General features: G+C 38.2%; 2 long non-coding RNA genes across 4 annotated transcripts; one reads left to right on the top strand and one right to left on the bottom strand.

Annotated features, from left to right (window-relative positions):
* Positions 1–26,708: 26,708 nt before the first annotated feature.
* LOC107801143 (uncharacterized) lies at positions 26,709–35,360 on the bottom strand. The gene is made up of 2 exons (XR_012710537.1): positions 35,161–35,360; positions 26,709–27,109 (listed from the first exon to the last, which is right to left on the bottom strand). It is a non-coding gene; the product is annotated as an uncharacterized LOC107801143 (long non-coding RNA).
* Positions 35,361–41,694: 6,334 nt separating this feature from the next.
* LOC107801141 (uncharacterized) lies at positions 41,695–45,513 on the top strand. 3 transcript variants are annotated; one of them, XR_001651560.2, is made up of 4 exons: positions 41,695–42,009; positions 43,258–43,451; positions 43,561–43,632; positions 45,067–45,513. It is a non-coding gene; the product is annotated as an uncharacterized LOC107801141 (long non-coding RNA). The 3 variants fall into 3 exon arrangements; XR_001651561.2 differs by lacking the exon at positions 41,695–42,009 and adding an exon at positions 42,019–42,316; XR_001651562.2 differs by lacking the exon at positions 43,258–43,451 and having other exon boundaries at positions 41,712–42,009.
* The last annotated feature ends 26,576 nt before the right edge of the window (positions 45,514–72,089 follow it).

Here is a 72,089-nt window from a genome sequence, read left to right as displayed (position 1 = left end):
TGATAATGACTTTGTTTGTTGATTCAGCTTGCCCATTACCCACCGGATGATAAGGTGTAGACGTAATCCTTTTAATCTGCCAACTTTGAAAGAATTCTGTGATTTGAGTGCCTATAAACTGAGGACCATTATCACACACGATCTCCTTTGGCACACTGAATCGGCATATGATATTCCGCCAAATGAAATCTTTAACTTCCTTTTCTCGCACCTGTTTAAATGCTCCTGCTTCTACCCATTTAGTAAAATAATTAGTGAGTACGAGCAAAAATTTTATCTGTCCTTTTGCTTGCGCTATTGGTCCCACAATATCCATCCTCCATTTCATAAATGGCCATGGTGTAATGACCGGATGTAATAATTCCGCGGGCCTATGCATATTATTACCGTACTTTTGGCATTTATCACATTTAGCCATGAAACTTTCCGCTTCTTCTTCCATTTTGGGCCAATAATAACCTGCCCTAATTAAGGTTCTTACCAATGACTTTCCTCCTGCGTTATTCCTACAATGCCCCTCGTGTATTTCTCTTATTACATATTCCGTCTAAGAAGGTCTGAGGCATCTTGCTAAGGGAAAACCGAATAGTTTTCGGTAAAGATTGCCTTGCTTTAATCAATACCGAGCAGCCTTTTTTCGAAGCGCATGAACTTTTTTCTTATCTTCAGGGACGGTACCATACTGCAAAAAAGCAACAATCTCGTTCCTCCAATCCCAAGTTAAGTAATTAAAATTTATCTCATTCTTATCGAGGTGAAGAAATGAATGAAACAAATGAATAACTGAAGCGTTTTCATTGCTTGCCACGTCTGCCGCAGATGCAAGATTAGCTAGGGCATCGGCTTCAACATTTTCATCCCTTGGTATTTGTGTTACTTTCCAGGTTTGAAATTGCTTTATCAAATCCCGTACCTTCTCTAAGTATTGTTGCATCCTTGCTTCCCTGGCCGTATAAGTCCCCAACATTTGATTAACTACGAGCTGTGAATTGCATTTGATTATAATCTGATTTATGCCAAGTTCTCGTGCCAGTTCTAAACCTGCAATCATAGCTTCATACTCTGCCTCATTGTTAGTTATAGAATGACATTTTATAGCTTGTCGAATGGTTTTACCCGTCGGTGGTACCAAAACAATCCCTAAATCAGTACCCTTTTACGTTAGATGAACCATCAGTAAACAAGGTCCAAGTTCCTAGGTTAGATCCGTTGAACACCTGCAACTCTTTTTCTGCTTCTAATTGCCTCCCTTGGCTAAAATCAGCCACGAAATCAGGTAACACTTGAGATTTTATAGCAATTCTAGGTTGGTAGGTGATATTATATTCACTTAATTCTATAGCTCGTTTAGCTAACCTACCTGACAATTCAAGCTTTTGTAATATATTGTGTAATGGATAAGCGGTTACTACAACAATAGGATGACATTGAAAATAAGGCCTTAATTTTCTAGATGCCATGATTAATGCAAGTGCAACCTCTGCACTTCTTTTTTGCTTGAAAGCATATTAGGAATTTCTTCAATGGCCTTAACCTATGCGGGATTCACTTCAATACCACGATTAAAAATAAGAAAACCCAAAAACTTACCTGACGCGGCACCAAATGCACATTTTTTCGAATTTAATTTCATATTAAATTTGCGCAAAATCTGAAATATATCAGACAAGTGTGATATATGATCTCTCGAATGCTGAGTTTTAACGAGCATATCGTCTATATAAACCTCCGTGGTTTGTCCCAGATGATCTTGAAACATTTTAGTAACCAACCTTTGATATGTTGCACCAGCATTTTTTAGACCAAAAGGCATTACTTTATAACAGTAAGTCCTCCTGTCTGTTATGAATGAAGTTTTTTCCTCATCTACCGGATCCATTTTGATCTGATTGTACCCTAAATATGCATCAAACAAACTTAATAGTTCATGCCCTGCAGTAGCATCAATAAGCTGATCTATATGTGGTAGTGGAAAAGAATCTTTAGGACAAGTTTTATTAAGGTCCGTGTAATCCACACAAACTCGCCACTTACCATTCTTCTTTGGAACTACAACAGTATTGGCTAACCAATTAGGATACTTTACCTCGCGGATGGATCCAATCTTTAGCAATTTTTGAACTTCTTCTTAAATCACCTGGTTCTTGAAAATTCCTTGCTTTCTTTTCTTTTGTTTGACAGGAGGGTATATTGGGTCTTTATTCAATTTGTGAGTCATTACCTCCGGTGGTATTCCTGTCATGTCAGAGTGAGACCAAGCAAAACAGTCCACGTTAGTTCTCAAAAATTCAATTAACTTACCTCTCATGCCTTGGCTTAGATTGGCCCCTACGTAAACTTTCTTATCAGGCCATTATGTATATAACATCACAGCCTCCAGTTCTTCAATTGTTGTTTTGATATTTTCGTTTTCTTCTAGTTCTTGAATGGTATCAGGCCTTGAATCCATATCTGTCCGCCCTTGTTCAGTTGAGGTTTGTGCTGTGGTGCCCTCAATTGTCTTCTGTGATTGCTATTTTTCTTCTTTTTTCGTACTTGAATCTCTAAAGAGTTGATGCTCATGTATGTATGTTGATCCCCACGGATTTGACATATTCCCCATGGTGATGGCAATTTAATAACTTGATGCAAGGTTGAAGGAACGACATCCATTTCATGGATCCATGGTCTCCCAAGGATCATATTGTAAGCCATCTCCATATCTACTACTTGAAACTTTGTGTCTTTGACAACTCCTTCTGCGAATGTGGTGAGTGTTACCTCTCCTTTAGTCACAACACTAGAATTGTCAAATCCAGAAGTATGCGCCTTTGGTATTAATTTATCCTCAGCTTGCATCTCACGTAATACTCTTAGCAAAATAATGTTCACGGAACTACCTGGATCAATCAAAACTCATTTCACATTAGTATCATGTACAATTAAAGATATTACCAAGGCATCGTTATGAGGAGATAATACTCCATCCGCATCAGCATCATCAAATATAATGTTGTCTTCCTCTAATACATGTCGCACCCGTTTCCCTTGGGTAATTGTGACTTTGGAAATTTTATTAGCTGCAGTGTATGTTATGCCATTAATGTCTTCACCCCCGCTTATAACGTTGATGGTCCTTTTAGGAGAAGGTGGTTTAGGTGGTTCCTGCCTATTCGTCATGTAAGCTTGCTTACCTTTCTCACTGAATAACTCGGTGAGATACCCTTGTTTTAATAAATGATCAACTTCACTTTGTAAAAATCTACAGTCTGCTGTTTTATGCCCGTTATCATTATGAAACTCACACCAATGATCAGGGTTGCGCCTGTTTGGATTCGATCTCATCTCTTTTGGCCACCGTACCTTATCACCCATGCTTCTCAAAACAACTACGAGCTCGGAAGTGCTCACATTGAAATTGTAACCGCCAAATCTCGCCTTCAAATTTCTATCATCGTCTCATGACTCATGGGTGTTTCGATCATTCCTAAATCTTGATGAAGAGCCTGACTCTCTATTCTTTGATTTGTGATCATACCTTTGATTATCCTGTTTTGACCGTGAATCTTTTCCCGCAGGTCCCATGTATGCCTCGTACCTGTTTTTACCGGACCTTTTTTCGGTTTCCGCCCATCTCGAACTTACTTTTTCTTCTTTTTGGAATCATGGAACAGTATCTTCTTCTATCCTTAACTTCGTGCTTATACCTGTTGTAAACGTCATTCCATGTTGTAGTTGGGAATTCACGAAGACTTTCCTTGAGTCGCCTCGTCGCTTCTGAGCTCTTTTCATTCAAATTACTTGTGAAAGCTATAGCTGCCCAATTATCAGGTACACGTGGTAGTGTTATTCTTTTACGTTGGAATCTGTCCACGAACTCCCTAAGCAATTCTGAGTCTCCTTGCTTGATCTTGAAAATATCTTCCATTCTTTTTTCGACTTTTTGAGCTCCGAGTGTGCTTTAATGAAAGAATCTGCAAGCTCAGGATATATTTTGATTTTTATGGGAGAAAATGTTAAAAGTCAATATATGAGTTCGTATAGTTTGTTTGACTGAAAGTTGATGTTCGACAAGTTATATTTTAAGACATTGAACTTGATTTTATAAATAGATAATTATATATCTAGATAAAAGTCTTGAATCTTATAATAAATATTGGTGTGTTTAACTAAAAAAAATTATATACTAAAATGACTGAAATGTCCTTAAAATTATTTAGAAAAATATAACATTACGCGTCAATGCAAAATAAGTTGGAGTCTGCTATATGAATCCTAATTTTCTATTTAAGCTCAACTCATGTCATCATTATACCAAATAAAATAAAATTATAAAATAATTTAATTATAAAAAAATATTACTAGTAATAATAATAATGGTAATATTAATGTTAATACTAAAAGTTCTATACTTATTTTCCATTAGTGGATATCAACTATATGGATCTTCTTTCTCTATTGTGTCATATTTTTAGTTAAGTTTGTATTGATTGCATTAATTTCAAGAATTTATAGGTCTTTTGAGACAATCTCCTTCAACATGATTTTAGTTCTTCTCAATTCTCATTTAATATATTCATCCACAATAATTTCAGAATTACAGACATGTGCAAAAAATATACATTTAAAATTTCTTTCTTCAGGAAATATCCAATGATGGAAATAGAGTAAAAACAAAAAATATACATTTAAAAGTTCTTTCTTCATGAAAAAGTCCGATGATGGAAATAGAGTAACCTATTCGCTTTGGTTTAAAAATATTCTTTGTTCACCTATTTTGTAAAAACTGCCTTCACCGTTAAAAATTTGGCTTATTCATGCCCTTATTTCTGCTAGACCTTTGCTGAATAAAAAATTATTATTATATATGACGTGGTAATTGCTTATTGGTCAAAATTAAAAATCTCATTCTAACCCACATCTGATCTGTAAATAACCCATTGATGATCCATCTTAATCAGTCCAGCCCGTTAAATCTTTTAGCCTCTCAAACACCCAATTCCATACCTGACTTATGATCCAATCGTTATTTAGGTTCCATTTGTCAAAATGTCATATTTTTCTTTTATAAATTTATTATTTGGTACCCTAACTCTTTCCATGTTCTTCTTGCCCAACTTAATCACTGTTGATAGTTTTCCAACCAAATCACCGCCGAACAACAAATATAATTTAAGCAGAAAGATAACTTATTCAACCTTAAAATCTTAAAATGAACCATTAATTCAATTCCAAAGAATACCAAATTTCACTCAGAAAATTAAATTTACAAAAAAAATATTAATTTAAAAATTAAATTAATGCCGATAAATTTGAGTGGGAGAGGGAGATTCATAGGTACTGAAGGGTGAAGATCTTAAAGTTAAGCCGACGGTGGTCCTCTGTCGACAATGGTTAAATACATGTACGACCCATTAAACTTGGCTCTAGTTTTCATTTTGACACTTTAACTAAGGTGAGTACCTATTGAACACTTAAACCTTATCTTACTTATACCTGTTAAACACATTTTTTATAACATTAAACGGACTTCAAAGCGTGAAGCTACTTGCCATTGACCTAACAAATGACACCAATAAGAAAAGACAAGTCAGCAAAGAAAAAGAAAAGTAAAAAATCTAGAAAGAAAAAGAGAGAGAAAAATGGGTTTCATTCCATTTGTTTAAACACTGAGTATTAGGGAGAGTCTTCTATGGAATCTGATTTCTTTCAAGCTCTGCAGCAGATTGACGATGTAAGAGGTTGATCCATTGACTAAAAAATAAATATCTAAAGACAAAAAATAATTTGAAGTTCATGGGAAATTTGCAGAGCTTCATGGTCGGAAAATTTTCCATCGTCGTCTTCTTCGTCAATCTCATACTTCTCCAATTTTCTGTGATCCAATTTCTGATCAATTTTAATTATCTCATCAATTCAACCTCCTGAGTCAACTTGTTCTCCGTCTCTAAATTTTTAAATCTCAATTTCATGTAAGGAGGGAAAGAAAAGAATCGAGGGTGGTGGCGGCAGTGGTGGGTAGGGAGGAGGAAGAAGGGGAAGGGTGGAGGGTGGTGTGAGGAGAAAGAAGAATGAAGGAAAATGGTCGCACTAATGGCGGAGAGCGGAAGTAATAGAGTTAATAAGGTGGTGATATGGTTGCTTTAGAAAAAGAGGTTTTTATTTAAATAAAAAAGAAAGAAAAATATAATTTCAGATCCATTCACGTGCTTAAGAGTGGTGAAATACACATTTTTTTGCCATGTCAGCTATTGTGTTTAATAGGCACAAGTAAGACCAGGTTTGAGTGTTCAATAGGTACTGACCTTAGTTAAAGTATTAAAATAAAAATTCGAGCCAAGTTTAAGGGGCCGCATAGGTATTTGGCCTTATGATTAGAGAAGATGTAGAGTGGGAGGGCAGGGATGCAAGAGTAGAAGTTGAGAGGTGAAGTTAGGGCATTTTAATAAGCGGGTCATGGGTCGGGTATGAATATTTTGGGTCCTGGAGCAGGCTAATAAGTAGATGTGGATGTGGTTTTAATTTAAACCAATAGGAAATTGACATATATTAAGTAATAAAACTTTTTCTTAATCAAAATAGGACCGTTAGTTTTTAGGGTATGAGCGGGCCAAAAAATTGATGTTAGAGGCAATTTTTACAAATAGGCGGACATGGGTATTTTTAAACCAAAACGAATAAATTAGGGGCAGTTTTGCCGCTTTTTCAAAATATATAGAGAGATAAAACAAAGAATTAAATTAAGGCTGACTAACTTATGGGTTTTTGTTGTTTTTATTGTTTATAAGCATTTCTATTTCACCATAATTTACCAAACGCATAGAGGTAAACTAAAAAGTACTTTAAATTGATTTGGTTAAGTGTAAGCTTACACAAACACTATCTATCTAATTGTCTATAGCATTCAATTGTATTCGTTTGTTTCAAATGCAAAAGATTTGGGGGAGGGGCGGATGCACGCTTACCGAAGCGATGTCACACAATATCGTTTCATCGGAAAAGTTTATTAAATATATCTATTTATATTATACAGAAACGAATAAGTAGAAAAAAATGACAGCACTTGACATAAGTCGTGTCTTGGTGTGTTGGTTATGTGCTTAATTTTGCTCTATCAGGTCAAAGGTTCAAACCTCAATTAGCAAATTTGATAGAGTATTTGTGGTTAAAAATTGTGATGAAGTAGAATTGAACTCAAGACATTTTCTAACTTAAGACTAAACAAAGCCAATAGACTAAGGCTATTTCTTGTTTAAACGTATGATAATCAAAGTTATATTTCAATTCTTCTATAAATTTCGACACCACTTATAAAAATTCCTGCCCTGGATGGGGGTTGCAGACAATTTATACAGAGAAGAGCTGGTTTTAACATTCCGTAAAAAGTTTTAGACATTTGGTATTTGGAAAATTAAAACTATATATAATGAATTTTTTTCTTACAAGAGTTGATTTTGCTATTTCTTGAAATTGAAGAGGTACTTTACTTTTAATATTTTCTCTTACCTTTTTCCTCCTATCAAAGTAATTTATTTCATCTTAAGGTTATAATTTGTTTGTATTTTTAGGACTGGGAGATCTCCTTGTTCTACCTTCCACACTTCCATTGTTCATTACTGCCCTCATTTTCGACGATAATTTTAAAAGAAATCAAATAATGGCAGGGTGATCATCATAAGTTTGGTAAGTCCACTTATTCATGCTAAAGGAATTGTTACTTCACTTTTGGTACTGCTAATGCTATTTGTATTTGATGTTTGCCCATAAACTTTCATCATTTAAGCATGGTTAATTAATACAATTTTTACTTCATTAAATGACTTAACTATTATAAATTAAATTAATTTGATATAAATATCTGATACAAATAAATATTTACCGCTCCATCATCGCTTGTCCAGTTTTAACATAGGATTCAAAGACAGAGGTTCACTTCTGTTTAACCAAAAAATGGGATTTCGGTCAAAGCTTTAATTTAGAAGAACTCGGGTTACTGATAATCAAAAGAATATATGAAAGAAAGTAATTTGGCTAGCAATAAGATAATTAGAAGAAAAACAAGTAAATCGGTATATTCAGATAATATTTTGTGTCCCTACAATTGATATGTTCTCTCCCTTTTATAGCTATTTTGGAGATATGCGTTTTGCCTTTGTCATAATAAGGTCATTATGGGCAATTAAAGACATTAAATGCTACGTTACATAATCATTGCATTTAATACAGATTCTCTAACGTTTCTAGTATTTAAGGCTCATTAAATACTGTATCTGTACTCCCATGTAGTGTCATATTCATTCCCCTTGATTCTTGGACTTAAATAAGTACGAGCGCTGAGTCTTTTGGATAACCGCTCGTGCCTCTTCCTTTGCCTCTGCTCGTATCTGTTGCAACTCGTGCCTCTTTGCCAGTTGTAACTCTTTGACCAGTCTATGTGTCATGACACGTCATCTTTTCACCACTTTAATATGTAAACTCAATTTTTCCCAATACAGATAGTCCCCCCACTTGCCATTTATTCACCGTTTGAATATTTGGGAAGTGGATTTCATTAAAATGAGGATTTTTGTCACATTAATGCTATGACAGAATTGATGCTTCAATTATCACTTCCATTTAATGCTCTTCACACGTGTCACCTTTTCATTAGTTTTGCAGCACTTTTAAGGCTTTTTCACGGCTTCACTATTCAAAAAGCGTCAGTTATCATTATTATAGTCCTTCCATCATTGCACCTTTTCCTTTGGCGGTTGCTTATCAGTATAAATATAACTTCCTTCTTTGTCTTTACCACATAAAGTTTTCTGAACATCCTATTTTCTCAAATCTCTGTTCGCTTCTTCATCGTATCATCATGTCTTCATCAAACCCTTACCCTAGAAGGGTTCCCATTTTTGATACCTTCCCTAATGCCCCTAGTAGGAGCAGAAGAGGAGGTAGGCTCCGTAGTTTAGGATCTGCACGTGGTTCTTCTATTCCTTCACCTAGTTCTGGCCCTTGAACTAGAGGTTCTTTTTCACAAAGATCTTCTTCTAGGGGTAAAGAACCTTCTGAACCTCTTCGTGAGCCTTCAGTAGAAGAGATAGTTCCTGCAGAACTGTCTTTTTATCATGACAAAGAGTCTCTTAGAAACCAAGTATGTTCTTTAGATCGTGCTGATATCTATCCCACTCAAATTACTGAAGGTTTGATTTCTATAGTTCGTAGAGACTGCCATTGGAGTCATCATTTTCCTATTATCATTCCCAATCCGAATCAAAGAATTACTTCCTACTTAACCGAATTTTCCTTTGTTTATACATACCCTTTCACTTTAGGATTTAAACCAGCTATTGACCCTGTTATCCTTGAGTTCTATCGTTTCTTTAATGTTTGCTGCCTTTGTAGATTGAAATACTTTTTGAGCACGAAGTCCCCAATTTTGAAGAATCTGAGGTGTGCTTTTCGGTTGTAGTATCGTTCTATGACCTTCTTCTGTGCTGTCATTCTTATTAGTGCATCTTCTCTTCTTCCTTCAAGTAAATCAAGATTTACACGTATTTCCTCGTCATTATATTCTTCTGTCGCCTGTGAGAATCATGTACTCGGCTCTCCTATCTCAACTGGAATTAAAGCTTCAGCTCCATAAACTAATGAAAATGGTGTTTTTCCTGTACTTATTTTTTGTTGTTGTGCGATATGCCCATAAAACACCAGGTAACACTTCTGGCCAATTACCTTTGGATTCCTCTAAACGCTTCTTTAAATTGTTGATAATGACTTTGTTTATTGATTCAGCTTGCCCATTTCCCACCGGATGATAAGGTGTAGACGTAATCCTTTTAATCTGCCAACTTTGAAAGAATTCTGTGATTTGAGTGCCTATAAACTGAGGACCATTATCACACACGATCTCCTTTGGCACACTGAATCGGCATATGATATTCCGCCAAATGAAATCTTTAACTTCCTTCTCTCGCACCTGTTTAAATGCTCCTGCTTCTACCCATTTAGTAAAATAATTAGTGAGTACGAGCAAAAATTTTATCTGTCCTTTTGCTTGCGCTAGTGGTCCCACAATATCCATCCTCCATTTTATAAATGGCCATGGTGTAGTGACTGGATGTAATAATTCTGCGGGCCTATGCATATTATTACCGTACCTTTGGCATTTATCACATTTAGCCATGAAACTTTCCGCTTCTTCTTCCATTTTGGGCCAATAATAACCTGCCCTAATTAAGGTTCTTACCAATGACTTTCCTCCTGCGTGATTCCTACAATGCCCCTCGTGTATTTCTCTTATTACGTATTCCGTCTAAGAAGGTCTGAGGCATCTTGCTAAGGGAAAACCGAATATTTTTCGGTAAAGATTGTCTTGCTATAAGCAATACCGAGCAGCCTTTTTTCGAAGCGCATGAACTTTTTTCTTATATTCAGGGACGGTACCATACTGCAAAAAAGCAACAATCTCGTTCCTCCAATCCCAAGTTAAGTAATTAAAATTTACCTCATTCTTATCGAGGTGAAGAACTGATTGAAACAAATGAATAACTGAAGCGTTTTCATTGCTTGCCACGTCTGCCGCAGATGCAAGATTAGCTAGGGCATCGGCTTCAACATTTTCATCCCTTGGTATTTGTGTTACTTTCCAGGTTTGAAATTGCTTTATCAAATCCCGTACCTTCTCTAAGTATTGTTGCATCCTTGCTTCCCTGGCCGTATAAGTCCCCAACATTTGATTAACTACGAGCTGTGAATTGCTTTTGATTATAATCTGATTTATTCCAAGTTCTCGTGCCAGTTCTAAACCTGCAATCATAGCTTCATACTCTGCCTCATTGTTAGTTATAGAATGACATTTTATAGCTTGTCGAATGGTTTTACCCGTAGGTGGTACCAAAAAATTCCCTAAACCAGTACCCTTTTACGTTAGATGAACCATCAATAAACAAGGTCCAAGTTCCTAGGTTAGCTCCGTTGAACACCTGCAACTCTTTTTCTGCTTCTAATTGCCTCCCTTGGCTAAAATCAGCCACGAAATCAGGTAACACTTGAGATTTTATAGCAATTCTAGGTTGGTAGGTGATATTATATTCACTTAATTCTATAGCCCGTTTAGCTAACCTACCTGACAATTCATGCTTTTGTAATATATTGTGTAATGGATAAGCGGTTACTACAACAATAGGATGACATTGAAAATAAGGCCTTAATTTTCTAGATGCCATGATTAATGCAAGTGCAACCTCTGCACTTCATTTTTGCTTGAAAGCATATTAGGAATTTCTTCAATAGCCTTAATCTATGCGAGATTCACTTCAATACCACGGTTAAAAATAAGAAAACCCAAAAACTTACCTGACGCGACACCAAATGCACATTTTTTCGGATTTAATTTCATATTAAATTTGCGCAAAATCTGAAATATATCAGACAAGTGTGATATATGATCTCTCGAATGCTGAGTTTTAACGAGCATATCGTCTATATAAACCTCCGTGGTTTTTCCCAGATGATCTTGAAACATTTTAGTAACCAACCTTTGATATGTTGCACCAGCATTTTTTAGACCAAAAGGCATTACTTTATAACAGTAAGTCCTCATGTCTGTTATGAATGAAGTTTTTTACTCATCTACCGGATCCATTTTGATCTGATTGTACCCTAAATATGCATCAAACAAACTTAATAGTTCATGCCCTGCGGTAGCATCAATTAGCTGATCTATATGTGGTAGTGGAAAAGAATCTTTAGGACAAGTTTTATTAAGGTCCGTGTAATCCACACAAACTCGCCATTTACCATTCTTCTTTGGAACTACAACAGTATTGGCTAACCAATTAGGATACTTTACCTCGCGGATGGATCCAATCTTTAGCAATTTTTGAACTTCTTCTTGAATCACCTGGTTCTTGAAAGTTCCTTGCTTTCTTTTCTTTTGTTTGACAGGAGGGTACATTGGGTCTTTATTCAATTTGTGAGTCATTACCTCCGGTGGTATTCCTGTCATGTCAGAGTGAGACCAAGCAAAACAGTCCATGTTAGTTCTCAAAAATTCAATTAACTTACCTCTCATGCCTTGGCTTAGATTGGCCCCTACGTAGACTTTCTTATCAGGCCATTGTGTAAATAACATCACAGCCTCCAGTTCTTCAATTGTTGTTTTGATATTTTCGTTTTCTTCTAGTTCTTGAATGGTATCAGGCCTTGAATCCACATCTGTCCGCCCTTGTTCAGTTGAGGTTTGTGCTGTGGTGCCCTCAATTGTCTTCTGTGATTGCTATTTTTCTTCTTTTTTCGTACTTGAATCTCTACAGAGTTGATGCTCCTGTATGTATGTTGATCCCCGCAGATTTGACATATTCCGCATAGTGATGGAAATTTAATAACTTGATGCAAGGTTGAAGGAACGATATCCATTTCATGGATCCATGGTCTCCCAAGGATCATATTGTAAGCCATCTCCATATCTACTACTTGAAACTTTGTGTCTTTGACAACTCCTTCTGCGAATGTGGTGAGTGTTACCTCTCCTTTAGTCACAACACTAGAATTGTCAAATCCAGAAGTATGCGCCTTTGGTATTAATTTATCCTCAGCTTGCATCTCACGTAATACTCTTAGCAAAATAATGTTCACGGAACTACCTGGATCAATCAAAACTCATTTCACATTAGTATCATGTACAATTAAAGATATTACCAAGGCATCGTTATGAGGAGATAATACTCCATTCGCATCAGCTTCATCAAATATAATGTTGTCTTCCTCTAATACATATCGCACTCGTTTCCCTTGGGTAATTGTAACTTTGGAAATTTTATTAGCTGCAGTGTAAGTTACGCCATTAATGTCTTCACCCCCGCTTATAACGTTGATGGTCCTTTTAGGAGAAGGTGGTTTAGGTGGTTCCTGCCTATTCTTCATGTAAGCTTGCTTACCTTTCTCACTGAATAACTCGGTGAGATACCCTTGTTTTAATAAATGATCAACTTCACTTTGTAAAAATCTACAGTCTGCTGTTTTATGCCCGTTATCATTATGAAACTCACACCAATGATCAGGGTTGCGCCTGTTTGGATTCGATCTCATCTCTTTTGGCCACCGTACCTTATCACCCATGCTTCTCAAAACAACTACGAGCTCGGAAGTGCTCACATTGAAATTGTAACCGCCAAATCTCGCCTTCAAATTTCTATCATCGTCTCGTGACTCATGGGTGTTTCGATCATTCCTAAATCTTGATGAAGAGCCTGACTCTCTATTCTTTGATTTATGATCATACCTTTGATTGTCCTGTTTTGACCGTGAATCTTTTCCCGCAGGTCCCATGTATGCCTCGTACCTATTTTTACCGGACCTTTTTTCAGTTTCCGCCTATCTCGAACTTACTTTTTCTTCTTTTTGGAATCATGGAACAGTATCTTCTTCTATCCTTAACTTCGTGCTTATACCTGTTGTAAACGTCATTCCATGTTGTAGTTGGGAATTCACGAAGACTTTCCTTGAGTCGCCTCGTCGCTTCTGAGCTCTTTTCATTCAAATTACTTGTGAAAGCTATAGCTGCCCAATTATCAGGTACACGTGGTAGTGTTATTCTTTTACGTTGGAATCTGTCCACGAACTCCCTAAGCATTCTGAGACTCCTTGCTTGATCTTGAAAATATCTTCCATTCTTTTTTCGACTTTTTGAGCTCCGAGTGTGCTTTAATGAAAGAATCTGCAAGCTCAGGATATATTTTGATATTTATGGGAGAAAATGTTAAAAGTCAATATATGAGTTCGTATAGTTTGTTTGACTGAAAGTTGATGTTCGACAAGTTATATTTTAAGACATTGAACTTGATTTTATAAATAGATAATTATATATCTAGATAAAAGTCTTGAATCTTATAATAAATATTGGTGTGTTTAACTAAAAAAAATTATATACTAAAATGACTGAAATGTCCTTAAAATTATTTAGAAAAATATAACATTACGCGTCAATGCAAAATAAGTTGGAGTCTGCTATATGAATCCTAATTTTCTATTTAAGCTCAACTCATGTCATCATTATACCAAATAAAATAAAATTATAAAATAATTTAATTATAAAAAAATATTACTAGTAATAATAATAATGGTAATATTAATATTAATACTAAAAGTTCTATACTTATTTTCCATTAGTGGATATCAACTATATGGATCTTCTTTCTCTATTGTGTCATATTTTTAGTTAAGTCTGTATTGTTTGCATTAATTTCAAGAATTTATAGGTCTTTTGAGACAATCTCCTTCAACATGATTTTATTTCTTCTCAATTCTTATTTAATATATTCATCCACAATAATTTCAGAATTACAAACATGTGCAAAAAATATACATTTAAAATTTCTTTCTTCAGGAAATATCCAATGATGGAAATAGAGTAAAAACAAAAAATATACATTTAAAAGTTCTTTCTTTATGAAAAAGTCCAATGATGGAAATAGAGTAAAAACGGAACCTGTAGTGTCGTTTTTTTTTGGAAGTGCACTTGAGGATTACAAAAAATATAGGAGAAGGGTCAAAAATGTTCCTAACCTATTCGCTTTGGTTTAAAAATATTCTTTGTTCACCTATTTTGTAAAAACTGCCCTCACCGTTAAAAATTTGGCTTATTCATGCCCTTATTTCTGCTAGACCTTTGCTGAATAAAAAATTATTATTATATATGACGTGGTAATTGCTTATTGGTCAAAATTAAAAATCCCATTCTAACCCACATCTGATCTGTAAATAACCCACTAATGATCCATCTTAATCGTTCCAACCCGATAAAACTTTTAGCCTCTCAAACACCCAATTCCATACCTGACTTATGATCCAATCGTTATTTAGGTTCCATTTGTCAAAATGTCATATTTTTCTTTTATAAATTTATTATTTGGTACCCTAACTCTTTCCCTGTTCTTCTTGCCCAACTTAATCACTGTTGATAGTTTTCCAACCAAATCACCGCCGAACAACAAATATAACTTAAGCAGAAAGATAACTTATTCAACCTTAAAATCTTAAAATGAACCATTAATTCAATTCCAAAGAATACCAAATTTAACTCAGAAAATTAAATTTACAAAAAAAATATTAATTTAAAAATTAAATTAATGCCGAAAAATTTGAGTGGGAGAGGGAGATTCATAGGTACTGAAGGGTGAAGATCTTAAAGTTAAGCCGACGGTGGTCCTCTGTCGACAATGGTTAAATACATGTACGACCCATTAAACTTGGCTCTAGTTTTCATTTTGACACTTTAACTAAGGTGAGTACTTATTGAACACTTAAACCTTATCTTACTTATACCTGTTAAACACATTTTTTATAACATTAAACGGACTACAAAGCGTGAAGCTACTTGCCATTGACCTAACAAATGACACCAATAAGAAAAGACAAGTCAGCAAAGAAAAAGAAAAGTAAAAAATCTAGAAACAAAAAGAGAGAGAAAAATGGGTTTCATTCCATTTGTTTAAACGCTGAGTATTGGGGAGAGTCTTCTATGGAATCTGATTTCTTTCAAGCTCTGCAGCAGATTGACGATGTAAGAGGTTGATCCATTGACTAAAAAATAAATATCTAAAGACAAAAAATAATTTGAAGTTCATGGGAAATTTGCAGAGCTTCATGGTCGGAAAATTTTCCATCGTCGTCTTCTTCGTCAATCTCATACTTCTCCAATTTTCTCTGATCCAATTTCTGATCAATTTTAATTATCTTATCAATTCAACCTCCTGAGTCAACTTGTTCTCCGTCTCTAAATTTTTAAATCTCCATTTCATGTAAGGAGGGAAAGAAAAGAATCGAGGGTGGTGGCGGCAGTGGTGGGTAGGGAGGAGGAAGAAGGGGAAGGGTGGAGGGTGGTGTGAGGAGAAAGAAGAATGAAGGAAAATTGTTGCACTAATGGCGGAGAGCGGAAGTAATGGAGTTAATAAGGCGGTGATATGGTTGCTTTAGAAAAAGAGGTTTTTATTTAAATAAAAATGAAGGAAAAATATAATTTCAGATCCATTCACGTGCTTAAGAGTGGTGAAATACACATTTTTTTGCCATGTCAGCTATTGTGTTTAATAGGCACAAGTAAGACCAGGTTTGAGTGTTCAATAGGTACTGGCCTTAGTTAAAGTATTAAAATAAAAATTCGAACCAAGTTTAAGGGGCCGCATAGGTATTTGGCCTTATGATTAGAGAAGATGTAGAGTGGGAGGGCAGGGATGGAAGAGTAGAAGTTGAGAGGTGAAGTTAGGGCATTTTAATAAGCGGGTCATGGGTCGGGTATGGATATTTTGGGTTCTGGAGCGGGATAATAAGTAGATGTGGATGTGGTTTTAATTTAAACCAATAGGAAATTGACATATATTAAGTAATAAAACTTTTTCTTAATCAAAATAGGACCGTTAGTTTTTAGGGTATGAGCGGGCCAAAAAATTGATGTTAGAGGCAATTTTTACAAATAGGCGGACATGGGTATTTTTAAACCAAAACGAATAAATTAGGGCCAGTTTTGCCGCTTTTTCAAAATATATAGAGAGATAAAACAAAGAATTAAATTAAGGCAGACTAACTTATGGGTTTTTGTTGTTTTTATTGTTTATAAGCATTTCTATTTCACCATAATTTACCAAACGCATAGAGGTAAACTAAAAAGTACTTTAAATTGATTTGGTTAAGTGTAAGTTTACACAAACACTATCTATCTAATTGTCTATAGCATTCAATTGCATTCGTTTGTTTCAAATGCAAAAGATTTGGGGGAGGGGCGGATGCACGCTTACCGAAGCGATGTCACACGATATCGTTTCGTTGGAAAAGTTTATTAAATATATCTATTTATATTATACAGAAACGAATAAGTAGAAAAAATGACAGCACTTGACATAAGTCGTGTCTTGGTGTGTTGGTTATGTGCTTAATTTTGCTCTATCAGATCAAAGGTTCAAACCTCAATTAGCAAATTTGATAGAGTATTTGTGGTTAAAAATTGTGATGAAGTAGAATTGAACTCAAGACATTTTCTAACTTAAGACTAAACAAAGCCAATAGACTAAGGCTATTTCTTGTTTAAACGTACGATAATCAAAGTTATATTTCAATTCTTCTATAAATTTCGACACCACTTATAAAAATTCCTGCCCTGGATGGGGGTTGCAGACAATTTATACAGAGAAGAGCTGGTTTTAACTTTCCGTAAAAAGTTTTAGACATTTGGTATTTGGAAAATTAAAACTATATATAATGAATTTTTTTCTTACAAGAGCTGATTTTGCTATTTCTTGAAATTGAAGAGGTACTTTACTTTTAATATTTTCTCTTACCTTTTTCCTCCTATCAAAGTAATTTATTTCAACTTAAGGTTATAATTTGTTTGTATTTTTAGGACTGAGAGATCTCCTTGTTCTACCTTCCACACTTCCATTGTTCATTACTGCCCTCATTTTCGACGATAATTTTAAAAGAAATCAAATAATGGCAGGGTGATCATCATAAGCTTGGTAAGTCCACTTATTCATGCTAAAGGAATTGTTACTTCACTTTTGTTACTGCTAATGCTATTTGTATTTGATGTTTGCCTATAAACTTTCATCATTTAAGCATGGTTAATTAATACAATTTTTACTTCATTAAATGACTTAACTATTATAAATTAAATTAATTTGATATAAATTCTGATACAAATAAATATTTACCGCTCCATCATCGCTTGTCCAGTTTTAACATAGGATTCAAAGACAGAGATTCACTTCTGTTTAACCAAAAAATGGGATTTCGGTCAAAGCTTCAATTTAGAAGAACTCGGGTTACTGATAATCAAATGAATATATGAAAGAAAGTAATTTGGCTAGCAATAAGATAATTAGAAGAAAAACAAGTAAATCGGTATATTCAGATAATATTTTTTGTCCCTACAATTGATCAGTTCTCTCCCTTTTATAGCTATTTTGGAGATATGCGTTTTGCCTTTGTCATAATAAGGCCATTTTGGACAATTAAAGACATTAAATGCTACGTTACATAATCATTGCATTTAATACAGATTCTCTAACGTTTCTAGTATTTAAGGCTCATTAAATACTGTATCTGTACTCCCATGTAGTGTCAGATTCATTCCCCTTGATTCTTGGACATAAATAAGTACGAGCGCTGAGTCTTTTGGATAACCGCTCGTGCCTCTTCCTTTGCCTCTGCTCGTATTTGTTGCAACTCGTGCCTCTTTGCCAGTTGTAACTCTTTGACCAGTCTATGTGTCATGACATGTCATCTTTTCACCACTTTAATATGTAAACTCAATTTTTCCCAATACAGATAGTCCCCCCACTTGCCATTTATTCACCGTTTGAATATTTGGGAAGTGGATTTCATTAAAATGAGGATTTTTGTCACATTAATGCTATGACAGAATTGATGCTTCAATTGTCACTTCCATTTAATGCTCTTCACACGTGTCACCTTTTCATTAGTTTTGCAGCACTTTTAAGGCTTTTTCACGGCTTCACTATTCACAAAGCGTCAGTTATCATTATTATAGTCCTTCCATCATTGCACTTTTTCCTTTGGCGGTTGCTTATCAGTATAAATATAACTTTCTTCTTTGTCTTAACCACATAAAGTTGTCTGAACATCCTATTTTCTCAAATCTCTGTTCGCTTCTTCATCGTATCATCATGTCTTCATCAAACCCTAACCCTAGAAGGGTTCCCATTTTTGATACCTTCCCTAATGCCCCTAGTAGGAGCAGAAGAGGAGGTAGGCTCCGTAGTTTAGGATCTGCATGTGGTTCTTCTATTCCTTCACCTAGTTCTGGCCCTTGAACTAGAGGTTCTTTTTCACAAAGATCTTCTTCTAGGGGTAAAGAACCTTCTGAACCTCTTCGTGAGCCTTCAGTAGAAGAGATAGTTCCTGCGGAACTGTCTTTTTATCATGATAGAGAGTCTCTTAGAAACCAAGTATGTTCTTTAGATCGTGCTGATATCTATCCCACTCAAATTACTGAAGGTTTGATTTCTATAGTTCGTAGAGACTGCCATTGGAGTCATCATTTTCCTATTATCATTCCCAATCCGAATCAAAGAATTACTTCCTACTTAACAGAATTTTCCTTTGTTTATACATACCCTTTCACTTTAGGATTTAAACCAGCTATTGACCATGTTATCCTTGAGTTCTGTCGTTTCTTTAATGTTTGCTGCCTTCGTAGATTGAAAAACTTTTTGAGCACGAAGTCCCCAATTTTGAAGAATCTAAGGTGTGCTTTTCGGTTGTAGTATCGTTCTATGACCTACTTCTGTGCTGCCATTCTTATTAGTGCTGCTTCTCTTCTTCCTTCAAGTAAATCAAGATTTACACGCATTTCCTCGTCATTAGATTCTTCTGTCGCCTGTGAGAATCGTGTACTCGGCTCTCCTATCTCAACTGGAATTAAAGCTTCAGCTCCATAAACTAATGAAAATGGTGTTTTTCCTGTACTTATTTTTGCTGTTGTACGATACGCCCATAAAACACCAGGTAACACTTCTGGCCAATTACCTTTGGATTCCTCTAAACGCTTCTTTAAATTATTGATAATGACTTTGTTTGTTGATTCAGCTTGCCCATTATCCACCGGATGATAAGGTGTAGACGTAATCCTTTTAATCTGCCAACTTTGAAAGAATTCTGTGATTTGAGTGACTATAAACTGAGGACCATTATCACACATGATCTCCTTTGGCACACTAAATCGGCATATGATATTCCGCCAAATGAAATCTTTAACTTCCTTTTCTCGCACCTGTTTAAATGCTCCTGCTTCTACCCATTTAGTAAAATAATTAGTGAGTACGAGCAAAAATTTTATCTGTCCTTTTGCTTGCGCTAGTGGTCCCACAATATCCATCCTCTATTTCATAAATGGCCATGGTGTAATTACCGGATGTAATAATTCCGCGGGCCTATGCATATTATTACCGTACCTTTGGCATTTATTACATTTAGCCATGAAACTTTCCGCTTCTTCTTCCATTTTCGGCCAATAATAACCTGCCCTAATTAAGGTTCTTACCAATGACTTTCCTCCTGCGTGATTCCTACAATGCCCCTCGTTTATTTCTCTTATTACGTATTCCGTCTAAGAAGGTCTGAGGCATCTTGCTAAGGGAAAACCGAATATTTTTCGGTAAAGATTGCCTTGCTTTAAGCAATACCGAGCAGCCTTTTTTCGAAGCGCATGAACTTTTTTCTTATCTTTAGGGACGGTACCATACTGCAAAAAAGCAACAATCTCGTTCCTCCAATCCCAAGTTAAGTTATTAAAATTTACCTCATTCTTATCGAGGTGAAGAACTGAATGAAACAAATGAATAACTGAAGCAGTTTCATTGCTTGCCACGTCTGCCGTAGATTCAAGATTAGCTAGGGCGTCGGCTTCAACATTTTCATCCCTTGGTATTTGTGTTATTTTCCAGGTTTGAAATTGCTTTATCAAATCCCGTACCTTCTCTAAGTATTGTTGCATCCTTGCTTCCCTGGCCGTATAAGTCCCCAACATTTGATTAACTACGAGCTGTGAATTGCTTTTGATTATAATCTGATTTATGCCAAGTTCTCGTGCCAGTTCTAAACCTGCAATCATAGCTTCATACTTTGCCTCATTGTTAGTTATAGAATGACATTTTATGGCTTGTCGAATGGTTTCACCCGTAGGTGGTACCAAACAATCCCTAAACCAGTACCCTTTACGTTAGATGAACCATCAGTAAACAAGGTCCAAGTTCCTGGGTTAGCTCCGTTGAACACCTGCAACTCTTTTTCTGCTTCTAATTGCCTCCCTTGGCTAAAATCAGCCACGAAATCAGGTAACACTTGAGATTTTATAGCAATTCTAGGTTGGTAGGTGATATCATATTCACTTAATTCTATAGCCCATTTAGCTAACCTACCTGACAATTCATGCTTTTGAAATATATTGTGTAATGGATAAGCGGTTACTACAACAATAGGATGACATTGAAAATAAGGCCTTAATTTTCTAGATGCCATGATTAATGCAAGTGCAACCTCTGCACTTCTTTTTTGCTTGAAGGCATATTAGGAATTTCTTCAATGGCCTTAATCTATGCGGGATTCACTTCAATACCACGGTTAAAAATAAGAAAACCCAAAAACTTACCTGACGCGACACCAAATGCACATTTTTTCGGATTTAATTTCATATTAAATTTGCGCAAAATCTGAAATATATCAGACAAGTGTGATATATGATCTCTCGAATGCTGAGTTTTAACGAGCATATCGTCTATATAAACCTCCGTGGTTTTTCCCAGATGATCTTGAAACATTTTAGTAACCAACCTTTGATATGTTGCACCAGCATTTTTTAGACCAAAAGGCATTACTTTATAACAGTAAGTCCTCCTGTCTGTTATGAATGAAGTTTTTTCCTCATCTACCGGATCCATTTTGATCTGGTTGTACCCTAAATATGCATCAAACAAACTTAATAGTTCATGCCCTGCAGTAGCATCAATTAGCTGATCTATATGTGGTAGTGGAAAAGATTCTTTAGGACAAGCTTTATTAAGGTCCGTGTAATCCACACAAACTCGCCACTTACCATTCTTCTTTGGAACTACAATAGTATTGGCTAACCAATTAGGATACTTTACCTCGCGGATGGATCCAATCTTTAGCAATTTTTGAACTTCTTCTTGAATAACCTGGTTCTTGAAAGTTGCTTGCTTTCTTTTCTTTTGTTTGACAGGAGGGTACATTGGGTCTTTATTCAATTTGTGAGTCATTACCTCCGGTGGTATTCCTGTCATGTCAGAGTGAGACCAAGCAAAACAGTCCACGTTAGTTCTCAAAAATTCAATTAACTTACCTCTCATGCCTTGGCTTAGATTGGCCCCTACGTAGACTTTCTTATCAGGCCATTGTGTAAATAACATCACAGCCTCCAGTTCTTCAATTATTGTTTTGATATTTTCGTTTTCTTCTGGTTCTTGAATGGTATCAGGCCTTGAATCCACATCTGTCCGCCCTTGTTCAGTTGAGGTTTGTGCTGTGGTGCCCTCAATTGTCTTCTGTGATTGCTATTTTTCTTCTTTTTTCGTACTTGAATCTCTACAGAGTTGATGCTCATGTGTGTATGTTGATCCCCACGGATTTGACATATTCCCCATGGTGATAGAAATTTAATAACTTGATGCAAGGTTGAAGGAACGACATCCATTTCATGGATCCATGGTCTCCCAAGGATCATATTGTAAGCCATCTCCATATCTACTACTTGAAACTTTGTGTCTTTGACAACTCCTTCTGCGAATGTGGTGAGTGTTACCTCTCTTTTAGTCACAACACTAGAATTGTCAAATCCAGAAGTATGCGCCTTTGGTATTAATTTATCCTCAGCTTGCATCTCACGTAATACTCTTAGCAAAATAATGTTCACGGAACTACCTGGATCAATCAAAACTCATTTCACATTAGTATCATGTACAATTAAAGATATTACCAAGGCATCGTTATGAGGAGATAATACTCCATCCGCATCAACATCATCAAATATAATGTTGTCTTCCTCTAATACATGTCGCACCCGTTTCCCTTGGGTAATTGTGACTTTGGAAATTTTATTAGCTACAGTGTATGTTACGCCATTAATGTCTTCACCCCCGCTTATAACGTTGATGGTCCTTTTAGGAGAAGGTGGTTTAGGTGGTTCCTGCCTATTCTTCATGTAAGCTTGCTTACCTTTCTCACTGAATAACTCGGTGAGATACCCTTGTTTTAATAAATGATCAACTTCACTTTGTAAAAATCTACAGTCTGCTGTTTTATGCCCGTTATCATTATGAAACTCACACCAATGATCAGGGTTGCGCCTGTTTGGATTCGATCTCATCTCGTTTGGACACCTTACCTTATCACCCATGCTTCTCAAAACAACTACGAGCTCGGAAGTGCTCACATTGAAATTGTAACCGCCAAATCTCGCCTTCAAATTTCTATCATCGTCTCGTGACTCATGGGTGTTTTGATCATTCCTAAATCTTGATGAAGAGCCTGACTCTCTATTCTTTGATCTGTGATCATACCTTTGATTGTCCTGTTTTGACCGTGAATCTTTTCCCGCAGGTCCCATGTATGCCTCGTACCTGTTTTTACCGGACCTTTTTTCGGTTTCCGCCCATCTCGAACTTACTTTTTCTTCTTTTTGGAATCATGGAACAATATCTTCTTCTATCCTTAACTTCGTGCTTATACCTATTGTAAATGTCATTCCATGTTGTAGTTGGGAATTCACGAAGACTTTCCTTGAGTCGCCTCGTAGCTTCTGAGCTCTTTTCATTCAAATTACTTGTGAAAGCTATAGCTGCCCAATTATCAGGTACACGTGGTAATGTTATTCGTTTACGTTGGAATCTGTCCACGAACTCCCTAAGCAATTCTGAGTCTCCTTACTTGATCTTGAAAATATCTTCCATTCTTTTTTCGACTTTTTGAGCTCCCGAGTGTGCTTTAATGAAAGAATCTGCAAGCTCAGCAAAAGAATTTATAGAATTTTCGGGTAAAAGAGAATATCATGTTAATGCACCCTTGGTGAGTGTTTCACCGAATTTTTTTACTAACACTGATTCAATCTCCTGCTTGGTCAAGTCGTTGCCTTTTACGCCTATTATGAATGCAGTCATGTGGTCTCGTGGGTCTGTTGTTCCATCGTATTTTGGAATATCAGGCATTTTAAATTTCTTTGGAATTGGGAGGAGAGCAGCACTTGGCTTCCAGGGTTGTTGCGAATATTTATCCGTATCTATCCCTTTGATTACGGGCAGCACCCCAGGTATTTGCTCTATGCGGTCACTTTGCTCCTTGAGCTGTTTCTGCAATGTTAGTACTAAATTTTGTAGATCAGAATTGACTAAGTTACCTGGTTCTCCCTCCTGTGATTCGCTGGGGGTTCCACCACTACCTGAATTAACAAGCCCGGAGCGAGGGTTCTCCAAAGTGTTGTTATTTGGAGTGAGTGTGGGTGGTGCAGCAGGTAACTAGTTAGCAAAAGCCTTAAGAGCTTTATTGACCTGTGCAAGAATTAGTTTCTTCAAAGCTTCATCGATAGCTTCAACATTTTCAAATTGAGCGTTTCCATTTGTATGAGATCCATCAGGAGAGCCTTCACGAGACCGCCGAGGAGAGCCTCGTGGAGAAGGGACCGGGGTTTGATTACCTTGTGGATTTCCCTGAAGTTGTTGGTTTCCTTGAATGTTGTCATTGTTGTTCGACATGGTTGATGCAACAAGGAAAGTTAAGCTAAAAGAGGATAGATTATCAGATTCACGGTAACGGAACTAATTTGTTTAACCAAAAAATGAGATTTCGGTCAAAACTTTAATTTAGAAGAACTCGGGTTACTGATAATCAAAAAAATATATGAAAGAAAGTAATTTGGCTAGCAATAAGATAATCAGTAGAAAAGCAAGTAAATCTGTACATTCAGATAATATTTTGTGTCCCTACAATTGATCCGTTCTCTCCCTTTTATAGCTATTTTGGAGATATGCGATTTGCCTTTGTCATAATAAGGCCATTATGGACAATTAAAGACATAAATGCTACGTTACATAATCATTGCATTTAATACAAATTCTCTAACGTTTTTAGTATTTAAGGCTCATTAAATACTGTATCTGTACTCCCATGTAGTGTCAGATTCATTCCCCTTGATTCTTGGACTTAAATAAGTACGAGCACTGAGTCTTTTGGATAACCGCTCGTGCCTCTTCCTTTGCCTCTGCTCGTATCTGTTGCAACTCGTACCTATTTGCCAGTTGTAACTCTTTGACCAGTCTATGTGTCATGACACGTCATCTTTACACCACTTTAATATGTAAACTCAATTTTTCCCAATACAACTTCCCTCCTTTACTGGCCTGCTCATGGAGTTATTAGTGATTTCTTAAGGTTGGAATCTTGTATATTATTTTTCAAAAGAACATAAAACACATATCAACACATTGCATCAATTAAAATGACAAATAACAAATAGACCAAATATCATTTTTCTAGTTTAAAAGTGACAGCGCAATTTTATCTTATAGCACTAAAGTTAGTAACTATCTTTTGTAACTAGAAAGTCACTTTAACTTTACCTAGAAGATGATCTTGTGGACAGGTGGTCTAGCGAGTTCAGACTTTTGGTCATGGATTCAAAACGAGAAAATTATAGAAGCAAAGCAATGTTAGTTCAACAAAAAATATAAAATAATTTTCGAGCTCACAAGTTGCTTATTTGTCCTTAAAAAATTTAATTCATTCACTATTGCCCAAGGTTACGGATTATTTCTTCCCAGGATAGAACATAAAAACTATTTTGTAATACTGACAAATCGAAATTACAGAACTTCGGTGAACTCAACAAACGGAGCAAATCACACTTGACACTTTATTTATTTGAATAAACAATGCAACAACTAGAGAAGAAAGGAGAAATTTTCAGATTTTTCATATATAAAAAATAAGGCCAAGCCTCTAAATTTATAAACAATGAAAGAGTGAGATGAAGAGATGTAATCCAAGATGTGCCTCTTCCATTTTCCATTCACATCCTTTAGAAAAACCCAACAGTCCCCCACGTGAATGGGGAATGACTATATTTATAAAAAAAACATGCATAAAAATTTATGTGATTCGCAAGCAAGGATTAAGCATATGGATAAGTAGGTTTCCTTTTGAACTTTCCGTAGTGAACTTATGTTAACCGTCTTTGGTTCTCATTGTTGTGTTCATTTCAGCCATGAAGCCTGCCTAGTTTCATAAGTGTATATAGAACTGGCCTCATAGAATTCACCTTGAAGCGGCTAACACTTCACACTTATACAGGTGATTCCTAAACGTCTTATCCCTGTCACACCTCCTTTTTCTACTCGAAAGGGGATATATGGGAGTTTTTTCAATTAAAGTAACAATAATCAAAATGGGATTATTTATTTAAGTTCAGAGTCGCCACTTGGGATAATTTATGGTGTCCCTAGTCACCGGTTTAAAATCCTGAATCGAGGAAGTTTGACTCTGTTTTACAGGCCGCGAAACACAGAAATCTAGATAAGAAATTCTGTTAACCCGGGAGAAGGTGTTAGGCATTTCCGGGTTCTGTGGTTTTAGCACGGTCGCTCAACTATTATTTGTGGCCTAATTATCTGATTAATCGCATATTTTAAACCTATTGTGCATTTTTAAGTTTCTAGCCAAATTTAGTTATTTAACCGCATTTTTAGGATTTATAGAAATTATGTGAACGAGTCACGATGTCGTACACTCGTTGTTTTTGTACATATTGCGAATCACGCTATGGGAACCGTACCCACAATTTACAATATATTTATTTTATTATTATTTAAAGTTGGGGGCCGAGTCACGCCAGCGTGCACTCGAATATTGGGGTTACATATCATGACTATGCCACGGGAACCGTACCCATAGTCACGATGATTTATTATTAATCGCACCTAAAGCAAGCTACGAATATTCATTTTAGAAACTGTAATCATTTCACGCGAACGTGTACATAATCATGATAATAGATTCAAAATGCGCCTAAAGGTTCGCCTATGTCACGACCCGGATTTCCCACTCTCGGGAGTCGTGATGGCGCATACTCGTGAAAGCTAGGCAAACCGCGTAATATAGAATGACTAACTCTTTTATTTAGCCCTTTTAACAATTTAAATTAACATGCGATCAACAGTGAAATATTAACGATAAATAAATACATGCAGAAGACTTAATTTGATAATTAGCCAAACCAGTACGATAATACCAACCAACATCTCTACTCGGAATCCGGTGTCACAATATCACGGACCAACTACGAATACTACATACAAATGTCTAGAAAGAAAAGTACAATCTATCTCTGAAGTAAATGAAAACATAATACATATAAAGATAGAAGAGAACGCCTGGCCTGCGGATGCTTGCAGGACTACCTCGGAATCTCAAACTGGACTGAAAGCAGCCGCTCAATGCTACTGTCCAAAAGCTGCCACTCTGGGATTTCCACATAGTGCATAGTGTAGTATCAGCACAACCGACCCCATGTGCTGGTAAGTGTCTGGCCTAACCCCGGCGAAGCAGTGACGAGGTTAGGACCAGACTACCAAATAAACTTGTGTAGTTATATAATGTGCAGCGGAAAATATAGAAATAAACAACTAAAGATGGGGGGAGGGTACATGCTGCGGGGTAATATCAATATCAACAGTAAATTAAGAGAAATGTATAAGGGCAATTTAGAATTTACAGCAACACAATAAAGAACTCGTAACCAATCCACGAACACAGGTATTATCAATTGTTGCGGCGCGCAACCCGATCTCAAAATCTAATAACACTGTTGCGGCGTGCAACCTGATCCAATTATATAATATTGTTGCGGCGTGCAACCCGATCCAAATATAATATTGTTGCGGTGTGCAACCTAATCCAAATATAATATTGTTGAGGCGCGCAACCCGATCCACATATACAGTTCAACACCAATCCCAACAAGAGTCCCGGTAAGGAATCAATAAAGAAACAACACTATCCCGGCAAGGGAATCGACATTATAAGTAAATACGTCCCGGCAAGGGAAAATCAGCTATAACCAAACTTGTTCCAACATCTAACTACCTCAACCTGCACCAATACTCAATCGTAAGTAATTTCCACGAGGATAATCACAATCCTTGTTCAACACAGAGAATCAACAACTTAGGCATTCGTAGTATTTATTCAGAACACAACAATTTCAATTTAAGACTCACGGTCATGCTTGACACCAACGTATAGATACTCATCACCATGCCTATACGTCGTACTCAATAAGTAATATGTAGAAAATAGGACACAACTCCTAATCCCTCAAGCTAAGGTTAGACCAAACACTTACCTCAAACTTTCACAGCCAACTCAAGTCTCAAACACCGCTTTCCCTTTTGAATTTGGCTCCAAATCAATTGTATCAAGACATAATCGACTTAATAACATCAATATACGCTACACAATTCAATTCCAATGTTTAATTATATATTTCCCATCGTTCTTCCCAAAAAGTTAAAAATCGACCCAAATCTGAATATGTAATTAGTTTCGAAATCCGATCCCAAAACAAGGTCTAAATTCCAATTATACAAAAAAGCCCTAACTTTACCCAAATCCCTAATTTTCTACCCTTAAGAACATGATTTAGCCCTAACTTTACCTATGAATTTATGGTGAAGTTCTCTTTCAAAAATCGCCCAATTTGGAGTTTGGAAGGAGTTATAAAATTTTGGTGAAATCCCGAGTGTTCTGTTATTGTTTAAAAATTACTAGGCAGGCCTTCATTGCGTTCGCGATAGGCCTTTCGCGTTCGCGATGGGTCAGGCCTAGGTGACCTTCGTGTTCGCGTTCAATGGCTAGCGTTCCCGGAGCTTCAGCTCCTGGAGCCTTTGTGTTCGCGGTCAGATGGCCGCGTTCGCGTAGAACAAATGTGAACCCCTCCCCCCAGGCCATTAGCCTTACGCATTCGCGAGTGCCTGGATGCATTCGAGAAGGGTACTCTCCCACAGCCTCGCGTTCGCATCCCAAGCTCCGCATTCGCGAAGAGCAAACTGGAACTTAAGGAAATTGCCTTATGTGTTCGCGAGTGGGACTACGCGAACGCGAAGAACAGAACCTCTGTGCACTGAGACAGCAAAACCCTGCAATTTTTGCTAAGTTCAAAACCTTCTAAAACTCACCCGAGCTCTCGGGGCTCCAAACCAAACATGCATACTAACTCAAAAACATCATATGAACTTATCCGTGTGATCAAATCGCCAAAATAACCTCCTACAGCTTGTTTGGATGGTTGTTACACATCTTTTCATAATGTATTGTATTGTATCGTTTGATGAATACAATGTTTGGATAAATTGTATCGTTTGCCGTTGTTTCATGATATCATGCACCAGCAATATAAATAAAGAAAAATTATGATATGGGGTAAATTTATTATATAAAAAGATAGGGTAAATAATAAAATAAAGTAATTTAATAATAGTGAAAGGGTGAGATGAGAGAAAAAGACAAGATAACGACGCAACTACATCAAATTGATCGTTACATAAAGTGGCACATTTCGTCGTTACGTAACGACGGATTTAACGATATGATACAATAAAATTTAGGTAACAACCAAAACAGACATCGTATTTAAAGTAACAATACGATACGATACAATAGGTAACGACCATCCAAACAAGCTGTTAAACAACGAATTTAGCATAGAAATCTAAGAAAAATTCCAAAACTTTCAAAGTATCAATTTCACAACTACGGGTCCGAATCACCTCAAACGACTTCCGTTTCTTACCAAATTTCACAGACTCATCTTAAATCACATATAAGATTTGTACCAGGCTCTAGAAAAATACGAGCCCGATACCATCAAATTCTAAACGCATTTCATTTCCAAAACTCATAAATAATTCCAGAAAATAATTTTCTTTAAAAATTCATTTCTCGGGCTTGGGACCTCAAAATTCGATTCCGGGCATACGCCTAAGTCCTATATTTTCCTACGGACCCTCCGGGACCTTCAAATCACGGGTCTGGTCCGTTTACCCAAGATGTTGACCAAAGTCAACTTAAATACATTTTAAAGTTAAAATTCATCAGTATCACAGATTTTCACATAATGGCTTTCCGACTACGTGCCCGGACTGTGCACGCAAATCGAGGTGATGCCAAAAGAGGTTTTTGAGTCATCAAAATGCAGAATTTACTTTTTAAGACCCAAAAGTCATCACATCATCCACCTCTAAAACAACCGTTCGTCCTCGAACGGACAGAAGAAGCAAGTACCTGAGTCGGGTAAAAGATGAGGATAATGGCTCCACATATCGGACTCCTAGGTCGATGCCTCAGCGGGCTGACCTCTCTACTGGACACAAACAGAAGGAAAACTCTTCGATCTCCGCTGATGAACCTGCCGGTCTAGAATAGCTACCAGCTCCTCCTCATAAGACGAGTCCTTATCCAACTGGACAGTGCTAAAATCTAACACGTAGGATGGATCGCCGTGATATTTCCGAAGCATGGACCCATGAAACACTGGATGCACGGTTGATAGGCTTGGTGGCAATGCAAGTCTGTAAGCCACCTCTCCCACTCGATCAAGAATATCAAACGGGCCTATGAACCTAGGGCTAAGCTTACCCTTCTTCCCAAATCTCATCACGCCCTTCATAGGCGACACTCGAAGCAATACTCGCTCACCGACCATGAATGCCAAATCACGAACCTTGTGGTCGGAATAACTCTTTTGCCTAGATTGAGTTGTATGAAGCCTATCCTGAATGATCCTGACCTTGTCCAAGGTATCCTGTACTAGATCCGTAACCAACAACCGAGCCTCTCCCAGCTCAAACCATCCAACTAATGACCGACACTGCCTACCATACAAAGCCTCATAAAGAGCTAGATACTCGACTGGTAGTTGTTGTTGTAGGCAAACTCTGCTAAAGGCAAAAGCTGATCCCACGAGCCTCCAAAGTCAATGACACAAGCTCGGAGCATATTCTCCAAAATCTGAATGGTCCGCTCGGACTGCCCGTCCGTCTGAAGATGAAATGTTGTGCTCAACTTAACCCGTATGCCCAACTCTCACTGAACTGCTCTCCAGAAATGGGAGGTAAACTGTGTACCTAGGTCGGAAATGATAGACACAGGCACACCATGAAGACGAACTATCTCCCGCATATAGATCTCAGCTAACCTCTCGGAAGAATAGGAGACTACCACAAGAATGAAATGTGTTGATTTGGTCAGCCTATCAACAATAACCCACACTGCATCAAACTTCCTCTGAGTCCATGGGAGTCCAACAATGAAGTCCATAGTGATGTTCTCCCACTTCCACTCAGGAATCTCAATCTTCTAAAATGAACCACCGGGCCTCTGATGCTCGTACTTAACCTGCTGACAATTCAAATACCGGGCCACATATGCAACGATATCCTTCTTCATTCTTCTCCACCAATAATGCTTCCACAAATCCTAATACATCTTCGCGGCGCCTGTATGAATAGAGTACTGAGAACTATGGGCCTGCTCTAAAATCATCTCTCGAATCATCCACATTAGTCATACAAACTCGACCCTGCAACCTCAAAACTCCATTATCCCCTAAGGTAACCTACTGGGACCTCTGTGTTGTACCGTGTCTCTGAGGACACACAAATAAGGATCATAATACTGCCGATCTCGGATACGCTCTAATAAAGAAGAATGAGCGACTGTACAAGCCAACACACGGCTGGGCTCAGAAGCATCCAACCTCACGAACTGATTGACCAAAGCCTGAACATCCAAAGCAAGCGGTCTCTCACCGACTAGAATATAGGCAAAACTGCCCATACTGGCTGACTTCCTACTCAAAGCATCGGTCACCACATTGGCTTTTCCTGGATGATATAAGATGGTGATATCATAGTCCTTTAATAGCTCCAAACACCTCCTCTACCTCAAATTTAGCTCCTTCTACTTGAACAAATACTACAGACTCTTATGATCCGTGAACACCTCACATGCCACGCCATACAGATAATGCCTCCTAATCTTCAACGTGTGAACAATGGATGCTAACTCCAAATCATGAACGGGATAGTTCTTCTCATGAATCTTTAAAGCATAGGCAATGACCTTTCCATCTTGCATCAACACTGCACCAAGTCCAATACGATATGCATCACAATAAACTGTATAAGGCCCTAAACATATGGGCAGAACCAACACCGGTGCTGTAGTCAAAGTTGTCTTAAGCTTCTGAAAGCTAGCCTCGCACTCGTCCGACCACCTGAACTGGGCACCCTTCTGGGTCAACCTAGTCATCGGGGCTACAATAGACGAAAAACCCTCCACAAACCAACGATGTAGCCTTTCAGACCCAAGAAACTCTGAATCTCTGTAGCTGATGCGGGTCTAGGCCAATTCTTGTCTGCCTCTATCTTCTTCGGATCAACCTGAATATCCTCTGCTGATACGGCAAGACCCAAGAATGCAATTGAACTCAATCAGAACTCACACTTTGAAAACTTGGCATACAACTGACTATCCCTCAAAGTCTAAAGAACCACCCTAAGATGCTGCTCATGCTCATCGTGGCTACAGGAATAGACCAAAATATCATCAATGAAGACTATCACGAAAGAATCCAAATAAGGCTGAACACTCGGTTCATCAAATCCATAAAAGCTGCTAGGGCATTTGTCAACCAGAATGACATCACCAAGAACTCATAATGCCCGTACCAAGTGCGGAAAGTTGTCTTAGGGACATCAGATGCCCTAATCCTCAACTGATGGTAGATAGATCTCAAGTCAATCTTCGTAAATACCTTGGCACCCTGAAGCTGATCAAAGGATGCCCTAATCCTCAATGGATACTTATTCTTGATTGTAACCTTGTTCAACTGCCGGTAATCAATACACATTCTCATCGATCCATCCTTCTTCTTAACAAAAAACACCGGCGCACCCAAGTCGAAACACTAGGTCTAATGAAGCCTTTTTCAAGCAAGTCTTGCAACTACTCTTTCAACTCTTTCAACTCAGGCGGGGCCATACGATATGGCGGGATGGAAATGGGTTGAGTGCCCAGTGCCAAATCAATACAAAAGTCAATATCCCTATCGGGTGGCATACCTAGTAGGTCTAAAGGAAATACCTGAGGAAACTCACGAACAACAGGCACGAATCAATAGAAGAAACCTCAGCACTAGAATCACGAACATAGGTCAAATTGGCCAAACACCCCTTCTCGAGCATACGCCGAGCCTTTACATAAGAGATAACACTACGGGTGGAATGACCAAGAGTCCCTCTCCACTCTAAATGAGGCAAAACCGGCAAAGCTAAGGTCACAGTCTTGGCATGACAGTCCAAGATAGCGTGGTAAGGTGATAACCAGTCCATCCCCAATATGACATCAAAATCAACCAAATCCAGGAGTAATAAATCCACACGAGTCTCAAGACCCCCAATCACAACTATACACGAGTGATGGACTCGATCTACCACAATAGAATCACCCACCGGTGTAGACACATATACATGGACACTCAAGGAATAACTAGGCATGACCAGATACGGTGCAAAATAAGATGCCACATATGAGTATGTAGCCCCTGGATCAAATAAAACTAAAGCATCTCTGCCATAAACTAGAACAGTACCTGTGATAACAACATCGGAAGCCTCAGCCTCGGGCCTGGCTGGAAGAGCATAATTGAGGCTGGGCCCCACCACCCTAAACTATATCTCTAGGATGGCCTGCTGCTGGCTGGCCTCCACCTCTAGCGGTCTGAGCTCCACCTCCAACACCTCTACCTCCACCTCTAGCACCTCTACCCCCACCCCTAGCTGGCGGAGCGGGCGGAGGAACACCTAGTGCCTAAACCATAGCACGAGAACCCTGCTGCTGCGATTGAGTACCTACCAATCTCGTACAAGCCCTACGGATATGACCATACTCACCACACTTAAAGCATCCACCTTAGTGCTGCGGCTGAGGAAACTAAGACTGACCCTGGCGACCTGAATGACCACCCCGAAAACTCTGGAGCGGTGATGCACTGATAGGAGCTTGTGGTGCACTGTAGGGATGCTGATCCGAATACTGCATATGAGAACCACGGCCACCTGAAGTGCCATGAGAATCTTGAAGTGCTGACTGAAAGGGCCTAGGAGGATGGCCTCTACCATATGAATCCCTGCCTCCAGATGAGGTACCACTGAATCTGCCCGAATGACAAGGCCTCTTGTCAAACCCCTGACCACCTTCCTGCAACAGAACCATCTCCATTTTCCTGGCCATATTGGCCGCCTCAGGGAAAGAAATCACACTCCCTGTCTCATTAGCCATCTGAAGGTGAATTGACTGAATAAGTACCTCAATAAACCTCCTGACCCTCTTCCTCTCGGCGGGAAGTATGATAAGAGCATGACGGTCCAAGTCAATGAATCTGGTCTCATACTAAGTAACAGTCATAGAACCCTGCTGGAGATGCTCAAACTGCCTCTGATAGATCTCTCTCTGAGTGATGAGGGAGACTTCTCCAAAAATAGCTGAGTAAACTACTCCCAAGTCAAAGCTGGTGATCCGGCTGGTCTAGCCAAGAAATAATCTCTTCACCAAATCTTGGTGGATCCAGACAAGCGGAAGGTAGTAAAGTTGACCCCATTGGTCTCCACTATCCCCATTTTCCCGAGAACCTCATGACAACTGTCTAAGATAATCCTGGGGATCCTCAGAAGATGCACCGCTGAAAGTAGTAATGAAGGGCTTGGTGAACCTATCCAATCTCCAAAGCATCGGCAGACATAGCTGCTCCGTCACCGGTCTGAGCTACCCCACCTGGCTGAACTGCTCCAACAGGCTGAGTTGCTAGAGTTTGAAACTGGGGAGCCATTTGCTCTGGAGTGCGAGTAGCAGGAGTCTGGGCTCCTCCTCCTCCATCCTGAGAGACGGTTCGGGCTATGGGAAGCAAGCCTGCCTGGGTGACACTCTCCATGAGGCCCACTAGACGGACCCGAGCATCCTGGAGTACTGAGGTAGCAATAAACCCCTCTGGGACCTGAGCTGGGCCCACCCGAATGGCCTGGGCTGGAACCTTATCATCAAAGTCAACCTAAGGCTCTATCGCTGGTGCTGTTGCTCTGGGATGAGATCTGCCCCTACCTCGGTCCCTAGTACGGCCTCGGCCTCTACCCCTTGTGGGAGTTGTTGTTGGGGGCTCGGTCTGTTGATCGGTGGATAAGGAAGCACATGTTCTCGCCATCTACGAAAGAACAGTGTGGAATTAAATTAGCGTTGAGAAACCAAACCGCACGACAAGAAAGAATAAATGTGAAGTATTTCCTAGCTCTGTAGCCTTTGGGGGATAAATACAGACATCTCTGTACCGATCCCTCAGACTCTACTAAGCTTATCCGCGAATTGTGAGACCTATGTAATGATACCAACTTGTCACGACCCGGATTTTCCACCCTCGGGAGTCGTGATGGCGCCTACTCGTGAAAGCTAGGCAAGCCGCATAATATAGAATCACTAACTCTTTTATTTAGCCCTTTTAACAATTTAAATTAACATGCAATCAACAGTGAAATATTAACGATAAATAAAGGCATGCGGAAGACTTACTTTGATAATTAGCCAAACCAGTACGACAATACCAACATACATCTTTACGCGGAATCCGGTGTCACAATATCACAGACCAACTACGAATACTCCATACAAAGGTCTGGAAAAAAAGTACAATTTGTCTCTGAAGTAAATGAAAACAGAATACATAATAAGATAGAAGAGAACGTCGGGCCTGCGGACGCCTGCAGGACTACCTCGGGATCTCTAGCTGGACTGAAGGCAGCCACCCAAATGCTATGGTCCAAGAGCTGCTCCGGGATCTGCACATAGTGTAGAGTGTAGTATCAGCACAACCGACCCCATGTGCTGGTAAGTGCCTAGCCTAACCTCGGCGAAGTAGTGACGAGGCTAAGACTAGACTACCAGATAAACCTGTGCAGTTATATAACATGCAGCAGAAAATAAAACAAGAATAAACAAGTAAAGATGAGAGGGGGTACATGCAACGGGGGAATATCAATATCAACAGTAAATTAAGAGAATGGCATAAGGGCAATTTAGAATTTACAACAACACAATAAGGAACTCGTAACCAATCCATAAACACTGGTATTATCAATTATTGCAGTGCGCAACCCGATCCCAAAACATAATAACAATATTGCAGCGTACAACCCGATCCATATCATTTATCACTATTGTGGCGTGCAACCTGATCCAATTATATAATATTGTTGCGGCGTGCAACCCGATCCAAATATAATATTGTTGCGGTGTGCAACCTAATCTAAATATAATATTATTGTGGCGCGCAACCCGATCCACATATACAGTTCAACACCAATCCCAACAAGAGTCCCGGCAAGGAATCAATAAAGAAACAACACTATCCCGGCAAGGGAATCGACATTATAAGTAAATACGTCCCGGCAAGGGAAAATCAGCTATAACCAAACTTGTTCCAACATCTAACTACCTCAACCAGCACCAATACTCAATCATACGTAATTTCCACGAGGATAATCATAATCCTTGCTCAACATAGAGAATCAACAACTTAGGCATTCGTAGTATTTATTCAGAACACAACAATTTCAATTTAAGACTCACGGTCATGCTTGACACCAATGTATAGATACTCGTCACCATGCCTATACGTCGTACTCAACACGTAACATGTAGCAAATAGGACACAACTCCTAATCCCTCAAGCTAAGGTTAAACCAAACACTTACCTCAAACTTCCACGACCAACTCAAGCCTCAAACACCGCTTTCCCTTTTGAATTTGGCTTCAAATCAATTGTATGCAGACATAATCGACTTAATAACATCAATACACGCTACACAATTCAATTCCAATGTTTAGTTATAGATTTCCCATCATTCTTCCCAAGAAGTCAAAAATTGACCCCAGGCCTGCTTGTTCAACATACGAGGTTCAGACCAATACCCGATCACCCATTCACCCACGAGCCCAAATATGTAATTAGTTTCGAAATATGACCCGAAAATGAGGTCTAAATTTCAATTATACAAAAGCCCTAACTCTACCCATATTCCTAATTTTCTACCCTTAAGAACATGATTTAGGCATATAAACCTAATGAGTGTTAAGGAAAGTTGAAGAAAATAAGTCTAAGATTACATACCTATGAATTTTTGGTGAAGTTCTCTTTCAAAAATCGCCCAATTTGGAGTTTGGAAGAAGGAGTTATGAAATTTTGGTGAAATCCCGAGTGCTCTGTTACTGTTTAAAAATCACTGGGCAGGCCTTCATCGCGTTCGCGATAGGCCTGTCACATTTGTGATGGGTCAGGCCTAGGTGACCTTCGCGTTTGTCAACTCGCATTCACGGAGCTTCAGCTCCTGGAGCCTTCCCGTTCGCGGTCAGATGGTCGCGTTCGCGTAGATAAAATGTGAACCCCTCCCCCCAGGCCATTAGCCTTACGCGTTCGCGATTGCCTGGACGCGTTCGCAAAGGGTACTCCCCCCACAGCCTCGCGTTCGCATCCCACAACGTTCGCGAAGAGAAAACTGGCACTTGAGGAAATTGCCATATGCGTTCGCGAGTGGGACTACGCGAACGCGAAGAACAGAACATCTGTGCACTGAGACAGCAAAATCCTGCAATTTTTCCTAAGTTCAAAACCTTCCGAAACTCACCCGAGCCCTCGGGGCTCCAAACTAAACATGCATACTAACTCAAAAACATCATATGAACTTATCTGTGCGATCAAATCGCTAAAATAACCTCTTAAACAATGAATTTAGCATAGAAATCTAATAAAAAATTCAAAACTTTCAAAGTATCAATTTTCACAACTACGGGTCCGAATTACCTCAAACGATTTCCGTTTCTTACCAAATTTCACAAACTCGTCTTAAATCACATATAAGACCTGTACCAGACTCCAGAACCAAAATACGGGCCCGATACCATCAAATTCTAAACGCATTTCATTTCCAAAACTCATGAATAATTCCAGAAAATAATTTTCTTTAAAAATTTATTTCTCGGGTTTGGGACCTCGGAATTCGATTCCGGGCATATGCCCAAGTCCCATATTTTTTTAAGGACCGTCTGGGACCGTCAAATTACGGTTCCGAGTCCGTTTACCCAAAATATTGATCGATGTCAACTTAAATCTATTTTAAAGTCAAAATTCATCATTTTTTTTTACAGATTTTCACATAATGGCTTTCTGGCTACGTGCCCGGACTGCGCATGCAAATTGAGGTGATGCCGAAAGAGGTTTTTGTGGCCTCGAAATGAATTTTTTTTTTAAAAATAAGTTATGACCTTTTGGGTCATCACAGCCTACCCAAGTGTGGTCGGCCTAACATACTCCTACCTGAAGAAGTAAATAAGACAAGAATAAAACAACGATATAACTTATCTTGAACCTAAATTTCTTTTAATTTTGCCCAGTAGCCAAACTATTGAAATCAATTCCAGTTAAGCTTCAAATTCGAACCTATAAACAATTAAGACTGAGTACCACTTAATTAATGATTCAATCACTAACGTCAAAATATGTTGGCTAGCCAAATTTCATCATAGGATCAAAATATCACAACTAGTCATGGAGAATATACAATCTGCCATTCAAACACATATGCGACAAAATCAGGAGGTAAATGATTAAAGATAGAAATGGACCTTGAATGAACAATTTAATTAGCCTCTGCCCAGATATGCAAAGCTTTAAAAAAATAGCGACAAACAACGAACAACGAATCGGAACCCTCTCAAATGCAGAACTCGAACGACAACCTCCACACGACTCAAACTCAAAAATGGCTCCAAACTTCAATTAAACTCCATGTTTCAGAAATCTATTCGTGTGTGTGACTGTGAGTATGCGTGTTTGGCGGCGGCGATGTCGCTGGGTTTTGGGTTATGGCTGGAACTAGAGAGGGACGAGTGTGATGACGGCTATGGTGGTTGTTTTTTTCGGAGCTCATGTGTTGATAATAGAGGTTGTTTTTAAGGTGTCAAGAAGACAAAGGGTGCTGAAGGGTTGTCGTGTGGCAGTTGAATTTGGTGGTGAGGAGGTGATGCTGGAGAAAGGTGGCGGTTTTGATGGGGGAGATGGCGTTAGGGTCTGCAGCTGGAATGTGGCCGTCGAATTTTTTTAGGTTGTGTCTTTAAAGAATAAAACGTTCAGGGGGGTCTTGTTTTGGTTTTCTGCGGCTTATTTCCAAGACTAGGTTAGGGGTCCCCTTTTAGGGTTATTTTAATTAGGGTATAAGAGGGGAATGGGTAAATAAGCCTGGATTTGGAAAATTGGGTTGGTTCATATCTTTTGGGTTTGAATTTATGCTAAGAAGACCAATAATACAATGTATCTATAAAGTGTAAAAAATTATTCTTAATTAATATAAACTAATATAAAACTAAATACTAAAAGTGAAACTAATCTTTGTATTTTCAAGTTTTATGTAAGGTAGATAAATTAAAAGTAACTGGATAAAATATTAATTAGCTAATTTAAAGACAATATTTTTGTACTTTTCATTTTTGTGATAAAATTGAGTAAAAGAGTCGAAACTATTTAGAATAGCGATATTAAACCTAAACTAAATATTTACGCCAAAATGTGTAAAATCTTGGGGAGGGTCAAAAATTATATGTCTACAGTTGCCCCTCTTTGACTGGAGATGCGAAGAGTTTTCAGACAAAGAACGACGAGGCAGGTTTTTTGACCTGACCCTTGTTTAGAAAGACCAAAAACTAAAAGAAAGGAGAATATGACCGAGCCCTGGTATATGAGCTGCCTATATATCCTTGGCTATAAAGGAATCAGGCTACGTGTAGTTTAGAAGTAGGAACAGTGATGGAGTATACCGAGGTGGAGAGCCGATTGAGGTGTCGTTCCGTCGAGGTTCTGGTCCGCGGTCCTATTATTACATCAAAATCAAAAATGAAAAAGACTAACTAAGCCTGTCAACTACGAGTTACAAGATTCCTATCTATAAGTATTCTGAAGCTTGATCTTGAGTCTTGAATAGTGCTTCATGCAGACTTTATGTTTGAATCTTGACGCTTGCTAGCTGCAGGTGCTAGTTCGTTCTTCTTGAGCTTTTTCGGATCAGGATCGGACATGTAGTGCTCGTGACTTCAACCATGTCTTGAGCAGTTCACATCTTTCTCTGCTTCTGCATTTTGGATTCACTTCCCTTTTTTCTTTTTCTTTTTTCTTTTTTTTTTCTTTTTTTTTTCTTTTTATTCTGGATCAAGACTACTTCTGTTGGTCATCTCGGACTAACGACTCGCATTCTTACCGCGAGCTTTTGCTACTTCTAACTTGAATTGAATTCTAAAATGATTTCCCTCATTCTCCAAGTAGGTGCCTGCTACTGATAGAAAACTTGAAATGAATTCCCTCATTCTCTAGGTGGGCGTCTGCCACTGACATGAAACTTAAAATGACTCTAAATTGAATTCTGAAATGACTTCCCTCATTCTCCAGGCGGGGCGCCTTCTAATGACTTAAAACTAGAAATGAATTCCCTTGTTCTCCAAGTGGGTGCCTGCAACTGACTTAAAATGAATTCCCTTGTTCTCCAGGTAAACGCTTGATGCTGACTTAAAATTTGAAATAAATTTCCTTATTCTCCAGGTGGGCGCCTGCAACTTAAACTTGAAATGAATTCCCTTGTTCTCAATGTGGGCGCCTGATACTGACTTAAAATTTGAAATAAATTCCCTTGTTCTCCAGGTAGGCGCCTGCAACTTAAACTTGAAATGAATTCCCTTGATCTCCAAGTGGGTGCCTGATGCTGATTTAAAATTTGAAATAAATTCCCTTGTTCTCCAGGTGGGCGCCTGATGCTGACTTAAATTTTGAAATAAATTCCCTTGTTCTCCAAGTGGGTGCCTGCAACTTAAACTTGAAGTGAATTCCCTTGTTCTCCAAGTGAGCGTCTGATGCTAACTTAAAATTTGAAATAAATTCCCTTGTTCTGCAGGTGGGCGCCTGCAACTTAAACATGAAATGAATTCCCTTGTTCTCCAGGTGGGCGCCTGATGCTGACTTAAAATTTGAAATAAATTCCCTTGTTCTCCAGGTGGGCGCCTACTACTTAAACTTGAAATAATTTCCTTGTTCTCCAGGTGGGCGCCTGATGCTGACATAAAATTTGAAATAAATTCCCTTGTTCTACAGGTGGGTGCCTGCAACTTAAACTTGAAATGAATTTCCTTGTTCTCTAGGTGGGCGCCTGATGCTCACTTAAAATTTGAAATAAATTTCCTTGTTTTCCAGGTGGGCACCTGCAACTTAAACTTGAAATAAATTCTCTTCTTCTCCAGGTGGGCGCTTGATGCTGACTTAAAATTTGAAATAAATTCCCTTGTTCTACAGGTGGGCGCCTGCAACATAAACTTGAAATAAATTCCTTTGTTCTTCAGGTGGGCGCCTGCCATTACAACAAAATAAAAGAAACTTTTTTGCCCCAGTTTGGTACCGGAAACATCTGTGAGTGTTAATCGAATCATGTTATCCAAAAGAGCTCTAAGAATTTAAAAACTAAAACTCATTATCCAGGAGGGCCCTGAAAGCTAAAATTAAATCTCATCTTAAGAGCGAAAACTTGAAAGCTAAACTCTATTTCCTAAAGATAAAACTTATGCTAAATCTCATTATCTATGAGGGTCCTAAAAACTTAAAACTAAACCCCATTATCCAGGAGGGTCCTGACAACTTAAAATTACACCCCATTATCCAAGAGGGTCCTGAAAACTTGAAATTAAATCTCATTATCCAGGAGGGTCCTGAAAACTTAGAACTTAAATCCTATTATCCAGGAGGGCCCTGAAAACTTGAACTTAAATTCCATTATCCAGGAGGGCCCTAAACTTAAGTAAAGCAAAAATCTCTTCTAAGTAGGGAGAACGCCTAGGAGGTACGGTTCTTCTCGATTAGGGAAAATGTGTAGGAGGTAAAAACCTTCTTAACTAGGGAAATGCCTAGCAAGTAAAACCTCCTGAAACAACCTTTTTGCTGACAAAATATGGGCACGACACTTGAAAAATTCAAGCTTCCAAGCTTTGATTTGGCCATATATATCACTACAACAAAAGAGACTTTTGGCGGCAATTATTTAGCAACAATAAGCTATTTGCCGCTAATTTATTCTATAAATACAAATGTTTGCGGTAATTTAACTTTCGCCAGGAAAGAGTGCTTCTTTACTGGCAATTCAAAGTAATGGCCCGAAAAAGTTAGTCCTGACAATTAAAAGCCAATTTTCATCTTCCCTCTAATTTGTTTCATGTGAAATATTCCCGCCTGGATACATTCACCCCTAAATTGCAAAACAATCATCTCTAAATTTGAGTAGACCTCTCCCTATAGCAGCCAGCTCATCTCGCACCATCGCCGGCCGCCACCACCAGGTAATGTCTCTCCACTATTTCTCTATGTTTTTTCATTGTGGATGTCTCTCTCTTTCTGAAGCACATAAATTGAAGCTTGTAAATAAGATTCTTGACTTTCTCCTATTATGATTTTATATTTGTATTTAGTGTAGAAGAGTCTCCATTTCCCCAGGCTTTATTTAGGTCTATATATCGATTAGATAAATGAGTTCTAAATATAGAGTCAATCGGTCATTAAGCACTAGAGTTTCATGAATAGTCAAAATTAACTGCTCTTTTGTTCTCTATGCACTTTCTATCCTATCTGCTTCTTCTTCATACTTTGGTAAGGCTTATTAATTTTTATTTTTTCCTTTTGTCCGGCATCCTCTACTATAAGGATATATATATTGACTTTTTAAACTTGAACTTTATCCATAATTTTGATGCAACAACTAAAAAAAAGTGAAATACAAGGTGTAATTTGGTTGATTTAGTCTTGTGAAAAATGAAGATTTCATTTGATAATTGGATTTGCAACATGGTGATATCACTGGAAATATAAAAACAGGCCCTCTAGACACAAACTCAAGAGTGCTTTTTAATTTCTTGGTGTGAGTATAGCTTAATTACCAATAATTTTCCTAATAATGATGGGTAGAATCTTGTTGTCTTAGTCTTGTGGATCTTATCCACAATTTTTGAAGGTAAAAATCGAAAATATTTTCCTAAATGCTTAAAAAAGAGAGTATTACACGTACTTTTGTGAAGTTCTGTCTTCCATTATCCATATTATTAGTGTTTGGTGTGGATATTGTTATAGTGTATTGTGATAGTTTAGTATCCATATAATTCATATTTGCAGTACTTTGTACAGTAGAAGCTCGCAGAGCATCACCATCGAACAAATTACATCAGTTTCTAGTAGTTCTGCTAGTGTAAAAAGAATGGGTTGATACACTAGTATAGAAGTCGATTAACATTATCCGGTATAAAGATTCAATTGGTCTATTTATGCAAAGAAAATTACTGCTCCCAAGCTATTTTATATGAATATTCAATTTGATGAATTTGAATGAGGCTTCTTCATTTGTAACTATCTAAGAGTTGTTCATTCACTTTATTCAAAAATGGATTAATAACATGTTCTTGATGTTGCTCTAAATCCCTGTTAATTTTCTTTTACAACGAATTGGTAAATAGGTTTTGTTGTAAGATGAACTCCCATTTCTTTTTACCTTTTAACTGATGTTTTTCATATATCCATGATTCCATTATTTCATGAAGGCACCACTTTATTGAGATCTGCATGTGCCAAAAGGATTGGACTTAGCCAGGATTTATTTTACATGAAATAATATTGAGTATCAAGGGACTGCATTAGCATCAGAGTAACATCTTGCAATTTTGTTGCTTATCACTTGAATAGACCAGATAGGATGCATGACAATTCAGCAAATGATAGAACAAATCATGTGAAGGTAGCAAGATTTCTGATTATAAGTTGTTGTAACTGATCCTAGTGGCTCCTTTCCTTCCATGTCAACTTTTTTGATATGCAGTGGATGTGGTTCATATTTCTTGTTGCAGGGTGCAATGTATTTTCTAACATTGTTATCACAGTTTCATCAACTTATGCTCAAGAGGGTCCGGACTACTCAGGTATGAATTTCATTTTCCTAGGCACCTTATCTCGCCTTATGTTCTCATACATCATGCATTCGTTCCTTTTTGTCTAATATTTGAGTAATAGGTCTCTCTAGTGAGACATGACAGGTTTTGTTTAAACTTACAAGTTAAATAGGATTTTTGAATAATATTTTGCGGGGCCTCATCTAACCTGTTGTTGTCGATCTTCAAAAAAGAAAGATATGTTGTTTCCAAAGAATTGAGAAATATATTTTTTCTTTTCCTTTTTTTACTATTCTTTCCTTGTCTTTGGTCTTAAAAAGGCTAAATATTCCTCTGTTGACCTCAAGGATTGATATAAAATCTAATGAATTATATAAACAAGTGATTGAAGATATCCTAATATTATAGAAGGTCCAATGATCATGTTTTTTCGGTCTTCATATGTGATTTAAGTTTCCCTTATATTTTCAAGATGGCAAAATTTTCCATTTTAAAAAAAATAAAATCAGAAGATCTTGAAACTTATTCGTGGTACACTTGATATTTGACTCGATCAAAAGCTTATTCGAAATTTGAAAAAGTCCAAAGATGATTTGGCAGAGTATCAAGTTCTCTTCAACATTGAGTGCATATGTATCTGAGTTCTAAGCTTTACTTTCATATTGATACATGGTGAACTAAATGGTTAGTAAATATGTTTAATTGTATCATGTAAATTAGTCACAATAACTAGAGATGATAAATGAGGGTGGAAATATATGCTCGATAGTGGTAGAGCAATGCATAAGTGGCAGGAGGTAAAGTCATTAATGGAGAGTTTTTGTTATCTGTCTTTTTGTGATAATGCTGTTACTTTGTTTTTTATGGTATTTATGTTATGTTATGGATTTTATGATACTTTATGTTGTTTTATTATGAGTCTATTGATAGTACTAATATAGTGTCTCTTGTTGCCTCTTTGAGCCGAGGGTCTCCTGGAAACAACCTCTCTGCCCCTCGGGGTAGAGGTAAGGTCTGCGTACATATTACCCTCCCCAGACCCCACTTGTGGGATTACACTGAGTTGTTGTTGTTGTTGTTGTTGTTGTTGTCTTTTTGTGATAAGCTGAGAAAGGATTCCATGCAGCAATTTTTTATATTGGCTTAGTTCTATCTTGGTATTATGTTATTATTAATAAATTAACTTTACTTATCAATTGTCTTTTTTTGGTAATTATGATCATCCTCCATGTGTGATGAGATTCAATCTCGTTTTGGTCTTCCATTAGATAACTTTTTCTGCTAACATCAGTAAATATGTGGTAGCTACATCTGCCTACTAGACTGCAATTAATAAGATTGATGTATTTGATTAGTTGTGATGTAGTGTATTGGATAATATTTATGTTGAAGGTTTTCAGGAAGCTTTCTTCTGATTAACATCCCTTTAATTGTTAAGATCATGATAATAGACTTTGTCTGCAGATCATAGCATGCACAATACATTTACTATGCTGGTGCAATTTGACGGGCTTATCTGGTGCAGTATGGCTCCTTTGCCTTGTGCGTAAGAGCTGTTGATCTGGAGAAATTTAGCCTATCATTTTGGTACACAAATAGATCTTCAAGCTGATGTATGTTGTGAAATTTCTGTGCTGCACTTTGAGTTGTGTAGCTGGTGCAAGAACAAGTCTTCAACTAGTGTATTTAGGCTCTTATGTACTGGTAGATTTAGGCTAGTGCAAGAATGCTTTATTTTATAACCGATCAGGGTAGATTGAAGTCTTTGGGAAGTCTGTTGAATGAAGACTTTCATTATGAGCAAGGAATGAAGAGATACTTGTTAAATATGAAATGATATTGAATTCAAATGATTTTTTCATCTTCTGTTGCACTTTAAAACTATGAAATAGAAATTTTATTTGTTGTGAATTTTATGACGTACATTATTCTTTCTAAAATGGATGTGGTATTTGTATATTCTATTACAAACTTTTGTATACAATGAAAATTTGCCAACTACAATAAAAATCATTACGGACATAATAACTGCCAATATAGCAGTAGTTTTAGTTGCCATTACATTTGCCGCTAATAGAGTTACTCTTTACTAGTAGTTAATGGTCTTTAGCGGCAATAACAAATGTTGTTGAATGAATGAGCTACCACATTGTCTATGCAAATTTAGTTGCTATTGTAATTGTCGGTAAACAATTGCTACTAAAAGCAATGGCTGCTTTTAGTGGCAATAATTGGTGTATTTACCGGCACTTTGTCTAATTGTCGTTAAAACCTTTAGCGACCCTAGATTCAACGGCAAATAATAAATTGCTGGTAAAGGTTTTTGCGGCTATTTTTATTGTCGCTAAATGAGAAATGTATTGCCGCTAAAGACCATTTTTGTTGTAGATATAGTCTTCGTTTCAAACAAAGAGAACTTGTGAGTTCAAACATGGTAGTTGGTTTGTGGCCTTGACTTTGAGGGCGATTGCTCCTTCACTTCCTATGATAACTTTGATTTCAACTTGAAAGACCTTGCTTGTTTATTGACTAACCACTTTCTCTGTCACCCTTATCACAGAAAATACCTCTAATCCGCTCAAACCCAATACCATCTATCTGTTGCATTGTGCTCATGAATTGACATATACTGAACCTTTGTTTTTCACATGAATCCCAAAGCACGTCAATTGCCACCCACTCAGTGCGCATACTGTTTTTTCCTAATTTATGCCGCTTTGATGTGCTAGCCAGATTCCGTTTTGTGCAATTGGAAGGCCGGTAGCAAATTTTGAAGTCATTTCTCATTTGATCTGACCAAACAGACTCAAGAAGAGAGAGCAAACAAAACAAAGGGAACAAATTAAGGGACAATGGAAAGAGATGATACCTAACAAGAAAATTACAAAGTAGAAACTTATCAGATGTGGATACCAACTCTAATGACCATGACATGCGCTTTTGGATTAAGTGGCGTAATCTATCAAACAAGTCTAATGTTCAACTCTTGTTGTACTTCTGAGTCGTGAAACTGAGCTTCAATGCTCCGATTATCCTATCTGATTCATGGTCCTTATTCGACTTGTAGCGCCCGAAAGGTTTTCACCATCAAGCCTCTCTCATTTTGTTTTTTCTCTCAACTTACTGTCGCCTTATGGTGTCTGTGAATGTTTTCACCGATAAGACTCTCTCATTTTGTTCTTTTCTTTTATTCCCTCTGACTCTGTAGATGACAAGGTATTGACCATAGTAAAAACATCATATGCTCCTGGCATGGCTAACTCAGAACTCTCAAAGATTATCTGGGAGGTCTTTTTTGGACTGTAATGTGGCTTTTGCACAGGGTTAGAAAGAAAGGATATCATAAAGGCTCAAAATAACTAAGATAACAGGTTTAATTTATTTACAACTTTTGGAATCCATTCTAAAACTTTGCCCCAATTTCTAAAACAAGGGAATTTGATTCTTTTTTTTTTCTTTTTCTTTTTGAGATGGAGTTTCTAAGAAAGACTGTCCCACTCTCAACTTCGTGGGATTATGAAATATTTTATTTGGTATGACTGAACCTTAAGGCTGCCTAAGTATCTTGTGGTGACAAGAATCAGGTCGAACGTAGTTCAAAAGAATACTTTTCGTTACTATTTTTTTTTCTTTTTCCTTTTTTTTTCCTTTATCTCTATTTTTCTTTTTTTCTTTTTCTTTGAATTTTTCTTTTGGAATAAACTTTCATAAACAAACCTATGGGGACATGAACCTTTTTTTTAGTATGACTCTAACTTGATTCCAAAAGAGGGGAGGTCAAAAAAATCAACACAGACTCAAAGGGTATCCAAGAGTATAAAGTGTTTGGGTAGCTGAAAGAGGGCCTCCTAATCCCTGAAAATACTAAGTACAATATATGCAACTTGAGGATAAAAATTGAAGATCATGCACAATATTTCTTTTGTAGTTCCGGCATTAATATCACTGATGTGCCTTCCACTTTTTTTAGTGCCTTGTCAAGTACAGAACTCTTGTTGGGTAATTTCTTCTTCACACCGGATGTCCTCCGCCAGTTTGGAGCAAAGGCTTTTGGCTTTATCTTGTAACTTGAGATGCCCTTGAACTGAAAGTTGCTCACTTCAAATTGTCCGGGATGCACTCTCCTTTAATGAATTATTGTCACCCTATCAACTTCCCAAATTATCTGCCCCACTTTCTCACATTTCGGGCTTTAAATGATCTCACAATGTCCAAATATGTACTTATTTCCCTCAAACATCCCTATCATCTTCACAATTATTTCATTGCTTCGTAATTAGACTAACATTTAAGACCAGGCCTAGAATTATGCGTGCATGTCATGTCACTAGATCCAGCATAAAAAAACTATAAAAGGAAAAGGAAACTAAACAAGAACTAACTAGAAATAATAGAAAATAGGAAATTGCATTAGACATACGGTGAAAGGGTTTGAACAACAAAACAAGCAAAAATAAGTTGGGGTTACAACCCTGGAACAAACCTAGATAACACTAAACGAGTTACTACGACTAAACGAACTAGGCAAAATAAAAGGATAGAAGGGTTTGAATCACAAGACAATATCTGGATTACAACCCTGATATAACCCAGACAACAGAAATGACAACAAAATAAACCACCAAAACTCCTCCCTGACTAACCAAGAAAATAGTGTCTTTCCAATTATCAAGCTCGACATCATAGCTACTGAGTCGCACATCGACGTTACTAGAACCTTCACAAGTCTCCATCATGTTGACCTTAGCAAATAGCTTTTGGGTCCCTTTTTCCAACTCGCTCTTAAGATCAACTTCCGGAATCGAGACTGATACTGCTGAAAGCTTTGCGGAAAATGGCCCCCTAAGGAACTCAGAAGAGTTCTCGTATTCCTTTTCAACAAAAATTATACCCACCATGTGCCTCTCATTATGAACAGGCAATGGACTTTGGCTAGTGTCTAATGCATCTTGATTTTGCACGACAATGTCACCTGCATCAACAAGCTTCTGGACTGCTCTTTTCAGATTTTAATACTTTTCTATGATGTGCCTCGGGGGATTTGAGCAATATGCGCACCTCTAAGAATAATCAAAATTCTCTGGAAGGGGGTTCCACATTTTTATCTGAATCTGCTTCAACATGCCCAATTGCTTCAATTATTGGAACAAACTGGCATATGATTCTCCAATAGGAGTGAAAGGCTTTTCTCTTTGTTGCTGCCTTTTCATTTTGTACTCCGGCCTCAACTGGAACCTCTTGCGGGCAGGTGGTTGATATGCTTGTAAAGGTGGGTAATACATTTGTGGAGATGATGCAAACCATTACGGGTCTTGTGGATGTGAAGTATATGGCGGTGCATTGTGGATGGAGTACTGGGAAAGTGAGGTATGAATTTGGGGATTTTATGGAGAGAAGTAACATTGGGGAGGATTATATGGAGTATGAGGATATTCATGGGGTCGATATTTAGGCTGAAAACGTTGAGCAGGAACGCCCACTGGATCTTGTCATCGGCGGGGTTCAACGACATCTTTTCTATTTCTCTTTCTTCACCCCAAATTACTGAGATGTTCTGGATTTCTTCTGTAGTATCTTTCAATGCAGAATAACTCATTATTTTGCCTAACTTGATTCTTTCTTCTACCATCTCCCCCATCTTTACCACATCATTGAAAGGTTTACCTAAAGCCGGGATCAAATAACTGAAGTAGGTGGCCCCCTGGGCTTGTAGGAAAAGCTCAACCATTTCTTCTTCACCAATCGGGGAACTGACTCGAGCAACTTGTTCCCTCCATCTGAGTCCAAACCCCTTAAAACTTTTCTCGGGTTTCTTTTCCAACTTAGATAAGGAAGAGCGGTCTGGGATAATGTCTAGATTGTACTGAAAGTGTCGAACAAAATCTTGAGCCATGTCATCCCATGCATTCCACTTGTTGACATCTTGATGAGTATACCATTCCAAGGCTGCCCCACTCAAACTTTCATTGAAATACGCCATAAACAAATCATCTTTCCCGCCATCACTTCTCATTTCACTACAATAACCCCTCAGATGGGCTATTGGATCTCCACACCCATCATACAAGTTTAACTTTGGCATTTTAAATCCTGCAGACAGATGAATATCAGGGAACATACACAAGTCATTGTAAGACATGTTAATCTGATTTCCCATCCCTTGCATGTTCTTTAAGGATTGTTCTATACCTTTCAGCTTCCCGAATACCTCATCTCACCCTTCCTTTCCTATGAATTTTTCATTTTCAACATAAGGCTCATTCCGAAAGCTATGATAGTATGAGTCAGGGACCTTGTGGGCAACCTCTAAGGGGTAATATTGGGCGTCATGAGTTTTGAGTGGGTGTTCATTGTTGGATCTATGAAGGAAAGATTGTTGAGAAGTTGTGATCGTGGGGATAGTGGATATGATAGGAGGGCAATTTTTGGGAAAGACAGTTGGAGAACGAGTGAGGAGCTACTAGGGTGGTTGGGAAAGCTGTGATAAACTGGAGAATCTGGAGAGTATGGGGGATCATCTGGAACTATGACCGGAGTTTGGGTAAGGGTAGCATCTAGGAAGCTAGGTGGTGGCGGGAGTGATGCCTTCCCAGTCATCTAAACTCGACATATATCTGCCATGTATTGTCTTAACATCCTTACCTCTTCAACAAACCCATTGTCATGTTCAAACAATTGCTTTTGGGAACCAGTATCAACCAACTCAATTCTATTTCCATCTGCCTTTGCCTTTCAACTTTATGTTGTAGAGAAGACTTACCACTTTAAGAACCACAAACCAACCACCCTTCTGCTTTATGAAGATAACAAAGAGGAACAAAATGAAGTCATCACGTTAGCGTTAGAGCATTTAACATAAGATAATCTCACATTATGTGCAATGCACCTAGTCACATTTATCGGTTCTAAAATGACTTCGAGGATATGAAGGTCATATGGCATCATCCCAATTTGTTCAATTCAATCTTCTCTTTTTTTTCTTTTCTAGCACTTCTTGGCTTGCTCATTTTCCTTCCTCTTTTTTTTTTCTTTCTAATTATCACTCTTTTCTCTCCTCTCATTTCTCACATCCCATAATTTCATCTTTTTTTTTTCCTTTTTTTCTTTTTCTTTTAACTTAAAAAAATGATTCGATCGGACCCTATGTAGGTTGCCTACGTATCATGTTCCACATGAATCAGACCAAACATAGTTCTGGAAAAGTAACTAAAAAAAATAAAAATCTTTTTGGATTATTTATTTACAACTTTTTTCGATTTTCAAATATAAAATAGGAAATACGATAACGGAAGACTTGACAAACTCAACTATACTACAACAAACTCTGACACCAACTAAAAGAATCAGTATTGCTGAACATGACTATAAAGTACAAGATAACATAAAAAATCAGACTCAAAACATAAAAAGTCCCCTTTAGCCAGCTCCTGAATGCAGCGATCCTAACTGGATGGTCTTGGGGTATCTGTCATGCTCAAACTCCGATAAGTAGATCCACACATGTATGAGAAAACTAAAACCAAATAGAGTTAAAGATTTAGAACACTATGTGAGACAATAAAACTTCCTATCAGACCCATGCATGACATGATTGAAGCTATTTTTGCAAAATGGCCTATGTGGCCAAAAGGTTTCTAGAAATGCAAACTCAACAAATGTGACCTCTAAGACATGGAAAAATTACTTTATAGAAATGACCCATGTTGTAGAAATAGCCTATGTGGACAAAAAGATGGCTAAGCATGCAAATTCAACACAGGATCTTAAACAGAGAGAACATCTTGTTGTGGACTTAGAACACTAAGACATGGGTCACTGAACCACTTTTGCGAAAATGACCCCATTTTGCAATAATGGCCGAGGTGGCCTAAAGTGGCTAGACATGCAAATTCGACAAGGATGAGCCTTAAAGTAGAGAGACACCTAATTGTGGATTCAAGACTCTCCAGACAATTAGACAAACCACTTTTTAGAAATAGCCCTATTTTCCAAAATGGCCGATATGGCCAAAAGTGGCTAGACATGCAAGAATTGGCTACGACCCTCGAAGCCAAGAACCTAAGACTCACTAAGAAGAGGAGGAAGACCGGACCCTATGTAGGCTGCCTACGTATCCCGCCCCGAAAGACGAGAATAAGGTATGCATAGTTCGGGAAGATTGGATACGGGCGAGAATTTTAAAAAACAACTAATTTAGATAAAATATATTTTTTGTATTTTTTTGAAAGATGATAAAATATGTAAACTCTTTTTTTTGACCACCCGACCAGTCGTCTCATGAGTTACCGCTTCGTTTCCCCCATTTCTGCTTCTTTATGCTTTATTATCTATGTTTTTGTGGTATCGGGTTGGTCGGATCGAATCCGGAATGATTTTGGTAAGGTTTGAGACACTTAGTCTCTTTTGAGGAAGCTTAAGTTGGAAAAATCAATTAGATGTTGACTTATGTGTTAGAGGGATCAGATGTGAGTTCCGATGGTTCGGTTAGCTTCAGAAGGTGATTTGGGAATTAGGAGTGTGATCGGAGTGAGTTTCAGAGGTTCGGAGTAAATTTAGGCTTGAATTGACGAAGTTGATATTTTGGCGATTTCCGGTTGGTAGGCGAGAATAGGGGTCAAAATGGAATTCTGAGAGTTGCAGTAGTTCTGTGGTGTCATTTGTGTGTAAAATTTTAGGTCATTCGGAAGTGGTTTGGTTGGGTTTTTCAAACACGGAATTCGGAAGATTTTAGGAAGTTTGGCTTGAATCCGATGTGTTTTGGTTGATTTGTTGTTGTTTGAGGTGTTTTGAAGATTGGTAAAAGTTTGAATAAGGTATTAGGATATGTTTGTGCTTTTGGTTGAGGTCTCGGGGGCCTCGGGATGATTTCGGATGGTTGACGAAAAGGTTTGAGACTTGTTGCAATTGCTGAACCTTGCTGCTTCTAGTATTTTCGCACCTACGGATTGGGGACCGCAGGTGCGACGCCGCACGTGCGGGAGATCCGCCGCAGAAGCGAAAAAGGGCTTGAGGAGCAGGAACAACAGAAGCGGCTAAGAGGACCGCATCTGCAAAGTCGCAGATGCGGATAATGGATCGCAGATGCGGAAATGGGAGTTTAAGTGTGGACCAAAGATGCGGTACCGCAGAAGCGGAAATATAGCCGCAGATGTGAAAATGTCTCGGCAGAAAGTATAAATTGTGGCCTTTGCGAATTTTAGTTATTTCACCTTTTTTATCTCGGCTTTGGAGCTTTTTGGATGATTTGAAAGAGAGATTTTAAGGGAACTTCATTGAGGTAAGGAATTTGGACCTAAAACTCGTTCCTATGCTATTATTTCACGGATTAGAGCTAGAAATTATGGAATTTAAGGGCTAAAATTGGGGAAACTAGGGCTTGAAAACTTAGACGTTTGATTGAGGATTTGAAGGACCATTTGAGGTCGGATTTCAGAACTTTTGATATGTATGAACTCGTGGGGAGATAAGGAACCTATTGATGTAAAAATTATTTAATTTCGATATGTGGGCCCAGGGGTTGGGTTTTGGTAATTTCAGGATTTGTGTCGTATTTTGATTATTTTCGCTTGGGTTTCGTCCCCTTAGCATATTTTGACGCCGTGATTATGATTTTGGATAGATTCGACGCGAGTGGAGGCCGATTCGAGGGGCAAAGGCGTCGCGAGCTAGAGATTTGACCGGTTCGAGGTGAGTAATGATTGTAAATGATGGTTTGAGGGTTTGAAACCATGGATTGCACATCGTAGTGCTATATTGAGGTGAGGCACACGCTTGACGACGAGCGTGGGGTCGTGCACTATTGGGGATTGTGACTTGGTCCGTCCCGATTGATGATTTTACCGCGTATTTGACTGAAATCTATTTGCTATCATCATTATTTGGGCTGAATGCCATATTTGGGCTTCATGCCAACTATTTGAACCCTTCGGGGATTTTTACTGGTATTTCCTCACTGTTTTGACTTTTTACTGAACTCAGTCATGTTATATTTCACTGTTTTTTGTACTCAGCCAGGTTTACTCTATTTTAAAACTTACATGATCTTTTAATTGATATTTTTGGGCTGAGAATCATGTTTTACTATTACCCGAGTGGCTTGTAAGGATTTTGACTGAGTAAGGCCGAGGGCCTATGTTGTGAGGAAACATTTGATACTGATTATGAGGCCGAGGGCCTGAGATATGTACGCCACGAGGTAGCTTGATTGATATGAGGCCGAGGGCCTAGAGATGATGCCACGAGGTGGCTTAATATTACGCTTGGGCCGTAAGGGGCCCCTCTAGGAGTCTGTACACCCTTAGTGAGCGCGGGTACCAATTGTGATGTGAAATTGAGGCCGAGGTGCTGGTATTGTTCTGAGATGTTGCCCGAGGGGCTGGTACTATTCTGAGATGTTGCCCGAGGGGCGAAATTGTTGATATTGTGCCTGAAGGGCGAACCTGTATGTGTTTATTTTTCATAATTTACTGTCAATTTCCTGCTTAATTGCTGAAAAAGATTTTTCATGAAACTACATTTGATATAAAGGATTTTTCCCTATCTTTCACTGATTTTTAAATGGTTTTACTGCTTAATTATAGAATTCTTTGTGCTTTACGTGATTTCTTGCTTTTAGTCTTTATTTACATTTGTTACTTACTGAGTTGGAGTACTCACTTTACTCCTTGCACCCCGTGTGCAGATTCAGGCATTGCGAATCCTGCCAGTGCGAGTTGAGAGCTCCTGGCAGATATCAGAGTCCACGAGGTAGTTGTTGATGTCCGCAGTCCTGTGTTTCTCCCTCTTTATCATTCTTATCTCTTATCAGCCATTTGTAATAGTTTGTAGACTTTTCAGACTTGTATTAGGTTTTATAGATGCTCGTGACTGGTGACACCCCGATTTCGAGCTGTGTTTGAGCTGTATTTTGCATATTATACTATCATTTCCTTAAACTTTGGTTTATTTATTCATGCTTAGACCGTTTCTTAAATGCTTAATTGTTAATAATCGGATAATGGGAAGTGTCGGCTGGCCTTGTCTTCATGAGATGCGCCATCACGACCGGGTCCGGGTTTAGGGTCATGACAAGTTGGTATCAGAGCCTAGGTTACATAGGTCTCACGAGTCATGAGCAGGTTTAGTAGAGTCTCGCGGATCAGTACAGAGACGTCTGTATTTATCCTCGAGAGACTGCAGAACCTTTAGGAAAAATTTCACATTCTTGAATTCTTATCGTGCATCCTTAATTCAACATAAAAGGAACTCTTTGAATTCCTTCCACTCGTTCGTATGTGTGCATGAGCGCTCGGTATCGGATATGCATCGATGGCTTATGATTCCCTGATTGAGGGGCGAGATGTGATCTCTGTGCATTGATGTTGGGCCAGTCTGGAGGACTCAAGGCCGGATTTTTGCCTATAGCTTGAGCCCTGAGCTGTTGATTTCGTGAGTGCGTGCTTCTGGATCCATATGTTCTCTTGTGTCCCTATTAAGGGAGGTGATGACTGGATAGTTACGTGATGAGTGTGATGTGACTGCGAGATGTATTCATGTGATTTGGAAGCGACGAGAAGGGTCTACTGGAGGATAGGAGGACTATTAGGTGCTCGATTTTCATCTTTATTTGAGGTATAGCCTCGAGTTATGGGTGTGTGAAGAATCTTTCCATGTTTCCTAGTTTGGAGTGGAGTAAATTTCATGTTGCGGTCTGAGTTCATACTCAAAATTTAAGTGACTGCGTTATGTTTATGATAGTGGAAGGTATACAGAAATGTTAGTTTGAGGCAAATCAGGTGGGGTTATCTCCTGCGGATTGTTCTGATGTTTGCGTAATCCCTTGTGTCATTTATTAGAAAATCTCTGTTACCAGGGAAAAATATATTTTACAATTTGAATTTGGGTTGCTCAAGAGAGTAGGCATGACTACTATGAGAGTGAATTCTAGATTTGTAGAAGATATAATGTACCTGATGGTCTGTGTTCCACGAGCTTATAAAGGATTGAGTTTAATCTTACTATGGTATTATGGAAACAATAAAGTATATGCGTTATGAGTTATTGTGTATGTTTTGGTCCATGGCTTCGAGCCAAGTGGGGGAGTCCACTATTAATTAGTCGATTGCACGGTTATGTGCTATGTTGGTTCTAGTTTGAGGCGTGCGGGTGAATCAATCATCGGCTTCAGCGCCAGCTACTTCATCACCGCCCGCCCAGCCAGCTAGGGGTGGAGGTCAGTCAGCTAGGGGTCGCCCCAGAGGGGGAGGTCGATCAGGTGGCGGTCAGGCCCGTTTCTATGCACTTCCAAGTAGACCCGATGATATTGCTTCAGATGTTGTTATTACAGGTATTGTTTCAGTCTGCCACAGGGATGCCTCTGTATTATTTGATCTCGGTTCCACCTTTTCTTATGTGTCATCATACTTTGCTCGTTATTTGGGTTTGCCCCCTGAGTTTCTTGCTTCACCTGTTCATGTATATACCCCGGTGGGTGATATTGTTGTTGTAGACCATGTGTGGTGACTATTGGGGGTCTAGAGACCCGTGTGTATCTTTTATCATTGTGTATGTAGGATTTAGATGTCATTTTGGGCATGGATTGGCTATCTCCATGTCGTGCTATTCTAGACTATCATGCTAAGACAATCACATTGGCTATACCGGGTGTGCCACAGATCGAGTGGCGAGGTGTGATTGATTATGTTCCCAGTAGAGTGATCTCATTCTTGAAAGCCTAGTGTATGGTTGGGAAGGTTTGTCTTTCGTATCTAGCATTTGAGAGGGATGTCGGTGCTAAGACTCCCAGTATTGATTCTGTTCCAATTGTGAGGGATTTTCCCGATATGTTCCCTGCAGACCTGCCAGGCGTGCCACCGGATAGGGATATTGATTTTGGTATTGACCTGGTGCCGGGAACTCAACCCATATCTATTCCACCGTATCGTATGGCACCGACGGAGTTGAAGGAATTAAAGGAGAAGATTTAGGAACTCCTTGATAAAGGGTTCATTCGGCCTAGTGTGTCACCTTGGGATGCGCCAGTTCTATTTGTGAAGAAAAAGGATGGCACTATGAGGATGTTCATTGATTATAGACAATTGAACAAGGTAACAATTAAGAACAAGTATCATTTGTCTTGCATTGATGATCTATTTGACCAGCTTCAGGGAGCGAGAGTGTTTTCCAAGATTGATCTTCGTTCAGGTTATCACTAGTTGAAGATCCGGGACTCGGATATTCTTAAGATAGCTTTCAGGACCCGATATGGTCATTATGAGTTCTTGGTGATGTCTTTTGGGCTGACCAATGCCCCAGCAGTGCTCATGCATTTGATGAACAGTGTGTTTCGGCCTTATCTTGACTGGTTTGTCATAGTCTTCATTGATGATATTCTAGTATATTCGCGTAGTCAGGAGGAGCACGCGGAGCATTTGAGAGTTGTGTTGTAGAGATTGAGAGAGGAGAAGCTTTATGCAAAAGTCTCCAAGTGTGAGTTTTGGCTCAGTTCAGTGGCTTTCTTAGGGCACGTGGTGTCCAGCGAGGGTATTCAGGTTGATCTGAATAAGATAGGGGCGGTACAGATTTGGCCTAGACCGTCCTCAGACATAGAGATTCGCAACTTTCTTGGTTTGGCGGGTTATTATCGCCGTTTTGTTCAGGGATTATCATCTATCGCATCGCCCTTGACCAAGTTGACTCAGAAGGGTGCTTCATTTGTATGGTCAGAAAAGTGTGAAGAGAGCTTTCAGAAGCTCAAGACAGCTTTGACCACAGCTCCAGTGTTAGTTTTTCCGTCAGCTTCAAGTTCATATAGCATGTATTGTGATGCTTCAAGAGTTGGTATTGGTTGTGTATTGATGCAGGAGGGTAGAGTTATTACGTATGCTTCTCATCAGTTGAAGCCCCATGAGAAGAACTACCCTGTTCATGATTTGGAGTTGGCTGCCATAGTTCACGCGTTAAAGATTTGGAGGCATTACTTGTATGGTGTATCTTGTGAGGTGTTTACTGATCATCGTAGCCTCCAACACTTGTTCAAACAGAAGGATCTCAATTTGAGGTAGCGGAGGTGGTTGTAGTTGCTTGAGGATTATGATATCACTATATTGTACCATCCGAGAAAGGCCAATGTGGTGGCCGATGCCTTGAGCCGAAAGGTGTGAGTATGGGGAGTTTGACATATATTCTAGTTGGGGAGAGACCTCTTGCAGTTGATGTTCAGGGCTTGGCCAATCGGTTCATGAGGTGAGATATTTCGGAGCCTAGTCGGGTATTGGCTTGTGTGGTTTCTCGGTCTTCCTTATATGATCGCATCAGAGAGCGCCAGTATGATGATCCGCATTTGCTTGTCCTTAAGGATCTGATGATGACAAAGATGTGACCATTGGTGATGATGGGTTGTTGAGGATGTAGGGCCGGATTTGTGTGCCCAATGTAGATGGGCTTCGGGAGTTGATTCTAGAGGAGGCCCATAGCTCGCGGTATTCCATTCATCCGGGTGCCACGAAGATGTATCAGGATTTGAGGCAGCACTATTGGTGGCTGAGAATGAAGAAAGATATTGTGGAATTTGTAGCTCTGTGTCTCAATTTCCAGCAGGTGAAATATGAGCATCAGAGACCAAGTGGCTTGCTTCAGCAAATGGATATTTCCGAGTAGGAGTAGGAGAGGATCACTATGGACTTTGTTGTTGGACTTTCACGGACCTTGAGAAAGTTTGATGCTATCTGGGTGATTGTGGATCGACTGACCAAGTCCGCGTACTTCATTAGTGTGTCCTACCTATTCTTCAGAGCGGTTGGAAGAGATCTATATCTGGGAGATTGTCCATTTGCATGGTGTCCCAGTTTCCATCATTTCAGATAGGGGCACTTAATTTACTTCACAGTTTTGGAGGTCTGTGCAGCGAGAGTTGGGTACTCAGGTTGAGTTGAGCACAACTTTTCACCCTCAGACGGACAGGTAGTCCGAGTGCACTATTCAGATATTGGAGGACATGCTGCGTGCTTGTGTCATTGATTTCGGAGGGTCATCGGAGGATGAACGTTTGTTTAAGTTGGGGAGGATATGACGACTCGGCCAGTCGTCTCATGAGTTACCGCTCTGTTTCCCCCATTTCTGCTTCTATATGCTTTATTATCCTAGTTTTTGTGGTATCGGGTTGGTCGGATCGAATCCGGAATGATTTTGGTAAGGTTTGAGACACTTAGTCTCTTTTGAGGAAGCTTAAGTTGGAAAAGTCAACCGGATGTTGAATTATGTGTTAGAGGGCTCGGATGTGAGTTTCGCTGGTTCAATTAGCTTCGGGAGGTGATTTGGGACTTAACAGTGTGATCGGAGTGAGTTTCAGAGGTTCGGAGTAGATTTAGGCTTGAATTGGCGAAGTTGATATTTTGACGATTTCCGGTTGGTAGGTTAGATTTTGATATATGGGTAGGAATGAAATTTCGAGAGTTGCAATAGTTCTGTGGTGTCATTTGGGATGTGTGTGCAAAATTTCAGGTCATTCGGAAGTGGTTTGGTTGGGTTTTTGATCAAAAGTGAAATTCGGAAGATTTTAGGAAGTTTGGCTTGAATCCGATGTGTTTTGGTTGAGTTGTTGTTGTTTGAGGTGTTTTGAAGATTGGTACAAGTTTGAATAAGGTATTAGGATATGTTTGTGCTTTTGGTTGAGGTCCCGGGGGCCTCGGGTGATTTCGGATGGTTGACGGAAAGGTTTGAGACTTGTTGTAGCTGCTGAACCTTGTTGCTTTTGGTATTTCCGCACCTGCGGATTGGGGACCACATGTGCGAAGCCACACGTGCGGGAGATCGGTCGCAGAAGAGAAAAGGTCTTGAGGAGCAGGAACCGCATAAGCAGTTAAGAGGACCGCATCTGCGAAGTTGCAGATGCGGAAATGGGAGTTTAAGTGAGGACCGCAGATGCGGTACCGTAGAAGCGAAAATATAGCCGTAGATGCGAAAATGTCTGGGTAGAAAGTATAAATTGTGGCATTCGCGAATTTTAGCTATTTCACCATTTTTATCTCGGTTTTGGAGCTTTTTGGACGATTTGAAAGAGGGATTTCAAGGGAACTTCATTGAGGTAAAGAATTTGGACCTAAAACTCGTTCCTATGCTATTATTTCATGGATTAGAGCTAGAAATTATGGAATTTAAGGGCTAAAATTGGGGAAACTAGGGCTTGGAAACTTAGACATTTGATTGAGGATTTGAAGGACCATTAGAAGTCGGATTACAAAACTTTTGATATGTATGAACTCGTGGGGAGATAAGGAACCTATTGATGTAAAAATTATTGAATTCCGAGACGTGGGCCCGGGGGTCGGGTTTTGGTTATTTCGGGATTTGTGTCATATTTTGATTATTTTTGCTTGGGCTTCGTTCCCTTAGCATATTTTGACGATGTGATTCTGATTTTGGATAGATTTGACGTGAGTGGAGGCCGATTCAAGGGGCAAAGGCGTCGCGAGCTAGAGATTTGACCCGTTCGAGGTGAGTAATGATCTTAAATGATGTTCTGAGGGTTTGAAACCCCGAATTGCACATCGTAGTGCTATATTAAGGTGATGCACATGCTTGATGACGAGCGTGGGGTCGTGCACTATTGGGGATTGTGACTTGGTCCGTCCCGATTGATGATTTTACCGCGTATTTGACTGAAATCTATTTTCTATCATCATTATTTGGGCTGAATGCCATATTTGGACTTCGTGTCAACTATTTGAATCCTTCGGGGATTATTACTGGTATTTCCTCACTGTTTTGACTTTTTACTGAACTCAGTCATGTTATATTTTACTGTTTTTCGTATTCAGCCAGGTTTACTCTGTTTTAAAACTTACATGATCTTTTAATTGATATTTTTGGGCTGAGAATCCCGTTTTACTATTACCCGAGTGGCTTGTGAGGATTTTGACTGAGTAAGGCCGAGGGCCTATGTTGTGAGGAAACATTTGATACTGATTATGAGGCCGAGGGCCTGAGATATGTACGCCACGAGGTGGCTTGATTGATATGAGGCCGAGGTCCTAGAGATGATGCCACGAGGTGGCTTGATATTGCGCTTGGGCCGTAAGGGGCCCCTCCAGGAATCTGTACACCTCTAGTGAGCGCGGGTACCTATTGTGATGTGATATTGAGCCCGAGGGGCTGATATTGTTCTGAGATGTTGCCCCAGGGGCTGGTACTGTTCTGAGATGTTGCCCGAGGGGCGGAATTGTTGATACTGTGCCCGAGGGGTGAACCTCTATGTGTTTATTTTGCATAATTTATTGTCAATTTCCTGCTTAATTGCTGAAAAAGGCTTTTCAAGAAACTACATTTGATATAAAGGAATTTTGCCTATCTTTCACTGATTTTTAAATGGTTTTACTACCTCATTATAGAATGCTTTGTGCTTTACGTGATTTCTTGCTTTCAGTCTTTATTTACATTTGTTACTCACTGAGTTGGAGTACTCACTTTACTCCCAGCACCCCGTGTGCAGATTCAGGCATTGCGGATCCTAACAGTGCGGGTTGAGAGCTCCCGGCAGATATTCGAGTCCACGAGGTAGCTGTTGACATCCGCAGTCCCATGTTTCTCCCTCTTTATCATTCCTATCTCTTATCAGCCATTTGTAATAGTTTGTAGACTTTTTAGACTTGTATTAGGTTTTATAGATGCTCATGACTAGTGACACCCCAGTTTCGAGCTGTGTTTGAGTTGTATTCCGCATATTATACTATCATTTGCTTAAACTTTAGTTTATTTATTCATGCTTAGACCGTTTCTTAAATGCTTAATTGTTAGTAATCGGATAATGGGAAGTGTCAGCTGGCTTTGTCTTCATGAGATGCGCCATCACGACCGGGTCCGGGTTTAGGGTCGTGATATTTTTGGATTTTCTTTTTTCCCTTTTTTTGATTTTCTTTTTTTTTTGAAAAATGATGGGAAAGTGCAAAATCTTTTTGGATTTTTCATTTTCATTTTTTTTGTCTTTTTCTTGTAGAGAAAAAAAATGTGAAAGAAAAATATAACTGCCCTACTTGCTTCATTTTTATATTTCACTCTCTTTTCTTTCCCATTTATCCTCAACCATCATTGGTCCGCTAAATGACCCTTTTTACCCTTGAAGAATGGAACATGTAGCACATAAGATGCATCAGGATGATCTTTTGATTTTGGGTACACCTGTCCTAGACGGACCCAACCCTTGTGTTGAGTCTCCAAAGTCAAATGCACATGATGCAAATAAGCATTCCTGCTAGGGATCTGGCATGAGGCTATGTTATTCTAGGTTTAAAACCTGGGTGTATTGTTCTAGACCTGGCTTATACGAGTGGACAACTCGAGCCGGGAGGGGGGGCAGCGTACCGGTAACTAAAAGATCATCCGGCTTTGCAACTTGTCCGAACCTCGTTCTAAATTGGGATATGACACTAACAGAAAAGAAGTTACGCCAGTGTGCACTTCCCAGAAAATTAGAAGAGAAGGGTTTCGTAATAGTTATATACAATCAAACAATATCAAAGCGGTAAAAAGCGACATTTAGCATATTAGGCTCAAACACGTAAAAATCATATAATAAACAAAGCCAACTACAACAATTATTCTAAGCTTGAATTCTGAACCCTAAACCAGAGATTCTAGGTTTGTGTCCCCAATAGAGTCGCCAGAGTTGTCACACCTCCTTTTTCTACCTGAAAGGGGATATAAGGGAGTTTTTACAATTAAAGTGAGAATAATCGAAACGAGATTATTTATTTAAGTTCAGTCGCCACTTGGGATAATTTATGGTGTCCCAAGTCACCGGTTTAAAATCTGGAATCGAGAAAGTTTGACTTTGTTTTACAGTCCACGAAACACAGAAATCCGGGTAAGGAATTCTGTTAACCTGGGAGAAGGTGTTAGGCATTCCCGGGTTCCGTGGTTTTAGCACAGTCACTCAACTATTATTAGTGGCCTAATTATCTGATTAATCGCATGTTTTAAACATATTGTGAATTTTTAACTTTCTAGCCACTTTTAGTTATTTAACCGCTTTTAGGATTTATGGAAATTATTTGAACGAGTCACGATGTCGTGCACTCGTTGTTTTTGTACATATTGTGAATCACGCCACAGGAACCGTACCCGCAATTTACAATAAGGTTATTTTATTATTATTTAAAGTTGGGGGTCGAGTCACGCCAGCGTGCACTCGAATTTTGGGGTTACGTATCATGACTATGCCACGGGAACCGTACCCATAGTCACGATGATTTATTATTAATCGCGCCTAAAGCAAGCTACGAATATTCATTTTAGAAACTGTAATCATTTCGCGCGAACGTGTACACAATCACGATAATAAATCCAAAACGAGCCTAAAGGTTTGCCTACCCAGGTGTGGTCGGCCTAACATACTCCTACCCGGAGAAGTAAATAAGACTGGAATAAAACAACGATATAACTTATCTTGAACCTAAATTTCTTTTAATTTTGCCCAGCAGCCCAACTATTGAAATCAATTCCATTTAAGCTTCAAATTATAACGTATAAATAATTAAGACTGAGTACCACTTGATTAATGATTCAATCACTAACGTCAAAATATGTTGGCTGGCCAAATTTCATCATAGGATCAAAATATCACAACTAGTCATGGAGAATATACAATCTGTCATTCAAACACATATGCGACAAAATCAGGAGGTAAATGATTAAAGATAGAAATGGACCTTGAATGAACACTTTACTTAGCCTCTGCCCAGATGTGCAAAGCTTTAGAAAAACAGCGACAAACAACAAACAACAAATTGGAACCTGCTCAAATGCAGAACTCGAATGGCATCCTCCACACGACTCAAACTCAAAAATGGCTCCAAACTTCAATTAAACTCCATGTTTCGAAAATCTGTTCGTGTGTGTGACTGTGTGTATGCGTGTTTGGCAGCGTCGATATCGCTGGGTTTTGGGTTATGGATGGAACTGGAGAGGGACGGGTGTGATGGCGGCTATGGTGGTCGTTTTTATCCGGAGCTCGTGTGCTGATGATAGAGGTTGTTTTTAAGGTGTCAAGAAGACGAAGGGTGCTGAAGGGTTGTCGTGTGGCAGTTGATTTTGGTGGTGAGGAGGTGATGCTAGCGGGAGGCGGCAGTTTTGATGGGGGAGATGGCATTAGGGTCTGCTGCTAGAATGGGGCTGTCGAATTTTTTTAGGTTGTGTCTTTGAAGACGAAGACATTCAGGGGGGTCTTGTTTTGGTTTTCTGCGGTTGATTTCCAAGACTAGGTTAGGGGTCCCCTTTTAGGGTTATTTTAATTAGGGTATAAGAGGGGAATAGGTAAATGGGCTTGGATTTGAGAAATTGGGTTGGACCATGTCTTTTGGGTTTGAATTTATGCTAAGAAGACCAATAATACAATGTATCTATAAAGTGTAAAAATCACTCTTAATTAATATAAACTAATATAAAACTAAATACTAAAAGTGAAACTAATCTTTGTATTTTCATGTTTTATGTAAGGTAGATAAATTAAAAGTAACTAGATAAAATATTAATTAGCTAATTAAAAGAAAATATTTTTGTACTTTTCATTTTTATGATAAAATTAAGTAAAAGAGTCGAAACTATTTAGAATACGATACTAAGCTAAATATTTACGCTAAAATATGTAAAATCTTGGGGCGGGTCATAGATTACATGTCTACAATCCCGTAGATACACTATTTGATATACCTCGTATCAAACTTAGAAACCATTAAAAAGCTTTAATGATTTATCCTTGGTATTGAACATTGTCTTCATCACGACAACGAGCCAAAGTTTTATGTGACAATGTTGAACCGTCATTAATGACTTTGTTTGATCTCCTTAAACCTAGATCTTGGGATCTCTAGTATTCTAGGTAGAGTTACTGCCACAATGTGTCATGGCCCAAAATTCACTAAGGGTCATAATGGCGCTGGACGCCGCTGTCAGGCAAGCCAACCATAAATACTTAATTAAATTCTCGTTTTAATAATTTTGAAAACTATGATTTTCCTTCAAATATTACTAGTAAAAGATAATCATTAAAATAAATAAAAATGTTAAGAAGTTAATACAAAATACCTCATACTTATCCCAGAACCCAGTGTCACGAGTGCATGAGCAATTTCTAGGAAATAAAGTACAATACGATAACTGTCTGGAATACAATTGGACAGAAAATAACTACTATACTCTGAAAGAGACTCCGCTGGCTGCGGGTCGCTAGAGAGATGCAGCTCACCTATGTCTCTGTGTCAATCATGTCGTTGCGCCCAACGAGGCCACTAGATGTACATGTACTTGTGCAACAAAAATGCACAGCAAGTGTAGCATGAGTAGGAAAACAGCATGTACCCAGTAAGTATCCCGTCTAATCTCGAAAAAGTAGAGACGAGAAGTCGACTTCGACACTTACTAGTGGTCCAATAATAATACATCAATAATATAGTAAATCGAGGATTTTCATAAAGATGGTTGTGACTCAATAGCATGAAGCAAGTAAGCAATTCTTTCATTAATTGGAAATTTCCAAATTCATTTTTATCATTTATACATTTATCTCAAGCCAGAGAGAACAAATATCAACATCTATAAATCTCAAGTCAAGCAATACAAGCATGCGCAAATCATGCCGAGGTCGTACATCTCGATCCAATAAATATTTAAACTGTGCACTGCCAGAGGGCCGAATGGCGCGAACCATAGATGCATCTATTACCCCGCTCAAACATAAATAAACAATAACCCTGCTCGCGAATCATACATGCAACGCAGGTACACATAGAAACAGACATTCAAATAGTCAATCAAAACTTCATCAGGGAGACAATTATTCAAGGAAGTGTTAATTTCTCTTTTACAAGTCGAGAAAACGAAGTTTAACTCTTTTAGAAAATCATTTAACACTTCGATGCAATTAAAGCAATTTAAACTGTCAATAAGATTATAATTATTACAAGTAAAGTATGCTTTTGGGTCCTAGACTACCTGGACTTAAGCATAATAGTAGCTACGCACGGACTATCATCACTTTGTGCGTATGTAGCCCCCACACATAGAAGCACATTATCCAATTAATTCACTTATGGGGACAATTCCCTCTTACAAGGTTAGAAAGGAGACTCACCTTGCTCCGAAGCTCCAAAACCGGCTTCCAAGCCCTTCCGACGACTCAAATCGCTGCACAACGCTCCAAAACTAACCAATAAATGAGAAAATTCATAAATATATGCTCCAATACTCACAACAATTCAATTTAGATAAATTCCCAACTCCGTTCGAAAAGTTGAAAAAATCGCCCTCGGGCCCACGTGCCCAGATTCCAAAAAAAAACTCACAAAATCTGACAACCCATTCCGATACAAGTTCAACCATACCAATTTTATCAAATTCCAATAAAAACTTGACCTCCAAATCTTGAATTTTCGTTAAAAAGTTTTGCAAAAATCTTGATTCTTCCATTTAAATCTGAAATAAATGATGAATATAACCATAGAATCATGAAGTATAATTACTTTCGGATATAGAACACTTACCTCAATCCATATGGTGAAAATCGCCTAAAAATCGCTTCAATCCGAGCTCCATAGCTCTAAATATGTTAAAATGGCCGAAACCTCAAAATATAGCTTCTGCCCAGGTATTTACTCTTTGCGATCACGGAAAATGCTTCGCAATCGCGAAGCACAACATTTCTCAGCCCAAAACTTGCCCTTCACGATCGGGGAAAATGTTTCGCGATCGCGAAGAACAAATGCCCAGCTCTTCCAGATATTCTCTAATATAATGGCCATAACTTTTTGTACAAAATTCCAAATTGCAAATTGTTTAACTTTTTGAAAACTAGACTCCAAGGACTACAATTTTCATGCTTCGCTCATCTCCTAGTTCCTTATATATTATAAAATATAAGATTCCAAAGTCAGCCCTGTGCAACACAAATTTCTTTTTTGTAATTTCCAAGCTCTTCCCGGATAGGCTGTAGTGTACCACTCATAACCTTTTGTACACAACTCCAAATGCTAAATGGTTTAATTTTCTGAAAATTAGACACAAATGACTAAAACTTTTATTTTTGGATCATCTCCAAATTTCCTTATAGATTGCGAGATACAAGCTTCTGAAGTCGGGTCAGTGCAGCAGAAACTTTCCTCCACGCGATCGCGAAAGGTTTTCCGCAATCGCGCATCACTGGCCATTTTCTCCCACTTTACTCATCGCGATCACGACCAATTCCCCGCAATCGCGTAGCATACTGCTGTAGCCAAAAACCATCAGCTAAAGATGGCCTAGAAATGGTCCGAAACCACCCCGAAAATCACCCGAGCCCCTTGGGACCCCGTCCGAATATGCCAACAAGTCTCAAAACGTATCACAGACTTAGTCGAGGCCGCAAATCATATCAAACAACGCTAAAAACACGAATCAAACCCCAATTCGACTCTAATGAAACTAAGAAATTCCAATTTCTACATTCGATGCCGAAACCTATCAAATCACATCCGATTGACATCAAATTTTGCACACAAGTCACATTCGACATTACGGACCTACTCCAACTTCCAAAATTAGAATCCGACCCCGATATCAAAAAGTTCATTCCCGGTCAAACATATCAAAAACTTTCAAATTTATAACTTTCGCCAAATGACCCCGAAATGACCTACGGACCTCCGAATCCACTTCTGTACACGTTCCCAACACCAGAATCACCATACAGAGCTATTCCCAGACTCAGAATCCCAAACGGACATTGATAACATTGAAATGCACTTCAACCCAAATTTATAAATTCTTCCAAAATGTTAACTTCCACAATAGGGGCCGAAACACTCCCGAGTCATCCAAAATCCGATCCAGACATACGCCCAAGTCCAAAATCATCATACGGACGTATTGGAACCTTCAAATCCCGATTCCGAGGTCGTTTACTCAAAAATCACACTTTAGTCAATTTTTCCAACTTAAAGCTTCTGAAATAAGAATTTTCTTTCTGAATCAACTCCGAACTTCTTGAAATTCAATTTCGACTATGCATGCAGGTCATAATACCTGAAGTAAAGTTACTCGGGGCCTCAAATCGCTGAACGACGTGCTAGAGCTCAAAACGACTGGTCAGGTCGTTAAACAATGACTTGTTCTCGGCCATAGTCCCATTCCCCTCGATGATCATTCAACTACCTCTCTAATTAGGCCTTTTATAAGTGGATCTGACATGCTATCGCTTGACGTAGTCAATTATAAGAATTTCCCTAGAGAGTAATTGGCTAACGGTTATACATCTTCGTCGTACATGACGAGATTTTTCGTTACACATAATGCTCCTAGCCCTTTCTATTGTCGCTTGACTATAACGATATATGCATATAGGTGTCGTCAATAATTTGGGCCAAAATGGAATATCTTCAAGAAACTCCAGAGTCATTCTTCTTCTTCACTGGCATTGTCTAAGGTTATAAACTCAGCCTCCATTATAGAGCGTCAATGCACATTTATTTGGATGATTTCCAAGACACTACTCCATCAATTGTGAAAATATAATCACTTGTGAATTTTGAAATAGTCCAACCGGTGATCTAATTTCTATCACTATACCCTTTTATTACGGAAGGATATTTATTATAATACAAAGTATAATTTGTGTATATTTCAAATATCTCAAGACTCGTTTCATTATCATGAAAGTTTAATGCAAATTTCTTATGGCGTAGACTAATACGTCTCGACTTTCTATCGTATACCAGATTATTGAATATACTTAATGTAATAATATTATATTATAACAATAGCTGGAATGATTGGCATAAGTTGTGGATACAACTTTTCAATATTTAACACATTTTACAACCATTCTGCCTTTTACTAGCATTTGTATGCTATTTATTCATATTCCATAATAGAAAATACGTCTCTACGATATGCAAATTATAACACATTCATTCATGAAATAAATTCAAATTGCTACAGATTTTGTCATTTTTATCAATTGGTTCGACCAATGTATCAATACACCCATTCATCAATGGTCATATTTATACAAAATGTAAAAAATGTAAGGTTTATGAAAAGTCATAGCCTTTCAGGTGACACCCTTTCATAAAAGAGCTAAACATTATAAATGTTCAAGAAAGAACACATCATTTCTAGAAAAGCACGTAAACAACTTTCATCACTAGTCATCACTAAGGCTGAATAAGTGATGAATTCACCGGCTGCCATATCAAGATCCACTAAAGATTCATGGGGTTCAAAAATTATATCATTGAGATATTACGTCTAAAAATTGGCTTTTGTCATGCATAAGCTAAAACGTCCCCACATTTCAAATACGTCATGCGTCTTTTCTATTGTTTGTTATCAACATATCAAACAATGACAATATAATTTGGAGTATTTTTAATGTAAACACATTTGTTTACACTTATTAATTTTGAAATCATTTGACAATATTATTTGGTTAAATTTCGCATGTCATTATTTGGGTACTTATTTTAGTCCATAAAGAAACTTAACAATTCTCCACACCTTCTTTTCCTTTTCAGGAACCACAAACTCTTCAGGTTGTTCCATGAAAAAAATATAATTCCAAATCTCAATTTAAGAAGGTTGTATTCACATCCATTTGATGGATTTCAAGACCATACACTGTAGCCAATGCTACTAATATTCATATGTACGTAATACTCATAATTGATGAGTATATATTAAAATAGTCAAGATTTTCTCATTGTCTATACCCTTTGACAATAAGTCTTGCCTTATATATGTCAATAGTGCCATCATATTTTATTCTCCTCTTGAAAATCCATTTGGAACTCAATGATTTGTTCCCTAGAATAAGATCAACTAACTCCCAAGTATTATTATTTATATGAATTCTATCTCACTATTGACTGCTTTTTTCCGACGAAGACATAACTTCTTTCAAAGTTTGAAGAACAAGAATGTCAGAAAGTTCGATCCAAAGGAAGTAGTTGTCATTTGATGTTTACTACGTCTTGTATTCACCTCATTAGGCGTACTTTCCTTTGATTCTTCCTGAGATTGCTTAGATTTTTCACTAGACGACTCACATTCCTTTTTATATGGATAAATATTCTCAAAGAATTCAGCAGTATTGGATTCTATCACCATATAAATATGAATGTCGGGATCTTCTGATTTATGAACCGGAAATCGAATGCTTTACTATTTGTTGCATATCCTATGAAAAACACAATCAACGATTTTCGGTTCCATATCTATCCTATTAGAGTTAGGACTTGCACTTTAGTCAAATACTCCCACACTTTGAAATATTTCAAGTTAGGCTTTCTTCCTTTTAATTTTTCATATAGAATGGATTGTGTTTTGCTATGGGGAACTCGATTGAGTATTCCGTTAGCTGTAAGAATAGCTTCCCCCATAAATTCTGGGTTAAATTAAACCAAAACTTATCAATAAAGTATTTGTCATCTTATTTAATGATTGATTCTTTCTTTCTGCAATCCCAGTGGATTTGGGGGGAGGGGGAGTGTATGAGGCAATGTTTGATAAATAATGCCATATTTAAAAATATTTTTTCAAAAGGAGATTCATATTCGGCGCTTCTATTACTTTGTAGAGCCAACCACAAAAATTTTTATTTGTGCCACTATGGAGTCAGAATTAATAATGGTGAAGTTTTAAATCTTCAAACCAATCTGACATAACTAGAATTTAACGATGAAGTTTTTAATCTTCAAACCGAGTAATATCTGACATAACCAGATCTAATAAACGGTGAAGTTTTTTTTTATCTTCAAACCGAGTAATATCTGACACAAATAGATATAATATACAATGAATTATTTAGTCTTCACACTAAGTAATAAATTGGAGTAGAAAATTACGAAGACTTTAATCTCCAAAATAAGTAGAAAGTCACTTAGACTTTAATCTCCGACAAATAAGTTGAATGTCGCAAAAACTTTAATCTCAATAAACGAGTAGAAGAATATCACGCATATTTTAATCTCGACGTAGGAGTAAAAAATTACGAAGATTTTAGTCTCCATAACTGGAGTAGAAAATCACGGAAATTTTGGTCTTCAAAATAGGGGTAGAAAATTATAATATTTTAATTTTCTCTTCAAATGGCTTTCTAACCAAACCATTGTAACCCCAAACATTTTAACAGTTTGATATATTATTCTTATCAAACTCATTTATGTATATCTTTATTTTCATGATATCAAGTATACCTCATTAAACGAAAAATGGAGTGTGAATAAAATATTCCTTCCTCCGTAGTAATATTTGTTTACTTCACAAAGTAAAATTCGTACTAGAGGGAAGGTGAAAGCAAACCGTGATATTTCCATCACAAACACACACAAGCAAAGCAGAGGACCACATTTTTATCAAATTGCTGCACTTAATCCACGATACTTCAGTGTGACATATCCACTGAGACACCTTGTCTTCAAGTCCAGGCCATGATCTAATTTCAAAAAATTTGCCTTAATCCTCGAATAATCAGTGTATCAACTAACATTGCGACCTTTACGAACGCAACAAATAATAAGACATCTTCTAGTAACCAAGGAAATATGGATAAGTTGTGTGTTTTGCCAACAATTGTAACTTAATATCGTGGCTTTTAAAAATTGGTTCTTTAGATTAAATCATGAATAATGCACAACATCATTTTCCCGTAGAATTTCAAACAAATGAGAAGAATTTTACTAAGCCATTTATAATCCTTTCTTACTGTTTACAGCTAACGGAATGTGTTTGTTTAGTCCCCAACAAACACTAGTTAAGACGAACACAAGAAAAAAAAAAACATTAAATTCCTTAAGCTTGTTAGTAATTTATGTTCAAAACGAGAAAATTATAGAAGCAAAGAAATATTAGTTCAATAATACAAGCAAAGCAAAGGACCACATTTTTATCATATTGCTGCACTTAATCCACGATACTTTAGTGTGACATATCCATTGAGACACCTTGTCTTCAAGTCCAGGCCATGATCTAATTTCAAAATTTTGCCTTGATATTTATCCTCGAATAATCAGTGTATCAACTAACATTGCGACCTTTACGAACGCAACAAATGATAAGACATCTTCTAGTAACAAAGGAAACATGGATAAGTTGTGTGTTTTGCCAACAATTGTAACTTAATATCGAAGCTTTTAAAAATTGGTTCTTTAGATTAAATCATGAATAATGCACAACACATTTTTCCGTAGAATTCCAACAAATGAGAAGAATTTTACTAAGCCATTTATAATCCTTTCTTGCTGTTTACGGCTAACGGAATGTATTTGTTTAGTCTCCAACAAACACTTGTTAAGACGAACACAGAAAAAATAATAATAACATTAAATTCCTTAAGCTTGTTAGTAATGTGTTCAAAACGAGAAAATTATAAAAGCAAAGAAATATTAGTTCAATAAAACAAAACATAAAATAATTTTCAAGCTCACAAGTTGCTTGTGTGTCCTTAAGGAATTTAATCCGCTCACTGTTGCCCAAGGTTATGGATT

Source organism: Nicotiana tabacum, chromosome 6 (assembly GCF_000715075.1).
Source record: "Nicotiana tabacum cultivar K326 chromosome 6, ASM71507v2, whole genome shotgun sequence".
Taxonomy (NCBI): Eukaryota; Viridiplantae; Streptophyta; class Magnoliopsida; order Solanales; family Solanaceae; genus Nicotiana; species Nicotiana tabacum.
This window is presented reverse-complemented; position numbering and strand designations above follow the sequence as displayed.